The 72,089-nt window shown below is 38.8% G+C and overlaps 1 protein-coding gene and 3 long non-coding RNA genes across 6 annotated transcripts; 1 reads left to right on the forward strand and 3 right to left on the reverse strand.

The window, feature by feature from the left end:
* The first annotated feature begins 33,842 nt into the window (after window positions 1-33,842).
* LOC133616925 (uncharacterized) lies at window positions 33,843-34,945 on the forward strand. The gene is made up of 4 exons (XR_012050889.1): window positions 33,843-34,077; window positions 34,165-34,290; window positions 34,358-34,401; window positions 34,470-34,945. It is a non-coding gene; the product is annotated as an uncharacterized lncRNA (long non-coding RNA).
* A 2,881-nt stretch (window positions 34,946-37,826) lies between these two features.
* Window positions 37,827-38,414, reverse strand: LOC133617385 (uncharacterized). The gene is made up of 4 exons (XR_009816997.1): window positions 38,346-38,414; window positions 38,205-38,256; window positions 38,041-38,115; window positions 37,827-37,935 (listed from the first exon to the last, which is right to left on the reverse strand). It is a non-coding gene; the product is annotated as an uncharacterized lncRNA (long non-coding RNA).
* An 85-nt stretch (window positions 38,415-38,499) lies between these two features.
* LOC133617388 (uncharacterized) lies at window positions 38,500-39,881 on the reverse strand. The gene is made up of 4 exons (XR_009816998.2): window positions 39,262-39,881; window positions 39,107-39,172; window positions 38,656-38,707; window positions 38,500-38,566 (listed from the first exon to the last, which is right to left on the reverse strand). It is a non-coding gene; the product is annotated as an uncharacterized lncRNA (long non-coding RNA).
* A 528-nt stretch (window positions 39,882-40,409) lies between these two features.
* LOC133617387 (uncharacterized) lies at window positions 40,410-42,326 on the reverse strand. 3 transcript variants are annotated; one of them, XM_061977326.1, is made up of 8 exons: window positions 42,229-42,326; window positions 42,013-42,133; window positions 41,785-41,925; window positions 41,381-41,701; window positions 41,081-41,283; window positions 40,823-40,982; window positions 40,593-40,699; window positions 40,410-40,496 (listed from the first exon to the last, which is right to left on the reverse strand). In XM_061977326.1, exons 1-8 carry the CDS (start codon window positions 42,313-42,315, stop codon window positions 40,479-40,481), a joined length of 1,158 nt encoding a protein of 385 aa, XP_061833310.1. In that variant the 5' UTR covers window positions 42,316-42,326; the 3' UTR covers window positions 40,410-40,478. The 3 variants fall into 3 exon arrangements, with proteins under 3 accessions (XP_061833310.1, XP_061833311.1, XP_061833312.1); XM_061977327.1 differs by lacking the exon at window positions 40,593-40,699; XM_061977328.1 differs by lacking the exon at window positions 40,410-40,496 and having other exon boundaries at window positions 40,689-40,728.
* Window positions 42,327-72,089: the final 29,763 nt, after the last annotated feature.

A 72,089-nucleotide genomic window follows, 5' to 3' on the forward strand; every position in this document is an offset into this window, starting at 1 on the left:
TCCTCCCACATGTGACCACAGCACACATGTAAATTCCAGCATCGGAGGAGCTGAGGGTCTTTGAGAAAGTGTGGAAGCAATTCTGCGTGGAGTTATCCTTGATCTTCTTGCATTCGTCATGAGTGAAAACAAAGCTGGGATGGACGCTGCCTGGTCCAGTTCTGAACCAGGACACTTTGGGTCCATCCTGACAGGTTTCATTCCCAGAGTGGGAGAGGACTGAGCAATGGAACTTCACGGGTGGTCCAGGTTGGACTTCAGAGACAACAGACACGGAGGGTTCTGGTTCTGGGAAGAGTGCAAGACAAATTGAAAATGTTCAGCACTCTGTGACCAGTCAAGTTACCATCGTTATCAGACAGCATGTAACACTTAAAGTATGAACAATTGTTGTATTGTCTCTGTTATTTTTACCTGTAACTTGAAGAAATATCCCATTCAAAAACATCCAGTTACCTAAGTGTATTCTTAAACAATAGTAGATCGCCGTATCACTTTTCTCCACTTGATTCATTTGTGGATCAAAAGTTTCTCGTTTTTTTTTGGCTGTGATGCGAGGTCCAGTCTTTAATGTTCCATGTTTATCAGAATTGAAATCTATATATGACAGTGCGACTAAAGCTTCAGGAAAGGTTCCGGAAACAAGTCGGAGCCAGAATAAATATTCATACTATGAATTTTCCTCCAGGACACATGTTAAAGAGGCATTTTGTCCAAGTCCAACAGTCTGTGTGGAAAAGGAGTAAGCACCTGTCCATTCTGAAGAGAAGAAGAGAAAAAAGAAGACATATTAATAAGAGTCATGTACAGTATGAACATATCTCCATTGGAACTGAGCATGGACTTGCCTCCACTTTGGAGCAGGAGCAGCAGATGAAGCACGATCCACATTTTCTCTTCTCGTTGGGCCAAGTGAACATCAGACCATCTAGACAGCATCTTAAGATTATTGACTTGAACCACATTATACCAAATGGGAGGGAACTATTTTGCTGCTATCTCATTGGTCGTCATGTGTCTCTACCTCAGTGGAAGAATGTCAGCCAAAACTTTCCAGTCTGTTTGTGCTATATTTTCAAAGTGTGTTTTTTTGGTTCACTACGTTTAGACAACATTTTGTGGCATTAGCTTGTGGTAGTGCAGGTTTGTATACTATGCAGTCTTTCTGTGGCAAAGAAAAACCTTATTTGTCTTTGCAGATTTTTGTGCGTCGATAAACCAAAAATCTACGTGATATTTATGCTAGATTTTGCTAAAAAAAAATAAAAAAACAAGATAATTTTATTTACTTTGGTAACAAAATGAAATATTTTAATTTTGAAAACCAGTAAACATCCACCCATTATTTTAACAATCATTCAAAAGGCATTTCAGCCAAAAAGATGTCTCTTTGGAATAGGTTTTGGTCCAAAATAAAAGCAAAATCCGTTAACTAACTCATGACATGTCACATGACAAGATAACATTGGCGCATCTTTATGAACATCTGTTTCACAAAGACACATTATGTAACGGTACAGTGGAGAAGGAGACGGCACACATCATTCTTAATACAAAAGAATGATGTGTGTAATTAATCCAAATCCGTGTGGTGTGACTATGTGAAGCGATTATATGTTGAGTGCTACCGGACCTCCGAGCCTGCCTCCATCCCCTACCAGTGGTCAGGGGATGGAGCGAGGCGTCGTTGTCCAGGGGGCAGGCGAGAGGTCGAGATCCGGGGAGGCAGTAGGAAGTCCAGAGGGGATCCGGGGAGACGAGACACACCTCGAAAACAGGGAATGACACGGAGCTGCAGGATGACGACACAGGACAAGACACGATGAGCACAGAGGAGGGGAAACACAGAGAGCGAGGAAGCACATAGGCGAGGAAAGCTAGAGACGTGTACAGGTACAGGTACAAGTAGCTATGTTCTGGCACTGGAACGCAAGACACGCTCAGAAGAGCGCACAGCTGAATGTGTGGCAGCAGGTGCTTGAGCCGTAACACATTAGGCCCAAAAAAGTCAAACTTTGAATGTTATTGTGTAATGACATTCTTGGATGCAGGCGTAGGTTTCAAAGGTTTTATTGTTATGAATATTCTATGAAGGTGTCTGTTACTACGTTATCTATACTTGCAGTGTGTATATAAAACATATTACATATTGTTATGAAGGTGTCTGTTACTACTATATATATATACTTGCAGTGTGTATATAAAACATATTACATATTGTTATGAAGGTGTCTGTTACTACAATATATATATATGTATATATATATATATGCAGTGTTGGGACTAACGCGTTACAAAGTAACGCGTTACTGTAACGCCGTTACTATCGGCGGTAACTAGTAATCTAACGCGTTATTTTTTATATTCAGTAACTCCGTTACCGTTACTACATGATGCGTTACTGCGTTATTTTGCGTTATTTTTTATGTAGTATCGGCTAGAAACTGAGAAGATCTGAGTGTCGCTGCTGAAGAGGCGACAAAAAAGAGGCGCGCCGCGCGCTATCTGTGTGTACGTGTGTGTGTGTGTGTGTGTGTGTGTGTGTGTGTGTGTGTGTGTGTGTGTGTGTGGGAGGGGGCGTGTCTGTGTCTACTATCAAGACGTCATGGCGAACCCCGAAGCCGAGTTTCTTAAAATGGAGATATTTTCAGTACGTTTCTTTTATCGACCACAAAGAAAAGAACATTTTAGCTGAATGTAAGTTTCAAATATGCTGAAACAGCGACAAAAACAACATGCTTCGACGAAGCTAGTAAAGAGACACACTCACCTCCACCTCCAACAGCGGCTGGATTTTAACGAGGCACTGCACACGTGAAGGTACACACACTCTGTCAATTCTCTTATATACTCTTTCATTTTAAACTTTTAGAGTGTTTGATTATCACATCACTCTAAATGTTTAGACTATAAAGTTCACAAACCTAGAGAGGGATACTAGTGGGCCAGGCTAATATTTCCTTTTCTCTAAACTAAGTGGGGAAATGTGTAGAGTGTTCTGGGCTTCAGACATGATTTTATTTCATAATTCCTTGAGAAAACGCCTGGTTAGGCTTTATGTATGTAGTGTGTGCCTTTCTTGTTTTACAGCTATGTTGTTATTATGCTGTTTGTTACTTATGTATGTTAAGTTGCAGCTATTTAAAATAGTTTTGTCAATTTGTTCTGGTCTGAAACAAATTGGCCCTTTAAAACATATCTTTGTCTTTGTGTGTTGTATGTAGAGCACATTGCTTAGCAGAGTTCAGTGATGCAAATGCATGTCAAGTTGAACAACAGATTGTATTATTCTCCAGTGCAATAACAGTACTAAAATGAAGGCTAAAAGGGCATTATGGGGCCTTAAAAAAATTAAAAAATATATATATAAGTAACTAAATAGTTACTTTTCACAGTAACGCATTACTTTTTGGTTTAAGTAACTGAGTTAGTAACTGAGTTACTTTTGAAATAAAGTAACTAGTAACTGTAACTAGTTACTGGTTTTCAGTAACTAACCCAACACTGTATATATGTATATATATATATATATACTTGCAGTGTGTATATAAAACATTGATGGAGGGTTTTGAGGTTGTTTTAGAGGTTTTGAAGGTTACGACGGTAACTAGTATTAGCCGGATCTTTCAAGCGTTTTTTTACCATCTTTAAAATCCCCCTTCCTCAAAAGACATGTATGTTCGTATCTTTCATAATGATTGCAACATTTTTTTGAAAGTGTAGTTCCCCTTTAGGAAGCTGTTATCAAATGAATGAAAAGCAGTGACAAGGCAAGACAAAGCACTTTTATTTATAGAGCACAATTCTTACACAAGGCAATTCAAAATGCTTTACAGAAAATTAAAAGAAGAAAAAAATTATCAAATTAAAATCAGAAAAAACAATAATCATAAAAACAATCATAATTAAAATCAATCAGCAGCATTCTGGATGTACTGCAGCTGCTTTACAGCTTGTTTAGAGAGCCCAGCGAGAGGGCCATTAAAGTTGTCTAACCTGCTGGAGACAAAGGTATGTATCAGAATCAGAAATACTTTAATATCCCAGAGGGGAAATTCAGATTTTCAGAACAATCCCATTCAAGAGCAGACATACATTACAGGGAGACAGAACAGGACCGCTGACGGGTCAGCCAAACGCTAGAAAGGTGGGAAAAAGGTCAACGCTGAAGGGGGAGGGGGATGAGTAAAAAAAAAAGTTCGGTCTCAGACTGGTCTCCTGGTGAGTGGGTCCAGACTGAGGGCAAGGTCAAAAAATGCAATAGCCATAAGCACACATAAACATGTTACATAGAATCCACAAAACATGCAACAGAGTGATTGTGGCGAGTCCACATCAAAGGCTGCAAGAAAGGAATGAAAGACAGACGGGGAAAGATGGATCAGGTACTAGTATGACTTCACCAGTATATATCTCATATGGATCTCCTTCGGTAATTGGCACCCCTTTGCTGACATATTGCTCCGTATGGGGCGTTAAGTTGATCCTTGTACAGTCTTGCAGGTGTCTGTGGCGTTTGAAATTGACTTATTTCGGATTTTTGACTTTCACATTATCATTCCATTCACTTTACAAACGCTGCACTCCACGACGGCTCCACATCCATGTTTTAACCCAAATTGTGACATAGTGTATGTAAAAACACTTTATACGTTTCTAATCCACCGGCTTTAATCATGCATTAACGTGTTTGTTTTGGAGCCACACATCGTTGAACTTCCACTTACCCATTTGACACAGATAATCTCAAAAGGGTAATGGGAAGAAATATAATCTTTTTTTGAATCCCCTCCTTTTTTACATAGTTACTTTAACGAATATCCAGTTTCCTCTGAACCACATTTTATCACATTCAACAGGATCCACATAACTCAATTTGCCCAAAATGTTTTAGTATCCTGGAGTTCCTTTCACTGTAACTAAGGGGCCAAGCCCAACTTCCACACCATAATTCCTCCTCCACCAAATTTCACACTCGGCACCATGCAGTCCGAAATGTAGCATTCTCCTGGCAACCTCCAAACCCAGACTCGTCCATCAGATTGCCAGATGGAAAAGTGTGATTAATCACTCCAGAGAAGGCGTCTCCACTGCTCTAGAGTCCAGTGGCGACGTGCTTTACACCACTGCATCCCACGCTTTGCATTGGACTTGGTGATGTAGATGCAGCTGCTCGGCCATGGAAACCCATTCCATGAAGCTCTCTGCGTACTGTATGTGGGCCAATTGGAAGGTCACATGAAGTTTGGAGCTCTATAGCAACTGACTGTGCAGAAAGTCGGCGACCTCTTTGCACTATGCACTCTGTCAGTTTACGTGCCCTACCACTTGGTGGCTGAGTTGCTGTTGTTCCCAAAACTCTTCCATTTTCTTATAATAAAGCCGACAGTGGACTTTGGAATATTTAGGAGCGAGGGAATTTCACGACTGGATTTGTTGCACAGGTGGCATCCTATGACAGTTCCACGCTGGAAATCACTGAGAGCGGCCCATTCTTTCACAAATGTTTGTAGGAACAGTCTCCAGGCCTAAGTGCTTGATTTTATAGCCACACATCGTTAAACTTGCACTTACTTATTTGACACTAATAATCTGTGCTGCGAGCTGAACTCTTCTGTAACATACCGTTCCATCACTGTGCTCGATAAATTCTGACTGGACCGCAAAAGGTTTTTAAAGCAACTCTGAAATGTGAGCATTTGTTTAAAAATGTTGTTGTTGTTGTTTATTGAGTACGTCATAGTCAGCTCCACATCATACATGTAGTACATAATGTACATGCATATCTCCAGTGAACAGTCTTGTGCTCAATGGCAATATTAATATTTCACAAAAAAAGAAAAGAAAATTGAATTAAGAAAACAAAATGTGATTAAATTAAATTGAACATATCTCAAAAGGGTAATGGGAAGAAGTATAAACTTTTTTGAATCACTCCCTTTTTTACATAGTTACTTTAACTAATATCCAGTTTCCTCTGAACCACATTTGATCACATTCATCTGGATGCACAAAACTCAAATTGCTCAGAATAATGTGCTTACAATTCTCAATATATCATCATAAGTAAGTCATAAAAGTCGTTCATACTCATAATCATAACAAGCCGAGACCTCACTATTTGGAAACAAAATATTAGATTTGTACAATTCTTAAAATGCTCAATTTTTGAACAGTGTTTGAGCTCATCACTCAGGCTGTTCCGTATTTTCACCCCACAGACTTTAAAAATGTATTTTAATAGTTTTTTATTTTTAAGCCCTTTCATGGTCGAATTTTACACTTTTTTTTACAAGATTTGGATGAAATTTAAGGCCTGTTAAGACCCTGACTTCAAATGATTGCATTTTAGACTTTTTGACTATGTTTACACTGCAGGCCAAAGTGGCCCAAATCAAATTTTCTTGAAATCGGATTTGTTAAAAATCAGATTTTTAAAAAATAATCTGATTTTTTCTAGCTGTTTACACTGCAAAACAAATGTGATCTTTATCAGACTTCAGCGTAAACACGCAGAGGCCCCAATGTGGCCTCGACATCACTTGCATGTGCAGTTCAATAAAGTAAAACAATTAAGTTAGCCGGATTCCATAAATAAATGAAGAAGTCACTATTATTACTGCTACTACAAAATAAAATAAAAGTCACCACACCTTAAAAACGAGTGGTTTTTTTTTACATGAAAATAAATGAAAGTAAAATAATGGATTAAGGAATAAATTATGTAATATATTTGGGAGGGTTCTAATGTTTTTAAGACTGTTGAGTAGAAGCAACTCGGACATCAGCGTGGATCTACGTTAGCTTGATTTTTCAACTCACTTATGTAAACAACTTCCGCAATGTAGGTAAAGTGTAAAAAAATACGCCACAGCGTCAATTCCGGTCCTTTAACAATCGCTATTTCTTCGGAGTTGAAATATATATGTTTGCGGCCTATAGAGCGTTTTCTATTGGGGCTCCAGTACTATGGAATGCCCTCCCGGTAACAGTTAGAGATGCTACCTCTGTACCTTTGTATACTCTAGCCTTTAAATAGAGCCCCTTTTTAGACCAGTTGATCTGCCGTTTCTTTTCTTTTCTCCTCTGTCCCCCTCTTCCTTGTGGCTGTCCAGAGTCGGGACCCGGGGTGGACCGCAAGGCTGTGCATCGGTTGGGGACATCTCTGCGCTGCTGACCCGTCTCCGCTCGGGATGGTCTCCTGCTGGCCCCACTATGGACTGGACTCTCACTGTTATGTTAGATCCACTATGGACTGGACTTTCACAATATTATGTCAGACCCACTCGACATCCATTGCATTCGGTCTCCCCTAGAGGGAGGGGGGGGGGGGGGGGGGGTTACCCACATATGCAGTCCTCTCCAAGGTTTCTCATAGTCATTCACATTGACATCCCACTGGGTTGTGAGTATTTCCTTGCCCTTATGTGGGATTTGAACCGAGGAGTCGTTGTGGCTTGAGCAGCCCTTTGAGACACTTATGATTTAGGGCTATATAAATATACATTGATTGATTGATTGATTGACTTATACATATATTACATATAGCCTATTATTTGCACATTATTGACTAGTGATGTATAAAAAATTTGGCGGATGAATAAAGACTTTGCTCACCGAAACCGGATGTTGTGATGACATATCCAAATCCGTTGGCAGGCTGCCCGAAAAAGTCACATATGGGTCGCATTCAGGTCGCATTGCCGTTTGGACTGAAGTCACATTTGAAGAGATCAGATTCCAATGGGATTTGGACTGTTGTGGCCTAAATCTGATGTCAAAATATCAGATTTGAAGCACTTTGGAGCGTTTAAAATCCAATGTGAGTTACTTGAGAGCAAAAGAAAAATCAGATTTAGTGTGCAGTGTAAAGAGGGCCTTTAAGACCCTGCGCATACCCAGAGTTTTCTAAAAAGATTGACAAACAATGTGTAAAAGTAACAGAATGTGTATTAGAACCACATTTTAATTTTGTGTCGTGAGGATTTAGTTTTGAAGACGCACGTCAGCGTACGTGCTGAATTCCTCTGCTGCCCTCGTATTTGTCTGCCTCGCTCTGCCAGTTTTCCTGGAGACGATGGTCGGCATGGAATAAACCAAAGAGTCCTCGTCTCTCTGAGGAAACAAGTCATGTGAGACATGAGAAGAAGCTGAAAACAAAGCAAAGATGCACAGAACGTTTCTACACACTTCCTTTTACCTGCTGGACGTGACTGAACGTTTCATCGAGTGTTTGTGGACCAGCTGAAAAATTGAAGAAAGACCATAAAAGAACAACCTGATGATGATTTATTTTTCTTACCTTTGCAGCAAAAACTGTTTTTTGTCCTGATCTTGTTGATGAGGAAGGCTGACATGATTAAACTTAAGGCCAAAGCAGCACTCAAGACAAAGATAACATACTTGCTGCTGGAATCTGAATGGTTGTGATTAAAAAAAGGTCAATATTTTTAGTAACAAACACTAACGATGAATTTGTCGATACATTTGAATAAATTCTTACCTTCAATGTTGACTTTTATTGGATTTCCCATGAAAATCCTCCCACATGTGACCACAGCACACAAGTAAGTTCCAGCATCAGAGGAGTTGACGTTCTTTGAGAAAGTGTGGACACATTTCTGTGTGGAATTATCTTTGATCTTGCATTCGTCATCAGCGTAAACAAAGCTGGGATGGACACTTTCTGGTCCAGTTCTGAACCAGGACACTTTGTGTCCATCCTGACAGGTTTCATTCCCAGAGTGGGAGAGGACTGAGCACTGCAACTTCACAGGCGGTCCTGGTTGGACTTCAGAGACAACAGACACGGAGGGTTCTGGTTCTGGGAAGAGTGAAAGACAAATTGAAGTCTTTCAGCACTCTGTGACTTTGATTCCACAGATCGACATTCACTTCTGTTGAATTCTTGAAGGTAAAAAATACTGTGATGTGTTAATGCAGAGGTTACATTTCTTGTAGTGCATGTAAAAACATGTTCATCACAATAAAATATTTGTTAATTTGGATATTTGTAATCCGAATTATTGGAAGAGTAGTTAAGTTAACATTGTTATCTATAAACAGATGTTATGTAACAATTAAAATATGTACAATTGTTCATTTAAACTGTTTTCTAATTATTTGTTGTCACAATTACCTGTGACCTGAAGGAATGTTCCTTTCAAAAACATCATGGTATTCAAATATTGTTGTACATTTAAACAATAGTAGATCGCCGAATCACTTTTCTCTACTTGACTAATTTGCAGAACAAATTTTCTTTGCTCTTTTTTGGCTGTGATGCGACGTCCAGTATTTGATGTTTCATGTTCAGCAGAGCTGTAAGATGCCATTGCAGCTAAAATGTCAGGAAAGGTTCCAGAAACAAATCGGATCCAAAATAAGACGTTCTGAGTTGGAATATCCTCGTAGGGACATGTCAGAGAGACACTTTGTCCGGGTTCAACAGTCTGAGTGGAAAAGTTGTAAGCACCTGTACATGCTGAAGAGAAAAGAGAAAAAGAAGACATATTAATAAGAGTCATGTACAGTATGAACATGTCTCCATTGGAACTGAGCATGGACTTGCCTCCACTTTGGAGCAGGAGCAGCAGATGAAGCACGATCCACATTTTCTCTTCTCGTTGGGTCAAGTGAACATCAGACCATCTAGACAGCATCTTAAGATTATTGACTTGAACCACATCATACCAAATGGGAGGGAACTATTTTGCTGCTATCTCATTGGCTCAACAGTGCCGCCCCTACCTCAGTGGAAATATGTCCACCCAAACTTTCCGGTCTCTTTGTTTCATCTTCTCACAGTGGTTATTTGTGTTTACTCGGGTGGGAATGGTGAATGTGATACCATATCATACCAACTTTATTTATAAAGCCCTTTAAAATGCATAATGTAAACCGCGTTTGGTATCATTCCAGATTTTGTAAAAAGCTATATAAATACGGACCATTAACCATTTTAATTGTAATAACTATGCAAGCAATTATTGTTTTGTCTTTGCAGATTTGAGCACATCAATAAACTAATAAATTAAGAAGCATCTGTACTGGATTTTGCGAAAACATGAGTTACTTTATTTAATTTTCATTGACATTAACAAAAAAGTTTTTGGTAACCAGTAAATCTCACTTATATCAAAACTCTTTTTAGAGGCTGACCTTTCCATTGGGATAGGTTTTGCAAAAAAATTATATACGTATGTTTGAATTATGTGCATTTGTCATTTTAAACTGAAAAAATAAGTATATAGAATTTTTCCCATTATTGCATTTTAACACAAACGGGCATTTAAGTGCTTCTTCCCCCAGAGGTGTAACTCTCCCCTGGCTAAGGTAGAGATCCTTCCGGAGGGTTGTATAAGGGAACTTCTTTCACAACTTATACGTCCTTCATTTAGTTAAGTTAGATGTCTTCTCAACGCTGCACCATTCACACCGTTCAATCTCTGCCTTATTGATTTGTTATTTTTTAAGTGGTTTAGCCTTATTAAGACCTCACTTTTGTTAGCTTAATGAAAGACTATATTCCTAGTATATATATTTTTATTATTTACTTCGGAAGAATCACCCTTGATCTACATTCATGTGATGTTACTGAAACCTAGTGACTAGTCAGTATATGGTACTTAAAACGCAATCTGTTTATGTCTCCCTTAAAAAACACAATATCATAGATTTGACTAATCACTGACTATGGGCAAAATCTCACAAATCAGATTTGTCTATGAAAATCCTTAGTTGAAGACAAACCAAAAATTATTAAAATTGTAAGACCTTTTAGTTGTTAGCCGTCAGAAGTTCCACTGCAAAGACATGAAATATTTTACTGTAATTGATCCAATTAAGTTTTTTTTTAATTAAACACAGAAAATATGGTAAAATGGTAGTATGTGTTTGTGTCTGTACTGAATGTTTAGTTGGTAGATGATGTGCAGCCATTTTCAGATCCCTCCAGAGATAATCAATCAGATTCAAGTCTGGGTTCTGGCTGGGCCGCCGAAGGACGTTTACAGAGTTGTTCTGAAGCCATTCTTTTAATATTTTGGCAAAGTGCTAAGCGTCGTTGTCCTGCTGAACGATGAACCGTCGCTCCAATCTGATTTCAAGAGCGCTCTGGAGCACATTTTCATCCAATATGTCTCTGTACATTCATCTTTCCCTCTATCTTGATTAGTCTCCCAGTTCCTGCCGCTGAAAAACATCCCCATATCATGATTCTGCCACCACCATGCTTCACAGTGGGGATGGTACATGCCTGGTGATGAGCGGCACCTGGTTTCCTCCAAACATGATGCCTGATATTCACGCCAAAGAGTTCAATTTTTGTCTCATCAGACCGGAGAATTTAGTTTCTGATGGTCTGCGATTGTTTCAGGTGCATTTTGGCAAATGTCTTGAAAAGAAATGGCTTCCGTTTGGCCTTATTGGTGGTTTGCTGCAGAGATGGTTGTCCTTCTGGAAGGTTCTCATCTCTTCACAGACAGATTATGTAGGTCCGATAGAAGTGACCATGGGGGTTCTTGGTCACCTCCCTGACTAAAGCCCTTCTTCTTTGGATCGCTCAGTTAAGCCAGCTCTGAGCATAGAGTCCTGGTGGTTCCAAACGTCTTCTGTTTACAAATGGTGGAGGCCATTGTGCTCATTGGGACCTTCAATGCAGAAATTATATTTTTTGTACACTTCTCCAGATTTGTGCCTCGAGACAATCCTGTGTCGGAGGTCTACAAACAATTCATTCGACTTCATGCTTGGTTTGTGCACTGCCATGTAATGACAAACATGAGACCTTCTATACAGACAGGTGTGTGCATTTACTAATCATGTCCAACCAACTGAATTTATCACAAGTGGGCTCCAATTAAGCTGCAGGAACATCTCAAGGATGATCAGTTAAAACAGGATGCACCTGAGGTCACTTTTGAGCTTCATGGCAAAGGCTGTGAATATTTATGTACAATTGATGTCTTTTTTTTTTTTTGCACAACTTTTAAAAAAATGTTTCACATTCTCATGATTTATAAAGTAACCTGAAGCAAGTAACAGCAAATGTAATGTGGTAAAAGATGCAAGTAGGAAGCCTATCAATGAAAACTAATGAAAAACTTTTGTGCTGACTGCCAAAATAAATATCCACCATGTTCATTTCTAACGTCACTAATTAACGTACAAGTTTATGCTGATGATAATGCAACACTTCTAACTGCAAACTGTAAATAAAAAGTACTGAACTTTTTTTAGTATTCTTCCTGTGTGCAGTCGTTGCAGCAATCGTGTATGAAGTTGTCGCACACTTGGACAGGAAGAAAAACTCAGTCTGAGTTCACACTTTTTTTATTTCAAAGGTTAACCACAACAAGTTTCAACTTCAACAGTTTTTGTTTGAGAGAGTAGCTCATTTATTTATGCAAGTCAACTTTTAAGGAAGAGTTACATCGTGAGACTGATCTACTAGAAGGGTGTGTGTATTAAAACAGGTGAAAAGGTGATAACACACACAAAGCTGATCTACTAAACTGCAGCGTACAGGATTATGTCTCTTAAATGAGCATTTGACGTGTTTGTCTTCATGAATATGGAGAATATTTGCTGATGATCACAACGCCCACAATACTGGAAGGAGGAGATGCAAATGGAATCATTTACAACACGCGGTGTGATTTTTCAAGACTGAAACTGTTCTGCAGCCGCTATTTTAAGTTTTTACTTTGTACGTTTGAAATGGGAGTGCAATTGGGCGTGAGAAAGGAGGCAATCAAGCTGCAAAGACAAACAATAGAGATAAAATCCTCCGTCTTTTGCGTTTGTGACAACATATCCATTCTTTTTCTACTGCTTGTTCCTCTCGGGCATTCACACACCAGGGCCAATTTAGAGTTGCCAATCAACCTATCCCCAGGTGCATGTCTTTGGAGGCGGGAGGAAGCTGCACTGTCAAAAATAGAAATATTAGACATTGCCTATTCAAGAAACATCCTATTATAATTTTAAAGCTGCTTGACGACTTAATAGGCTGATTTAAAAACAAACCTCGTTTCCTTATGAGTTGGGAAATTTTGTTAGATGTAAATATAAACGGAATACAATGATTTGCAAATCCTTTTCAACCCATATTCAGTTGAATGCACTACAAAGACAAGATATTTGATGTTCAAACTCATAAACTTTATTTGTTTTTTGCAAATTGGGATAGGCTCCAGCGCCCCCCGCGACCCCAAAAGGGATAAGCGGTAGAAAATGGATAATTAACTTAACACGTGCCAAAGTAGTTGGGAAAGGGCATGTTCACCACTGTGTTACATGGCCTTTCCTTTTAACAACACTCAGTAAACGTTTGGGAACTGAGGAGACACATTTTTTAAGCTTCTTATGTGGAATTATTTCTCATTCTTGCTTGATGTACAGCTTAAGTTGTTCAACAGTCCGGGGGTCTCCGTTGTGGTATTTTAGGCTTCATAATGCGCCACACATTTACAATGGGAGACAGGTCTGGACTACAGGCAGGCCAGTCTAGTACCCGCACTCTTTTACTATGAAGCCACGTTGATGTAACACGTGGCTTGGCATTGTCTTGCTGAAATAAGCAGGGGCGTCCATGGAATCGTTGCTTGGATGGCAACATATGTTGCTCCAAAACCTGTATGTACCTTTCAGCATTAATGGTGCCTTCACAGATGTGTAAGTTACCCATGTCTTGGGCACTAATACACCCCCATACCATCACAGATGCTGGCTTTTCAACTTTGCGCCTATAACAATCCGGATGGTTCTTTTCCTCTTTGGTCCGGAGGACACGACGTCCATAGTTTCCAAAAACAATTTGAAATGTGGACTCGTCAGACCACAGAACACTTTTCCACTTTGTATTGATAAACGGTTTTCGCCTTGAATAAGAGAGTTTTAACTTGCACTTACAGATGTAGCGACCAACTGTAGTTACTGACAGTGGGTTTCTGAAGTGTTCCTGAGCCCATGTGGTGATATCCTTTACACAGTGATGTCGCTTGTTGATGCAGTACAGCCTGGGGGATCGAAGGTCACGGGCTTAGCTGCTTACCTGCAGTGATTTCTCCAGATTCTCTGAACCTTTTGATGATATTACGGACCGTAGATGGTGAAATCCCTAAATTCCTTGCAATAGCTGGTTGAGAAAGGTTTTCTTAAACTGTTCAACAATTTGCTCACACATTTGATGACAAAGTGGTGACCCTCGCCCCATCCTTGTTTGTGAATGACTGAGCATTTCATGGAATCTACTTTTATACCCAATCAAGGCACCCACCTGTTCCCAAATTTCCTGTTTACTTGTGAGATGTTCCAAATAAGTGTTTGATGAACATTCCTCAACTTTATCAGTATATATTGCCACTTTTTCTAACTTCTTTGTCACGTTTTGCTGGCATCAAATTCTAAAGTTAATGATTATTTGCAAAAAAAAAAATGTTAATCAGTTTGAACATCAAATATGTTGTCATATTCAAATGGATATGGTTTGAAAAGGATTTGCAAATCATTGTATTTCGTTTACATTTACATTTAACACAATTTCCCAACTCATATGGAAACGAGGTTTGTACTAAATGATTTGTTTGATATGTTTTTGTTGTATTAATAATATGTATCTTATATGAAAAATGTCTTGCAACATTAAATGTCATGCATTATTACATGCAATTTTGGATCATTCCAGAAGCACCATCACAACAGCCAACATAAATATTCTGGGAGTAAATGAAAATGCAATATTATTTCCATTCGGCATGGAAGAATAATAAAAAACTTTTTTTTTGGTTGCCATTAAAAATGAAATAAATTCAATCTAATTTTAGCAAAATCCAGCACGGATGCTTTCGAATAATAATGTATTGATATTCATAAAATCTGCAGGGACAAAAAAGTTTCTTTGCTACAGAAATACTGCATAGTTATTAAAAGTAGTAAACAAATAGAACCACAGTGAGAAAAAGATACAAAGAGACGTTTGGATGGACATATTTCCACTGAGGTAGGGGCAGCACTGATGAGCCAATGAGATAGCAGCTAAATAGTTCCCTCCCATTTGGTATGATGTGGTTCCTGTTAATAACGTTAAGATGCTGTCTAGATGGTCTGATGTTCACTTGGTCAAACGAGAGGAGAAAATGTGGATCGTGCTTCATCTGCTGCTCCTGCTCCAAAGTGGAGGCAAGTCCATGCTCAGTTCCAATGGAGACATGTTCATACTGTACATGACTCTTATTAATATGTCTTCTTTTTCCTTTTCAGCATGTACAGGTGCTTACACCTTTTCCACTCAGACTGTTGGACCTGGACAAAGTGTCTCTCTGACATGTCCCTACAAGGAAATTCGAAGTCCGAACATCTTATTTTGGATCCGATTTGTTTCTGGAACCTTTCCTGACATTTTAGCTGCTGACCGTGGAACATCAAATACTGGACGTCGCATCACAGCCAAAAAAGAGCAAGGAAAATTTGTTCTGCAAATTAGTCAAGTAGAGAAAAGTGATTCGGCGATCTACTATTGTTTAAATGTACAACATGATATGAATACCATGGTGTTTTTGAAAGGAACATTCCTTCAGGTCACAGGTAAATATGACAACAAATAATTAGAAAACAGTTTAAATGAACAATTTTACATATTTTAATTGTTAAATAACATCTGCTTATAGATAACAATGTTAACTTGACTACTCTTCCAATAATTCGGCTTACAAATGTCCAAATTAACAAATATTTTATTGTGATGAACATGTTTTTACATGCGCTACAAGAAATGTAACCTCTGCATTAACACATTACAGTATTTTTTACCTTCAAGATTTCAACAGAAGTGAATGTCGATCTGTGGAATCAAAGTCACAGAGTGCTGAAAGTCTTCAATTTGTCTTGCACTCTTCCCAGAACCAGAACCCTCCGTGTCTGTTGTCTCTGAAGTCCAACCAGGACCGCCTGTGAAATTCCAGTGTTCAGTCCTCTCCCACTATGGGAATGAAACCTGTCAGGATGGACACAAAGTGTCCTGGTTCAGAACTGGACCACAAAGTGTCCATCCCAGCTTTGTTTACGCTGATGACGAATGCAAGAAGATCAAAGATAATTCCACACAGAAATGTGTCCACACTTTCTCAAAGAACGTCAACTCCTCTGATGCTGGAACTTACTTGTGTGCTGTGGTCACATGTGGGAGGATTTTCATGCATTCAATAAAAGTCAACAACACCCAAGGTAAATATTAAATCATTAGTATTTAAGTATTTGTTGCCAAAAATATTGACTGTTTTTTTTTATCATAACCATCCAGATGGTTGCAACTGTGATTCAAACAATTATGTTATCTTTGTCTTGAGTGCTGCTTTGGCCTTAAGTTTCATCATGTCAGCCTTCCTCATCAACAAAATCAGGACAAAACAATGTTTTTGCTGCAAAGGTAAGAAGAAAAGTGCATTATCAATCATCATTGGGTTGTTCTTTTATGCTTTTTCTTCAATTTTTCAGCTGGTCCACAAACACTCGATGAAATGTTCAGTCGCCCCCAGCAGGTAAAAGGAAGTTTGTAGAAATGTTCTGTGTATCTTTGCTTGGTTTTCAGCTTCTTCTCATGTCTCACATGACTTGTTTCCTCAGAGAGACGAGGACTCTTTGGTTTATTCCATGCCGACCATTGTCTCCAGGAAAACTTGCAAAGCGAGGCAGACAAATACGAGGGCAGCAGAGGAATTCAGCACGTACGCTGATGTCTATCTTTGTGACTCAGTTCTCACGAAACAAAATTAAAATGTGTTCTTATACACATTATATTACTATTACACTTTTTTCCTGTAATAAAATGATAATGGAGACACAAAGAAGAGGTAGGAATAAATAAGTTCTTCTTCCGGCTCCTTTTCGGTCATGTTGATTTTATGTGAGTGAAAATGTGATGTTCAGTTAACGTCTAAATTAACTGAACTATTCCCAATACTTAAAGATTTCAAAGTAACCTGAAGCAAGTAACAGCAAATGTAATGTGATGAAAGATGTGAGTAGTAGGTCTATCCATGAAAACTAATGAAAAACCTTGTACTTTTGTGCTGACTGCCAAGTTAAATATCCACCATGTTTATTTCTAACGTCACTATCCAACATTCATGTGTATGCTGATGATAATGCAACACTTCTTGTTCCAAACTGTAAATAAAAAGTATTGGACATGTTTCAGTATTACTTGCTGAAAGTCGTTGCAACAATCGTGCATGAAGTTGAAGCACACTTGGACAGGAAGAAAAAGTTATTCTTAGTTCACACTTTTTTTTTTCATTTTAAAGGTTAACCACAACAAGTTTTAACTTCAACAGTGTTTGTTTGAGAGACTTTTAAGTGTGTGTGACAGAGAAAGAGTTACAGAGTGAGACACGCATACATTTGTCTAAATACTCCCAAGGACCAGTGAAGCCACTTAGAAAATGTAGTAAGCTTAGCTACAAGTTACTCTCGATTAAATGTAGCTAAGCTCCAGGGGAAGCAATCACTAGAGAGTTGTAGTAAGCTACACTACAAGCTACACGGCAGAAGTAGCTCGTTACATCAAAGCTACATTTAACAACATTTCTATCTATGGGCCCACATGTATAATATTATAGTTAATGTGACTGAGAGTGTACAAATGGACTGGATGATTGTGAACTAGCATGTGTTTGTATTTGATCACAGAATCCTTAGGATTATTCTACTAAGGAAATATGCCCTTAGTTAGCTTCGGGTGCAGATGTCCATCACAAGCTCTCTAGAGAGTGGTGTAAGGCAATTGAAATCCTAGAGGAATGCAGGTTTGGAGGAAGTGTAAAGACATGAGCAACATCTGGCAGGAAGCCCCCACAAGTAGGAGTAGAGGATATGGGTCGGAGGTCACCTGACTTTTTTTTTTTGAGTCGTCAGCTTGAAGCGTCCCTCTGTCTCCGACTGCTTCGTCGTCATGTGACATGAGTGTGTGTCTGTTATGATTTTGCTTCCTGGTTTCGATGACTCGCCTTATCTTGCCTCTGAGTGTCCAGTCCGTAATGTTTCACCATACTTGCCAACCCTCCCGGATTTTACGGGAGACTCCCGAAATTCAGCGCCTCTCCCGAAAACCTCCCGAGACAAATTTTCTCCCGAAAATCTCCCGAAATTCAGGCGGAGCTGGAAGCCACGCCCCCTCCAGCTTCATGCGGACCTGAGTGACGTGTCAACAGCCTGTATTCACGTCCGCTTTCCCACAATATAAACAGCCTGCCCAAACACGTTATAACTGTAGAATGATCGAGGGCGAGTTCTTGGTTTCTTATGTGGGTTTATTGTTAGGCAGTTTCATTAACGTCATCCCAGCGCGGTAACAACACACAACAACAGCAGTCATGTTTTATTCTACTGTAAAGCAGTTCGTCTGCCGTAAACAGCAATGTTGTTGTAATATATTGAGTTGGAGGCAATAACCAGGCGAGGTTATGAAGTACGTCTCTTTACTGTAGACATCAGAACAGACTCATACTTGACGTCAGGTGCGCAACACCATGTAAATCGTTGGCCAACCAAAAAGTAACCCCAGTACGCTATAGCCAACATTCACCAGGAGATGGCAACATACAAACAAAGATCACATTGCATTCCTACAAAACTGTACTTAAGCCACATTCTTTTTTTTTTTTAGTACTAAACTCTTAACCCTCATTTGTAAACAATAACATGCTTGTTATACAAACAGGATTTGTACACCTTTAACACAGATTTGTATACTGTCTTCAGAGATTCAGTTTTTTTGGTGTTACTCGAAACCTTTCTGGGTACCTGCGAAAGGGTGTTCAGCATGGTTAGAAAACTAGTGACAGAGAATAGAACAAGGATGGACAATTCAACCCTTAACTCAACAATGAGTAGATGAGTGTTATGTGTGTGTATATGTGTAAATAAATGAACACTGAAATTCAAGTATTTCTTTTATTTATATATTAATATATATTTTATATATATATATATATATATATATATATATATATATATATATATATATATATGTATATATATATATATATATATATATATATATATATATATATATATATATAGCTAGAACTCACTGAAAGTCAAATATTTCTTATATATATATACATATATATATATATATATATATATATATATATATATATATATATATATATATATATATATATATATATATATATGAAATACTTGACTTGGTTAATTCTAGCTGTAAATATACTCCTCCCCTCTTAGCCACGCCCCCAACCACGCCGCCCAAACCCCACCTCCCGAAATAGGAGGTCTCAAGGTTGGCAAGTATGTGTTTCACCCTAACTTTAGCCAAATGGGACTCATCATACAAACACCAACCAAACATCATGGATGTTCTCCGTATGTATGGTTGTTCTCACTCATCCAAGCCATTGTATTTTCTCCATATTTTTTCGTTGGCCTGGATCCGCAGTCATTTTTCTCTCTTTGTAGCTTGTAGCTTAGATATAAGCTACTGGGGTAAATTATACCGTGTACCATTTTCTTATATGATTGTGAACTAGCATGTGTTTGTATTTGGTCACGGCATCCTTTAGAGGATTATTCTGCTAAGGAAATATGCCCTTAGTTAGATTCGGGTGCAGATGTCTATCACAAGCTCTCTTGAGAGTGGTGGCTCTTGCCCCCATGACAATTGGAATCTTAAAGGAATGCAGGTTTGGAAGAAGTGTAAATACATTAGCAACATCTGGCGGGAAGCCCCCACAGGTAGGAGTAGAGGATAGGGGTCGGAGGTCACCCGACTCAAACTGATCAGAGGAATAATGTCAGGGAAAGATTGACTGGCCAAACAACAAACTGAGCTTTGTCAAGACTGGCCCACTTCAAGGCTAGAGTTACAAAGAGTGGGGGTCATTGTGTTAAAGGTATTTAAGGACAGTGGTCTGAGAGGACATCAGAAGAGTAATCAGCCCCATACTCTTTCTCCTGGAAGCTGCAGTTTCAGTCTGAGGCTCGATGAAACAAATAAAGCTTTTTGTTCGACGATTTCTTGTTGGCGTCTTCTTGGCTCATCACCCATCACATGACCAACAAAGATACACCACTACCTAGCTACATGGGTCTAAAAGCAGCTAAGCTTCAGGAAAAGCTACTCGTTAAAAAAAGCAGAGAAGCTACCGTCAAATTACTGGAAAATGTAGTAAAGCTACATAGCTTAACATGCACACTTTTAGTAGATCAGGCCCTTTGTGTCTCAGTCTGTAACTCTTTCTCTGTCACACACACTTAAAAGTCTCTCAAACCAACTTGTTGAGGTTGATCTTTAAAATAAAAAAAGTGTACACTTAGAGGGACTTTTTCTTCCTTTCCAAGTGTGTTTCAACTTCATTGTTGCAACGACTCCATACAGCAGGAATACTGAAACATGTCCAATACTTTTTGTTTACAGTTTGCAGTAAGAAGTGTTGCATTATCATCAGCATACACATGAATGTTGGATAGTGATGTTAGAATTAAACATGGTGGATATTTATCTTGGCAGTCAGCACAAAAGTACAAAGTTTTTCATTAGTTTTCATGGCTAGACCTACTACTCACATCTTTCACCACATTACATTTGCTGTTACTTGCTTCAGGTTACTTGAAAATCACAATAAATCACAAGGTCCTCTTGGTCGTGGTTCCAACATATGACAAAGAAAAAGCCTGGCAACAATAATGTTTTTATAAAGATGAAAAAAAAAACATTGCTTTTATAATTTAGATTTCCAAGAATTTCAAAGAGTGTTTTAAAAAGGACAATAACACTTTTAAAATAATTTCCAAAGCCTTTTTGCAGTATTGGGAATATTTATTTAAACAAGATACATTGAAGAACATCACATTTACACTCACATAAAATCAACAAGTCCGAAAAGGAGCAGGAAGAAGCAGAGCTTATTTATTCCTACCTCATCTCTGTGTCTCCATTTTCATGTTCTTACAGGGAAAAAAGTATGAGAATGTGTATTATTAACAGAATGTGTATCTGAACACATTTTAATGTTGTGTGGTGAGGATTGAGTCATGATGACACACGTCAGTGTACGTGCTGAATTCTTCTGATGCCCTCATATTTGTCTGCCTCGCCTTGTCAGTTTTCCTGGAGACAATGGTCGGCATGGAATAAACCAAAGAGTCCTCGTCTCTCTAAGGAAACAAGTCATGTGAGACATGAGAAGAAGCTGAAAACCAAGCAAAGATGCACAAAAAGTTTCTACAAACTTCTTTTTACCTGCTGGATGTGACTGAACGTTTCATCGAGTGTTTGTGGACCAGCTGAAAAATTGAAGACAAATAAGAAAGCAACAACCTAATGATGATTGATAATGCGCTTTTTTCTTACCTTTGCAGCAAAAACTGATGTTTGTCCTGAACGTGTTGATGAGGAAAGCTGACATGATGAAGTTTAAGACCAAAGAAGCACTCAAAACAAAGATAACATACTTGTTTGAATCACAGTTGCTGGAATCTGAACGGTTGTGATTAAAAAAACAAACTGTCAGTATTCATGGCAACAAACATTAATGATGAATAAGTCAAGACAGATTAATAAATTCTCACCCTTAATGTTGACTTTTATTAGATTTCCCATGAAAATCCTCCCACATGTGACCAGAGCACACATGTAAATTCCAGCATCGGAGGAGCTGAGGGTCTTTGAGAAAGTGTGGAAGCAATTCTGCGTGGAGTTATCTTTGATCTTCTTGCATTCGTCATGAGTGAAAACAAAGCTGGGATGGACGCTGCCTGGTCCAGTTCTGAACCGGGACACTTTGGGTCCATCCTGACAGGTTTTATTCCCAGAGTGGGAGAGGGCTGAGCACTGCAACTTCACGGGTGGTCCAGGTTGGACTTCCGAGACAACAGACACGGAGGGTTCTGGTTCTGGGAAGAGTGCAAGACAATTTGAAAATGTTCAGCACTCTGTGACCAGTCAAGTTACCATCGTTATCAGACGGTATGTGACACTTAAAGTATGAACAATTGTTGTATTGTCTCTGTTATATTTATATTATTTTTGTGCGCTGATAAATCAAAAATCTACGTGATATTTATGCTAGATTTTGCTAAAAAAACAACAAAAAAAACAAGATAATTTTATTTTCTTTGGTAACAAAATGAAATAATTAAATTTTGAAAACCAGTAAACATCCACCCATTATTTTAACAATCATTCAAAAGGCCTTTCAGCCAAAAGGGTGTCCCTTTGGAATAGGTTTTGGTCCAAAATAAAAGCAAAATCCGTTAACTAACTCATGACGTGTCACATGACAAGATAACATTGGTGCCTCTTTATGAACATCTGTTTCAAAAAGACACATTATGTAACGGTACAGCGGAGAAGGACACGGCACACATCATTCTTAATACAAAAGAATGATGTGTGTAATTAATCCAAATCCGTGTGGTGTGACTATGTGAAGCGATTATATGTTGAGTGTTACCGGACCTCCGAGCCTGCCTCCATCCCCTACCAGTGGTCAGGGGATGGAGCGAGGCGTTGTTGTCCAGGGGGCAGGCGAGAGGTCGAGATCCGGGGAGGCAGTAGGAAGTCCAGAGGGGATCCGGGGAGACGAGACACACAGCTCGAAAACAGAGAATGACGTGGAGCTGCAGGATGACGATACAGGACAAGACACGATGAGCACAGAGGAGGGGAAACACAGAGAGCGAGGAAGCACATAGGCGAGGAAAGCTAGAGACGTGTACAGGTACAGGTACAAGTATCTACATTCTGGCACTGGAACGCAGGACACGCTCAGAAGAGCGCAGAGCTGAATGTGTGGCAGCAGGTGCTTGAGCCGTAACACATTAGGCCCAAAAAAGTCAAACTTTGAATGTTATTGTGTAATGACATTCTTGGATGGTTTTGAGGTTGTTTTAGAGGTTTTGAAGACTACAACGGTAACTAGTATTAGCCGCATCTTTCAAGCGGTTTTTTATCATCTTTAAAATCCCCCTTCCCCAAAAGACATGTATGTGCGTATCTCTCATAATGATTGTGAACGATAGGCAACATTTCTTTGAAAGTGTAGTTCCCCTTTAGGAAGCTGTTATCAAATGAATGAAAAACAGTGACAAGGCAAGGCAAGGCAATTTTATTTATAGAGCACAATTCTTACACAAGGCAATTCAAAGTGTTTTACAGAAAATTAAAAGAAGAAAAAATAATCAAATTAAAATCAGAAAAAACAATAATCATAAAAACAATCATAATTAAAATCAATCAGCAGCATTCTGGATGTACTGCAGCTGCTTTACAGCTTGTTTAGAGAGCCCAGTGAGAGGGCCATTAAAGTAGTCTAACCTGCTGGAGACAAAGATATGTATCAGAATCATATATACTTTAATATCCCAGAGGGGAAATTCAGATTTTCAGAACAATCCCATTTAAGAGCAGACATACATTACAGGGAGACAGAACTGGACCGCTGACGGGTCAGCCAACCGCTAGAAAGGTGGGAAAAAGGTCAACGCTGAAGGGGGTGGGGGATGAGTAAAAAAAAAAGTTCGGTCTCAGACTGGTCTCCTGGTGAGTGGGTCCAGACTGAGGGCAAGGTCAAAAAACGCAATAGCCATAAGCACACATAAACATGTTACATAGAATCCACAAAACATGCAACAGAGTGATTGTGGCGAGTCCACATCAAAGGCTGCAAGAAAGGAATGAAAGACAGACGGGGAAGGATGGATCAGATACTAGTATGACTTCACCAGTATATATCTGATACGGATCTCCTTCGGTAATTGGCACCACTTTGCTGACATATTGCTCCGTATGGGGCGTTAAGTTGATCCTTGTACAGTCTTGCAGGTGTCTGTGGCGTTTGAAATTGACCTATTTCGGATTTTTGACTTTCACATTATCATTCCATTCACTTTGCAAACGCTGCCCTCCACGACGGCTCCACATCCATGTTTTAACCCAAATTGTGACATAGTGTATGTAAAAACACTTTATACGTTTCTAATCCACCGGCTTTAATCATGCATTAACGTGTTTGTTTTGGAGCCACACATCGTTGAACTTCCACTTACCCATTTGACACAGATAATCTCAAAAGGGTAATGGGAAGAAGTATAATCTTTTTTTGAATCCCCTCCTTTTTTACATAGTTACTTTAACGAATATCCAGTTTCCTCTGAACCACATTTTATCACATTCAACAGGATCCACATAACTCAATTTGCCCAAAATGTTTTAGTATCCTGGAGCATTCAAAGTTCCTTTCACAGTAAGTAAAGGGCCAAGCCCAACTCCCACGCCATAATTCCTCCTCCACCAAATTTCACACTCGGAACAATGCAGTCCGAAATGTACCGTTCTCCTGGCAACCTCCAAACCCAGACTCGTCCATCAGATTACCAGACGGAAAAGTGTGATTAATCACTCCAGAGAAGGCGTCTCCACTGCTCTAGAGTCCAGTGGCGACATGCTTTACACCACTGCATCTCACGCTTTGTATTGGACTTGGTGATGTATGGCTTAGATGCAGCTGCTCGGCCATGGAAACCCATTCCATGAAGCTCTCTGCGTACTGTACGTGGGCCAATTGGAAGGTCACATGAAGTTTGGAGCTCTGTAGTAACTGACTGTGCAGAAAGTCGGCAACCTCTTTGCACTATGCGCTCTGTCAGTTTACGTGGCCTACCACTTGGTGGCTGAGTTGCTGTTGTTCCCAAAACTCTTCCATTTTCTTATAATAAAGCCGACAGTGGACTTTGGAATATTTAGGAGCGAGGAAATTTCACGACTGGATTTGTTGCACAGGTGGCATCCTATGACAGTTCCACGCTGGAAATCACTGAGAGCGGCCCATTCTTTCACAAATGTTTGTAGAAACAGTCTCCAGGCCTAAGTGCTTGATTTTATAGCCACACATCGTTAAACTTGCACTTACCTATTTGACACTAATAATCTGTGCTGCGAGCTGAACTCTTTTGTAACGTACCGTTCCATCACTGTGCTCGATAAATTGTGACTGGACCGCAAAAGGTTTTTAAAGCAACTCTAAAATGTGAGCATTTGTTTAAAAATGTTGTTGTTTTTGTTTATTGAGTACGTCATAGTCAGCTCCACATCATACATGTAGTACATAATGTACATGCATATCTCCAGTGAACAGTCTTGTGCTCAATGGCAATATTATTATTTCACAAAAAAAGAAAAGAAAATTGAATTAAGAAAACAAAATGTGATTAAATTGAATTGAACATATCTCAAAAGGGTAATGGGAAGAAGTATAAACTTTTTTGAATCACTCCCTTTTTTACATAGTTACTTCAACTAATATCCAGTTTCCTCTGAACCACATTTGATCACATTCATCTGGATGCACATAACTCAATTTGCCCAGAATAATGTGCTTACAATTCTCAATATATCATCATAAGTAAGTCATAAAAGTCGTTCATACTCATAATCATAACAAGCCGAGACCTCACTATACCAAAACAAAATATTAGATTTGTACAATTTCTTAAAATGCTCAATGTTTGAACAGTGTTTGAGCTCATCACTCAGGCTGTTCCGTATTTTCACCACACAGACTTTAAAAATGTATTTTAATTTTTTTTTTAATTTTTAAGCCCTTTCATGGTCGTATTTTACACTTTTTTTTTTACAATATTTGGATGGAATTTAAGGCCTGTTAAGACCCTGACTTCAAATGATTGCATTTTAGACTTTTTGACTATGTTTACACTGCAGGCCAAAGTGGCCCAAATCAAATTTTCTTGAAATCGGATTTGTTAAAAATCAGATTTTTTTTAAAAATCTGACTTTTTCTAGCTGACTGTTTACACTGCAAAACAAATATGATCTTTATCAGATTTCAGCGTAAACACGCAGAGGCCCCAATGTGGCCTCGACGTCACTTGCATGTGCAGTTCGATAAAGTAAAACAACTAAGTTAGCCGGATTCCATAAATGAATGAAGAAGTCACTATTATCACTGCTACTACAAAATAAAATAAAAGTCGCCACACCTTAAAAACGAGTGGGGTTTTTTTTTACGTGAAAATAAATGAAAGTAAAATAATGGATTAAGGAATAAATTATGTAATATATTTGGGAGGGTTCTAATGTTTTTAAGACTGTTGAGTAGAAGCAACTCGGACATCAGCGTGGATCTACGTTAGCTTGATTTTTCAACTCACTTATGTAAACAACTTCCGCAATGTACGTAAAGTGTAAGAAAATACGCCACAGTGTCAATTCCGGTCCTTTAACAATCGCTATTTCTTTGGAGTTGAAATATATATGTTAGCGGCCTATAGAGCGTTTTCTATTCGGGCTCCAGTACTATGGAATGCCCTCCCGGTAACAGTTAGAGATGCTACCTCTGTACCTTTGTATACTCTAGCCTTTAAATAGACCCCCTTTTTAGACCAGTTGATCTGCCGTTTCTTTTCTTTTCTCCTCTGCGCCCCTCTCCCTTGTGGCTGTCCAGAGTCGGGACCCGGGGTGGACCGCTCGCCTGTGCATCGGTTGGGGACATCTCTGCGCTGCTGACCCGTCTCCGCTCGGGATGGTCTCCTGCTGGCCCCACTATGGACTGGACTCTCACTGTTATGTTAGATCCACTATGGACTGGACTTTCACAATATTATGCTAGACCCACTCAACGTCCATTGCAACCGGTCTCCCCTAGACGGTGGGGGGGGGAAGTCACCCACATATGCGGTCCTCTCCAAGGTTTCTCTTAGTCATTCACATTGATATCCAACTGGGTTGTGAGTTTTTCCTTGCCCTGATGTGGGCTCTGAACCGAGGAGTCGTTGTGGCTTGTGCAGCCCTTTGAGACACTTGTGATTTAGGGATGTATAAATAAACATTGATTGATTGATTGATTGACTTATACATATATTACATATAGCCTATTATTTGTGCATTATTGACTAGTGATGTATCAAAAATTTGGCGGATGAATAAAGACTTTGCTCACCGAAACCGGATGTTGTGATGACATATCCAAATCCGTTGGCAGGCTGCTCGAAAAAGTCACATATGGGTCGCATTCAGGTCGCATTGCCGTTTGGACTGAAGTCACATTTGAAGAGATCAGATTCCAATGGGATTTGGACTGTTGTGGCCTAAATCTGATGTCAAAATATCAGATTTGAAGCACTTTGGAGCGTTTAAAATCCAATGTGAGTTACTTGAGGGCAAAAAAAAAAATCAGATTTAGTGTGCAGTGTAAAGAGGGCCTTTAAGACCCTGCGCATACCCAGAGTTTTCTAAAAAGATTGACAAACAATGTGTAAAAGTAACAGAATGTGTACTAGAACACATTTTAATATTGTTTCGTGAGGATTTAGTTTTGAGGACGCACGTCAGCGTACGTGCTGAATTCCTCTGCTGCCCTCGTATTTGTCTGCCTCGCTCTGCCAGTTTTCCTGGAGACAATGGTCGGCATGGAATAAACCAAAGAGTCCTCGTCTCTCTGAGGAAACAAGTCATGTGAGACATGAGAAGAAGCTGAAAACCAAGCAAAGATGTGCAGAACTTTTCTACAAACTTCCTTTTACCTGCTGGACGCGACTGAACGTTTCATCGAGTGTTTGTGGACCAGCTGAAAAATTGAAGAAAGAGCATAAAAGAACAACCTGATGATGATTGATTTTTCTTACCTTTGCAGCAAAAACTGTTTTTTGTCCTGATCTTGTTGATGAGGAAGGCTGACATGATTAAACTTAAGGCCAAAGCAGCACTCAAGACAAAGATAACATACTTGGATGAATCAGAGCTGCTGGAATCTGAATGGTTGTGATTAAAAAAATGTAAATATTTTTAGTAACAAACACTAATGATGAATTTGTCGATACATTTGAATAAATTCTTACCTTCAATGTTGACTTTTATTGGATTTCCCATGAAAATCCTCCCACATGTGACCACAGCACACAAGTAAGTTCCAGCATCAGAGGAGTTGACGTTCTTTGAGAAAGTGTGGACACATTTTTGTGTGGAATTATTTTTGATCTTCTTGCATTCGTCATCAGCGTAAACAAAGCTGGGATGGACACTTTCTGGTCCAGTTCTGAACCAGGACACTTTGTGTCCATCCTGACAGGTTTCATTCCCAGAGTGGGAGAGGACTGAGCACTGCAACTTCACAGACGGTCCTGGTTGGACTTCAGAGACAACAGACACGGAGGGTTCTGGTTCTGGGAAGAGTGCGAGATAAATTGAAGTCTTTCAGCACTCTGTGACTTTGATTCCACAGATCGACATTCACTTCTGTTGAAATCTTGAAGGTAAAATATACTGATGTGTTAATGCAGAGGTTACATTTCTTGTAGTGCATGTAAAAACATGTTCATCACAATAAAATATTATTTGTTCATTTGGACATTTGAAGGCTGCATAATTGGTCATGTTAAAAATGTTATCTATAAACAGAAGGTGTGTCACAAAGTATGGATAATGTTTTATTCAAATTGTCTTCTAATTATTTGTTGTCATATTTACCTGTGACCTGAAGGAATGTTCCATTTAAAAACATGAGTTGACCTAATTTTGCTTTTAAACAGTAATAGATCGTCGTATCACTTTTCTCTACTTGACTAATTTGCAGGACAAATGTTCCTTGTTCCTTTTTGGCTGTGATGCGATGTCCAGTATTTGATGTTCCATATTCAACAGAGTCTGAACTGTGAAGTGCCGTTTTAGCTAAAACTTCAGGAAAGTTTACAGAAACCAATCGGATCCAAAATAAGTAATTTATATTTCCAGTATCCTCGTAGGAACATGTCAGATAGACATTTTGTCCAGGTCCAACAGTCTGAGTGGAAAAGTTGTAAGCACCTGTACATGCTGAAGAAAAAAAAGAGAAGAAGAAGACATATTAATAAGAGTCATGTACAGTATGAACATGTCTCCATTGGAACTGAGCATGGACTTGCCTCCACTTTGGAGCAGGAGCAGCAGATGAAGCACGATCCACATTTTCTCCTCTCGTTGGACCAAGTGAACATCAGACCATCTAGACAGCATCTTAATATTATTGACATGAACCACATCATACCAAATGGGAGGGAACTATTTTGCTGCTATCTCAGTGGCTCATCAGTGCCGCCCCTACCTCAGTGGAAATATGTCCACCCAAACTTTCCGGTCTCTTTGTTTCATCTTCTCACAGTGGTTATTTGTGTTTACTCGGGTGGGAATGGTGAATGTGATACCATACCATACCAACTTTATTTATAAAGCCCTTTAAAATGCATAATGTAAACCGCGTTTGGTGTCATTCCAGATTTAGTAAAAAGCTATATAAATACGGACCATTAACCATTTTACTTGTAATAACTATGCAAGCAAATATTGTTTTGTCTTTGCAGATTTGAGCACATCAATAAACTAATAAATTAAGAAGCATCTGTACTGGATTTTGCTAAAACATGAGTTACTTTATTTAATTTTCATTGACATTAACAAAAAAGTTTTTGGTAACCAGTAAATCTCACTTATATCAAAACTCTTTTTAGAGGCTGACCCTTCCATTGGGATAGGTTTTGCAAAACAATTATATACATATGTTTGAATTATGTGCACTTGTCATTTTAAACTGAAAAAAATAAGTATATAGAATTTTTCCCATTATTCCATTTTAACACAAACGGGCATTTAAGTGCTTCCTCCCCCAGAGGTGTAACTCTCCCCTGGCTAAGGTAGAGATCCTTCCGGAGGGTTGTATAAGGGAACGTCTTTCACAACTTATACGTCCTTCATTTAGTTAAGTTAGATGTCTTCTCAACGCTGCACCATTCACACCGTTCAATCTCTGCCTTATTGATTTGTTATTTTTGAAGTGGTTTAGCCTTTTTAAGACCTCACTTTTGTTTGCTTAATGAAAGACTGTATTCCTAGTATATATATTTTTATTATTTACTTCGGAAGAATCACCCTAACGCCTAGATCTACATTCATGTAACGTTACTGAAATCTAGTGACTAGTCAGTATGTGGTACTTTAATCGCAATCTGTTTATGTCTCCCTTAAAAAACACAATATCATAGATTTGACTAATCACTGACTATGGGCAAAATCTAACAGATCAGATTTGTCTATGAAAATCCTTAGTTGAAGACGGACCAAAAATTATTAAAACTGTAAGACCTTTTAGTTGTTAGCCGTCAGAAGTTCCACTGCAAAAACATGGTATGAAATGTATTACTGTAATTGATCTAATTAAGCTTTTATTTTTTTACTAAACACAGAAAATATGGTAAAATGGTAGTATGTGTTTGTGTCTGTACTGAATGTTTAGTTGGTAGATGATGTGCAGCCATTTTCAGATCCTTCCAGAGATGTTCAATCAGATTCAAGTCTGGGTTCTGGCTGGGCCGCCGAAGGACGTTTACAGAGTTGTTCTGAAGCCATTCTTTTGATATTTTGGCAAAGTGCTAAGCGCCGTTGTCCTGCTGAACGATGAACTGTTGCTCCAATCTGATTTCAAGAGTGCCCTGGAGCACATTTGCATCCAAGATGTCTCTGTACATTCATCTTTCCCTCTATCTTGATTAATCTCCCAGTTTCTGCCGCTGAAAAACATCCCCATATCATGATTCTGCCACCACCATGCTTCACTGTCGGGATAGTACATGCCTGGTGATGAGCGGCACCTGGTTTCCTCCAAACATGATGCCTGATATTCACGCCAAAGAGTTCAATTTTTGTCTCATCAGAACGGAGAATTTAGTTTCTGATGGTCTGCGATTGTTTCAGGTGCATTTTGGCAAACGTCTTGAAAAGAAATGGCTTCCGTTTGGCCTCATTGGCGGTTTGCTGCAGAGATGGTTGTCCTTCTGGAAGGTTCTCATCACTCCACAGAAAGATTTTGTAGGTCCGATAGAAGTGACCATGGGGGTTCTTGGTCACCTCCCTGACTAAAGCCCTTCTTCTTTTGATCGCTCAGTTAAGCCAGCTCTGAGAATAGAGTCCTGGTGGTTCCAAACTTCTTCTGTTTACAAATGGTGGAGGCCATTGTGCTCATTGGGACCTTCAATGCAGAAATTATATTTTTTGTACACTTCTCCAGATTTGTGCCTCGAGACAATCCTGTGTCAGAGGTCTACAAACAATTCATTTGACTTCATGCTTGGTTTGTGCACTGCCATGTGTTGACAAACATGAGACCTTCTATACAGACAGGTGTGTGCATTTACAAATCATGTCCAACCAACTGAATTTATCCCAGGTGGGCTCCAATTAAGCTGCAGCAACATCTCAAGGATGATCAGTTAAAACAGGATGCACCTGAGGTCACTTTTGAGCTTCATGGCAAAGGCTGTGAATATTTATGTACAATTGATGTCTTTTTTTTTTTTTTTGCACAACCTTTTAAAAAAATGTTTCACATTCTCATGATTTATAAAGTAACCTGAAGCAAGTAACAGCAAATGTAATGTGGTAAAAGATGCAAGTAGGAAGCCTATCAATGAAAACTAATGAAAAACGTTGTACTTTTGTGCTGACTGACAAAATAAATATCCACCATGTTCATTTCTAACGTCACTAATTAACGTACAAGTTTATGCTGATGATAATGCAACACTTCTTACTGCAAACTGTAAATAAAAAGTACTGAACATGTTTTAGTATTCTTCCTGTGTGCAGTCGTTGCAGCAATCGTGTATGAAGTTGTCGCACACTTGGACAGGAAGAAAAACTCCGTCTGAGTTCACACTTTTTTTATTTTAAAGGTTAACCACAACAAGTTTCAACTTCAACAGTGTTTGTTTGAGAGAGTAGCTCATTTATTTATGCAAGTCAACTTTTAAGGAAGAGTTACATCGTGAGACTGATCTACTAGAAGTGTGTGTGTATTAAAACAGGTGAAAAGGTGATAACACACACAAAGCTGATCTACTAAACTGCAGCGTACAGGATTGTGTCCCTTAAATGAGCATTTGACGTGTTTGTCTTCATGAATATGCAGAATATTTGCTGATGATCACAACGCCCACAATAGTGGAAGGAGGAGATGCAAATGGAATCATTTACAACACGCGGTGTGATTTATCAAGACTGAAACTGTTCTGTTTTGCGTTTTTACTTTGTACGTTTGAAATGTGAGTGCAAATGGGCGTGAGAAAGGAGGCAATCGTGCTGCAAAGACAAACAAATAAAGATAAAATCCTCCGTCTTTTGCATTTGTGTCAACATATCCATCCTTTTTCTACCGCTTGTCCCTCTCGGGCATTCACACACCAGGGCCAATTTAGTGTTGCCAATCAACCTATCCCCAGGTGCATGTCTTTGGAGCCAGGAGGAAGCTGCACTGTCAAAAATAGAAACATTAGACATTGCCGATTCAAGCAACATCCTATTAAAATTTTAAAGCTGCTGGATGACTTAATAGGCTGATTAAAACATATTTAAATTATTTGTTTGATATTTTTTTGTTGTATTAATAATATGTATCTTATATGAAAAATGTCTTGCAACATTAAATTTCATGCATTATTACATGCAATTTTGGATTATTCCAGACGCACCATCACAACAGCCAACCAAAATATTCTGGGACTAAATGGAAATGCAATATTATTTCCATTCGACATGAAAGGACAATTAAAAAAAATTGTTTGGTTGCCTTTGAAAATGAAATAAATTCTATCTAGTTTTAGCAAAATCCAGCACAGATGCTATAGAATAATAATATATTGATATTCATAAAATCTGCAGGGACAAAAAAAGTTTCCTTTGCTACAAAAATACTGCATAGTTATTAAAAGTAGTAAACAAATAGAACCACTGTGAGAAAAAGATACAAAGAGACGTTTGGGTGGATATATTTCCACTGAGGTAGGGGCGGCACTGATGAGCCAATGAGATAGCAGCAAAATAGTTCCCTCCCATTTGGTAAGATGTGGTTCATGTCAATAATCTTAAGATGCTGTCTAGATGGTCTGATGTTCACTTGGTCCAAAGAGAGGAGAAAATGTGGATCGTGCTTCATCTGCTGCTCCTGCTCCAAAGTGGAGGCAAGTCCATGCTCAGTTCCAATGGAGACATGTTCATACTGTACATGACTCTTATTAATATGTCTTCTTTTTCCTTTTCAGCATGTACAGGTGCTTACAACTTTTCCACTCTGACTGTTGGACCTGGACAAAGTGTCTCTCTGACATGTTCCCAACTCCGAACGTCTTATTTTGGATCCGATTTGTTTCTGGAACCTTTCCTGACATTTTAGCTACAATGGCATCTTACAGCTCTGCTGAACATGAAACATCGAATACTGGACGTCGCATCACAGCCAAAAAAGAGCAAGGAAAATTTGTTCTGCAAATTAGTCAAGTAGAGAAAAGTGATTCGGCGATCTACTATTGTTTAAATGTACAGCAATATATGAATACCATGATGTTTTTGAAAGGAACATTCCTTCAGGTCACAGGTAAATATGACAACAAATAATTAGAAAAAAGATTAAATGAACAATTTTACATATTTTAATTGTTACATAACATCTGTTTATAGATAACAATGTTAACTTGACTACTCTTCCAATAATTCAGCTTACAAATGTCCAAATCAATAAATATTTTATTGTGATGAACATGTTTTTACATGCACTACAAGAAATGTAACCTCTGCATTAACACATCAGTATTTTTTACCTTCAAGATTTCAACAGAAGTGAATGTCGATCTGTGGAATCAAAGTCACAGAGTGCTGAAAGACTTCAATTTGTCTTGCACTCTTCCCAGAACCAGAACCCTCCGTGTCTGTTGTCTCTGAAGTCCAACCAGGACCGCCTGTGAAGTTGCAGTGCTCAGTCCTCTCCCACTCTGGGAATGAAACCTGTCAGGATGGACCCAAAGTGTCCTGGTTCAGAACTGGACCAGAAAGTGTCCATCCCAGCTTTGTTTACACTCATGACGAATGCAAGAAGATCAAAGATAATTCCACACAGAAATGTGTCCACACTTTCTCAAAGAACGTCAACTTCTCTGATGCTGAAACTTACTTGTGTGCTGTGGTCACATGTGGGAGGATTTTCATGGGAAATCCAATAAAAGTCAACAACACACAAGGTAAATATTAAATCATTAGTATTGACGGATTCATCATTATCGTTTGTTGCTAAAAATATCAACTGTTTTTTCATCACAACCTTTTAGATTCCAGCAACTGTGATTCAAACAAGTATGTTATCTTTATTTTGAGTGCTTCTTTGGTCTTAAACTTCATCATGTCAGCCTTCGTCATCAACAAGATCAGGACAAAAATTAGTTTTTGCTGTAAAGGTAAGAAAAAAGTGCATTATCAATCATCATTAGGTTGTTGCTTTATTATTTGTCTTCAATTTTTCAGCTGGTCCACAAACACTCGATGAAACGTTCAGTCACGTCCAGCAGGTAAAAGGAAGTTTGTAGAAAAGTTTTGTTCATCTTTGCTTGGTTTTCAGCTTGACTTGTTTCCTCAGAGAGACGAGGAGTCTTTGGTTTATTCCATGCCATCGTCTCCAGGAAAACTGACAAGGCGAGCCAGACAAATACGAGGGCAGCAGAAGAATTCAGCACGTACACTGACGTGTGTCATCATGACTCAATCCTTACCACACAACATTAAAATGTGTTCTGATACACATTCTGTTAATAATACACATTCTTATACTTTTTTCCCTGTAAGAACATGAAAATGGAGACACAGAGATGAGGTAGGAATAAATAAGCTCTGCTTCATCCTGCTCCTTTTCGGACATGTTGATTTTATGTGAGTGTAAATGTGATGTTCTTCAATGTAACTTGTTTAAATAAATATTCCCAATACTGCAAAGAGGCTTTGGAAATGATCTTAAACGTTTTATTAACCTCTTTAGGCCACTAATTGAAATACTTGGAAATGTAAATGATCAAGACAATGCTTTTTTTTTTTCATTTTTATAAAAACATTATTGTTGCCAGGCTTTTTCTTTGTCATATGTTGGAATCATGATGAGGAGGACCTTTTGATTTATTGTGATTTATAAAGTAACCTGAAGCAAGTAACAGCACATGTAATGTGGTAAAAGATGTGAGTAGTAGGTCTAGCCATTAAAACTAATGAAAAACTTTGTACTTTTGTGCTGACTGCCAAAATAAATATCCACCATGTTCATTTCTAACGTCACTAATTAACCTACAAGTTTATGCTGATGATAATGCAACACTTCTTACTGCAAACTGTAAATAAAAAGTACTGAACATTTTTTAGTATTCTTCCTGTGTGCAGTCGTTGCAGCAATCGTGTATGAAGTTGTCGCACACTTGGACAGGAAGAAAAACTCCGTCTGAGTTCACACTTTTTTTATTTTAAAGGTTAACCACAACAAGTTTCAACTTCAACAGTGTTTGTTTGAGAGAGTAGCTCATTTATTTATGCATGTCAACTTTTAAGGAAGAGTTACATCGTGAGACTGATCTACTAGAAGTGTGCGTGTATTAAAACAGGTGAAAAGGTGATAACACACACAAAGCTGATCTACTAAACTGCAGCGTACAGGATTGTGTCTCTTAAATGAGCATTTGACGTGTTTGTCTTCATGAATATGCAGAATATTTGCTGATGATCACAACGCCCACAATACTGGAAGGAGGAGATGCAAATGGATTCATTTACAACACGCGGTGTGATTTATCAAGACTGAAACTGTTCTGCAGCCGCTGTTTTGCGTTTTTACTTTGTACGTTTGAAATGTGAGTGCAAATGGGCATGAGAAAAGAGGCAATTGTGCTGCAAAGAAAAATAGTAGAGATAAAATCCTCCGTCTTTTGCTTTTAAAGGGGAACATTATCACCAGACCTATGTAAGCGTCAATATATACCTTGATGTTGCAGAAAAAAGACCATATATTTTTTTAACCGATTTCCGAACTCTAAATGGGTGAATTTTGGCAAATTAAACGCCTTTCTAATATTCGCTTTCGGAGCGATGACGTCACAACGTGACGTCACATCGGGAAGCAATCCGCCATTTTCTCAAACACCGAGTCAAATCAGCTCTGTTATTTTCCGTTTTTTCGACTGTTTTCCGTACCTTGGGGACATCATGCCTCGTCGGCGTGTTGTCGGAGGGTGTAACAACACGAACAGGGACGGATTCAAGTTGCACCAGTGGCCCAAAGATGCGAAAGTGGCAAGAAATTGGACGTTTGTTCCACACACTTTACCGACGAAAGCTATGCTACGACAAAGATGGCAAGAATGTGTGGATATCCTGCGACACTCAAAGCAGATGCATTTCCAACGATAAAGTCAAAGAAATCTGCCGCCAGACCCCCATTGAATCTGCCGGAGTGTGTGAGCAATTCAGGGACAAAGGACCTCGGTGATACGGCAAGCAATGGCGGCAGTTTGTTCCCGCAGACGAGCGAGCTAAACCCCCTGGATGTCTTGGCTCACACCGTCCCTTATGTTACCGAAGATGATCAAGAGAAGAATATCGACCCTAGCTTCCCTGGCCTGCTGACATCAACTCCAAAACTGGACAGATCAGCTTTCAGGAAAAGAGCGCGGATGAAGGTATGTCTACAGAATATATTAATTGATGAAAATTGGGCTGTCTGCACTCTCAAAGTGCATGTTGTTGCCAAATGTATTTCATATGCTGTAAACCTAGTTCATAGTTGTTAGTTTCCTTTAATGCCAAACAAACACATACCAATCGTTGGTTAGAAGGCGATCGCCGAATTCGTCCTCGCTTTCTCCCGTGTCACTGGCTGTCGTGTCGTTTTCGTCGGTTTCGCTTGCATACGGTTCAAACCGATATGGCTCAATAGCTTCAGTTTCTTCTTCAATTTCGTTTTCGCTACCTGCCTCCACACTACAACCATCCGTTTCAATACATTCGTAATCTGTTCAATCGCTTACACCGCTGAAATCCGAGTCTGAATCCGAGCTAATGTCGCTATAGCTTGCTGTTCTTTCCGCCATGTTTGTTTGTGTTGGCTTCACTATGTGACGTCACAGGAAAATGGACGGGTGTTTATAACGATGGTTAAAATCAGGCACTTTGAAGCTTTTTTTAGGGATATTGCGTGATGGGTAAAATTTTGAAAAAAACTTCGACAAATATAATAAGCCACTGGGAACTGAATTTTAATGGTTTTAACAATTCTGAAATTGTGATAATGTTCCCCTTTAAGGAGCGATCCATTGGCGGTCCCGTCTTGTCTCCCTGTAACGTATGTCTGCTCTTAGTGGACTGTGCCGAAAATGAAATTTCAGTTCTTATGTGTCTAGGTAACACGCGAACGTTATGAGAACGTTAGGAGAACGTAGTGGCATTGTTATGGGAACGTTAGTTTGTAACGTTCAAAGAACGTTAGGTTGTGGAGTTCTTGCTTGGCTAGCAGAACGTTAGCCAAGAACGTTAGCCAAGAACGTTTAGGGAACTGTTTAGGAACATGCTATTTTCGTCTGTTTTTGCTCTATATTGTCAGGACTAACACTCAAACACAAAATTCAACAATAATTCTTTATTAGTGATAATTATAATACAATAGAAATGGAGTGCAGTGGTATTTAGGTCTGTTTTTGTGCTATATTGTCAGGACTATAACAAACAGAAAATTCAACAATAATTCTTTATTAGTGATAATTATAATACAATAGTAATGGAATGCAGTGGTATTTACGTCTGTTTTTGTGCTATCTATCTTGTCAGGACTGACACTCAAACAGAAAATTCAACAATAATTCTTTATTAGTGATAATTATAATACAATGGAAATGGAATGCAGTGGTATTTACGTCTGTTTTTGTGCTATCTATCTTGTCAGGACTGACACTCAAACAGAAAATTCAACAATAATTCTTTATTAGTGATAATTATAATACAATAGAAATGGAATGCTGTGGTCTTGGTCGTGCGCGTCAGTGTACTCCTGCCCCTTCTTGTTGGTTCTCTTCCTGGAAGTAAATAATTATAGATATTCACAAATACAACAAAGACAGCACTGGAATGTAGATGAATTGAATTCAATTAAAACATGGCATAATTTACTCCTTGTTTACCTGCTCAATGCTCACTGGTCTCACTGGCGTTTGCTTGGTTCTTTTCCCTTTCCCTGTTTTCTTCTTCTTCACTTCCTGCAAGTATTTATAATTGCAAATTCAACACAGAACTGGGATCTTTATGAATTGAATTAAAACATTGGCATAATTACTTTATCATTTACCTGGTCACTCATCTCACTGTCCATTCCCTTTGCCCTTCTTCGCCGTCGCTTCCTGCAAGTGTTTATAATTGCAAATTCAACACAGAACTGGGATCTTCATGAATTGATTTAAAACATTGGCATAATTACTTTATCATTTACCTGGTCACTCATATCACTGTCCTATTCCTTTGTACACCTCCCTTTGCCCTTCTTCGCCGTCGCTTCCTGCAAGTGTTTATAATTGCAAATTCAACACAGAACTGGGATCTTCATGAATTGATTTAAAACATTGGCATAATTACTTTATCATTTACCTGGTCACTCATATCACTGTCCTATTCCTTTGTACACCTCCCTTTGCCCTTCTTCGCCGTCGCTTCCTGCAAGTGTTTATAATTGCAAATTCAACACAGAACTGGGATCTTTATGAATTGAATTAAAACATTGGCATAATTACTTTATCATTTACCTGGTCACTCATCTCACTGTCCATTCCCTTTGCCCTTCTTCGCCGTCGCTTCCTGCAAGTGTTTATAATTGCAAATTCAACACAGAACTGGGATCTTCATGAATTGATTTAAAACATTGGCATAATTACTTTATCATTTACCTGGTCACTCATATCACTGTCCTATTCCTTTGTACACCTCCCTTTGCCCTTCTTCGCCGTCGCTTCCTGCAAGTGTTTATAATTGCAAATTCAACACAGAACTGGGATCTTCATGAATTGATTTAAAACATTGGCATAATTACTTTATCATTTACCTGGTCACTCATATCACTGTCCTATTCCTTTGTACACCTCCCTTTGCCCTTCTTCGCCGTCGCTTCCTGCAAGTGTTTATAATTGCAAATTCAACACAGAACTGGGATCTTCATGAATTGATTTAAAACATTGGCATAATTACTTTATCATTTACCTGGTCACTCATATCACTGTCCTATTCCTTTGTACACCTCCCTTTGCCCTTCTTCGCCGTCGCTTCCTGCAAGTGTTTATAATTGCAAATTCAACACAGAACTGGGATCTTCATGAATTGATTTAAAACATTGGCATAATTACTTTATCATTTACCTGGTCACTCATATCACTGTCCTATTCCTTTGTACACATCCCGAGCGGAGACGGGTCAGCAGCGCAGAGATGTTCCCAGCCGATGCACAGGCAAGCGGTCCACCACGGGTCCCGACTCTGGACAGCCAGCACTTCATCCATGGCCACTGGACCTGTGCCCCCCCCCCCCCTCCACAAGGAAGAGGGGAGCAGAGGAGAAAAAAGAAACGGCAGATCAACTGGTCTAAAAGGGGGGTCTATTTAAAGGCTAGAGTATACAAATGAGTTTTAAGATGGGACTTAAATGCTTCTACTGAGGTAGCATCTCTAATTGTTACCGGGAGGGCATTCCATAGTACTGGAGCCTGAATAGAAAACGCTCTATAGCCCGCAGACTTTTTTTGGGCTCTGGGTATCAATAATAAGCCGGAGTTCTTTGAACGCAGATTTCTTGCCGGGACATATGTACAATACAATCGAGTGTTTATAATTGCAAATTCAACACAGAACTGGGATCTTTATGAATTGAATTAAAACATTGGCATAATTACTTTATCATTTACCTGGTCACTCATCTCACTGTCCATTCCCTTTGCCCTTCTTCGCCGTCGCTTCCTGCAAGTGTTTATAATTGCAAATTCAACACAGAACTGGGATCTTCATGAATTGATTTAAAACATTGGCATAATTACTTTATCATTTACCTGGTCACTCATATCACTGTCCTATTCCTTTGTACACCTCCCTTTGCCCTTCTTCGCCGTCGCTTCCTGCAAGTGTTTATAATTGCAAATTCAACACAGAACTGGGATCTTCATGAATTGATTTAAAACATTGGCATAATTACTTTATCATTTACCTGGTCACTCATATCACTGTCCTATTCCTTTGTACACCTCCCTTTGCCCTTCTTCGCCGTCGCTTCCTGCAAGTGTTTATAATTGCAAATTCAACACAGAACTGGGATCTTCATGAATTGATTTAAAACATTGGCATAATTACTTTATCATTTACCTGGTCACTCATATCACTGTCCTATTCCTTTGTACACCTCCCTTTGCCCTTCTTCGCCGTCGCTTCCTGCAAGTGTTTATAATTGCAAATTCAACACAGAACTGTGATCTTCATGAATTGATTTAAAACATTGGCATAATTACTTTTTCAATTACCTGGTCACTCATATCACTGTCCTATTCCTTTGTACACCTCCCTTTGCCCTTCTTCGCCGTCGCTTCCTCTTAATTCCTCCTCTTCTCCTGCAAGTAGTTATAATTGCAAATTTAAAAGACATGCAGTGGAACTTCAATAAAATGGAATTCAAAATTGGGATATCTTATCATAATTCTCCGTACCTCAAACTTTGAACCTCCCTTTCGAAAAGTGGCCAGTTTCAGGACCTCTCCAAGCTCACAATCTACTTCAGCTGTGGTCGTCTGTTTGTAAACACCCCTGCATGCCTCTGGAATCACCAGCACAATTTAGAATTCCCTTTAGAATAAATACCGTAATAATAACAGCTAGATCGACCTTGTGAGCATACATGCAACATGTTCAAAGATGCAAACCTATTATTAACACTTACTTATTATTATTCTGTAAAAGGGCAAGTCCTCAAATGCCACTTTGCCTGTCTTTCCACGGAGACCAAGCTGCTCCAGGACTTTGTTTGTGGCAATTTTCCTCAGCATTGTCCTCACTGTGTCTGCCAAATTCTGCCCACCAAGAGCAGTAAGAGCTTTCACCTATACAAATAAATAAACAACAATATTGTACTTGATTAGAACATGTTTTTTGATAACTAAACAAAATAATTTTGCAATGGGGAATTAAAACTAATTACCAGCTGCTTTCTGAGCAGAAGATCAGTGTCGAGCTGTTCACTGAAGGTCTTAAGCTGCTCAAGAGTCTCGAAAGGCTTCTCAATGAGATCTTGAACATCCACAGCTTCTGGCCCCACAGACTGTGCTGCCAGCCCTCTCAGCATGCGCATCAGTTCTCCCTGGTTCTCAACTAGTTTTTGAACTTTCATGTTTAACTGGAAAACTGCAAAGACAACAAAAGTCAAAGAGGTAATTCGTATTACTGCCCGTTGTAACAGCCTGTTTAACACCACCTATCAACAGTTAAAAAGCCAACTAACGTTCACTTTCAAGGGCATTCCTGCTGCTTCTTGGAGTGGTCTGGTACTGACTCATACTGGCTGGAGTGGTTTGGTACTGGCTTGAGCTAGATGCATGATTCCTGTCTGGACTGAGCCTGTAAGTGCTGCTTCTCGCTGGGCTGTGAGGTCGGCCTGGATGCCTTGGAGTGGTGTAGTATTGGCTGGTACTGGCTGAAGTGGTCTGGTACTCGCTGGAGATTGGAAAGTTCAATGGTGGGAGCACTGGCAGTGGGGGTGCCTGGATGAGGATCTGTGATTTCTCTTTTCTGCACTTCTTTTTTGGCCGAATTTCCTCTTCGTCTAAACCAACAAAGACAATAAAATTTATGCACCACTTTAGTGTTTGAGTATTGTAAGTAAACAGTCTTTGAAAAGTGACTAACCGTCAGCATCAAACACATCTTCCTCATCGTTTCTATAACGTTCAGGGGTGATGTGACTCCGTTTGGTTGATATTTCTTCTTCCTCTGGGCTCGAAAACATTTCAGCTTGTTTTTCATATTGAAGGGCCTTGTCAAAGTCTTCTGCAAAATTTCAAAGTATGCTGATGACTCAATATGAATTATGTTGTTTAAGATATACATGATATTACTTTGACAATATTCCCTTACCAGTCAATGTTTTCCTGAAAACCCGAATTGGTAGCCTATCCCAGACTTCTTTGTCAGGAATCTCAGCTCTCCGGATTCTGGAGTGGGTAGGATTTGGCTTTGGCCAATAGCATAAGGTATTCTGAAGATAAAATAATTCAGTCATGATGAATGACATAATTAATAATAAGCTACAATATTATGCCAAGCACAGTACTTTTCAGAAAAAGTAATAACCTTTCCATCATCTTTTGTCCATATGGTTGGGACAACAGCGACTGAACGTTCACCAAGGAACTCAACGACCACATACGAAGGAGCCATCTGGAAAACAATCAGATAATATTACAATTTCAATACTGCATCAAATAGTTATTTATAAATCCTGATACAGTTAGTCAGTTATTCTTAGTCTGCACACACTCTTCTGGTTAGACATGCTCCAAGCAGACCTTTTACTACTTACTACTGGTTATTGATCTGTTCAAAATTCATGCAGTATCCCCATGAATATGCTATGCCCCGTTTCATCTTCATCCAGTTTGATGGCACTGGTTCTGAGGCGTTCTGCCGAAAGGACTCGCATGCGTGTGTACCTCCTATGTCCTCTGTACACTCTAAGGACCCTAGAGTCACAGGGTTCAATGAAGAGAGCTTCAGGACGTTCATAGACTCGGCACAAGAAGAAGTCCCTTTTTTCAGCAGAAGTCACTTCACAACATGTCCCATCTTCCAGTACATAAGCATTGTTTGGGGGTTTCGTACACACTTTTGGACTGTCCTTCAGTTCAAGCTCTATCTTCTTGCTCCTTTCACTAAGCCGTTTGACAACTTGTGCCAAGGGCCTTTTTCCTGATCTCACAAGTTTCTTCATCTTGTGCATGAAGTTCTCGAAAGGGAAAGCTGCACATGCATCCAATGATCCATGCTCCCTCACTTCATCAGCTAAGTGAAGTGAAGAGTGCACATTGTATACTAGAAACTCAACGCCATACAGATTGCGAGCTTGTGTAACAAAGTGGACAAGGAGTTGGTGAGCATAATCTATCATGTGAGTTTCAGCAAGTTTGGGTGCCACAAGTATTGACACAGCAACACTCAGTGTCATGAAATTATCATAAAGATCTGGTCTAAGAATTCCACGAAGGACCACTTTTCCTGTGTACAACAGGAACTGTCTATACTCAGTGGCTTTCCATCTGTCAATTTCTTTTAGTGACCGTGGTTTCCTGGCGAATGTAAATGGGAATGTGGTTCTCATTCCTTCCAGCCTATCACTAATTTGTTGAATTTGATCTGCTGAATGTTTAACCTCTCTTTTACCTCTAATCCAGACAAGGAGAAGCCTCTTCATGGTGCCTAAGCACACCTGGTGCATGTAATCTACTGGGAAGTTTTTAACCATATCAATAGGTAACTGGCAGAAGGGGGATGGACCACCATCATGGTGGTGTTCTGCATAAGTCTGACTGCGAAATGAGGCATCTGTCCGTGGAACCAGGTTCTCGATTTCTTGGTAGGTAATCCTCCCAAAATATTCGCCTCGCTGACAACATTTGTCACAGCCAGAGTAGCCTGCAAACAGTTTCGTTTTTTTTACCATGGCCCTCGCAGGAGCATCACACACTATGCATCTCAGAGTGACTTGGAATGTTTCATTGCCATCATGTAGGCCATGCTGCAAAACCGTCTTCATATCAAGAATGGTATCCATCAGAAAGTCCAAGTCAATGGGCTTTGAAGTTCCGCACGTCAACGCCACTGGAAAGACGACAGTGGGCTTCATGTTAACAATAGCACAGAGTACTGGCCATAGTGTCACATTGGAACTTCTGAATAGTGGCAGGCCGTCTATGTTCAACGATATTTCGAGTGCATTGACTTGAGTCCTCTTGTGCAGCGGGTACATCTTGAAATGTTTTAGTAGTTCACTGCCCAGTCCTAAGTAGTAATATTCCATTCCAGATTTAACCTGTGTGTCCACATCTCTAGCTGTGTTCAGTATGGTGCGTGCAGTGCTGGGTAAATCAGGGTGGCCCGATTTCTTGAGTAGCTTCAAAAGGCTGTCCAATGCATTATGTTTGACATGATATTCAGTTGCCCACAACCTCAAATTATCGTCAAAGCAGTCACTATCACTCTCATTTTCTGAATCAGATGACAAGGTGACATGATGGTCGATTAGTCTCCAATCAGCATCATTTTCATCAGGCTCATCACTATCAGGGCCACTGTAGGTGGCATTGTCAGCACCCGCGGCAGTGCAAGAAGCAGTCTCCGCAGCATCCATGTACTGAAGGGTTGTCACTGTTTCTGGAGTTGTAAAGATTGTCGTGTCATTCTCTTGCTCGCTATCATCACTCTCTAATTCTAAAGTTGACTGTCGGCATTGCTTCTTCAAATGCCTAGTTGTGGCAGCCCATCTACGCTTATAAGCCCTCTGTTGAAACCTCTTCATTGTGTTGTTTATTCTATAAAAAAAACAAAAAAACAAAGAAAATGGGTTGCCCACATTTTTACTATATTTTGCAAAAAACATCAAAATTAATTGTATTTTTATTTGTATTTTTTTTGTGACTCCAGCCATAGAATTATACATTAAAATAAACATATTTGAAATAATTGATTTTAAATTATCATAATAATTCATTTAAAATGACCATATTTAATTATTAAAATAATAGCTTGTTTATCAACAACTTTAGCATTTTATTCATTACATTTTGAAACTCTCAGAAGCCAAGTTATGTTATATTCCTTAATATTTATTTATGCAAGTTTGAAGTATCAGTTATCTAAACACAGTTTTGTTTGCATATTTTCAGGATGTAGATATATATATATATATATATATATATATATATATATATATATATGTGTGTATATATATATATATACACACACACATACATATATATACATATATATATATATATATATATATATATATATATATATATATATATATATATATATATATATATATGTGTGTGTATATATATATATATATACACACATATATATATATATATATATATACATATATATATATATATATATATATATAATATGTATGAAATACTTGACTTGGTGAATTCTAGATGACAATACTCCTCCCCTCTTAACCACGCCCCGCCCCACCCCCCACCTCCCGAAATCGGAGGTCTCAAGGTTGGCAATGCTCAATAGCTTCAGTTTCTTCTTCAATTTCGTTTTCGCTACCTGCCTCCACACTACAACCATCAGTTTCAATACATTCGTAATCTGTTGAATCACTTAAGCCCCTGAAATCCGAGTCTGAATCCGAGCTAATGTCGCTATATCTTGCTGTTCTATCCGCCATGTTTGTTTGTATTGTGACGTCATAGGAAAATGGACGGGTGTATGTAAAAATGTTTTAGGGATATTGCGTAATGGGTAAAATTTTGAAAAAAACTTCGAAAAATAAAATAAGCCACTGGGAACTGATTTTTAATGGTTTTAACCCTTCTGAAATTGTGATAATGTTTAACGGAACGTGCAGGCAACATTCGTGACTCAAAATATGACAATGCCCGGGCAAATTATTGTTTAACTAGGCTACAGATAGATCCACCCTTCTTCAGAAGTCATTCTTTGGTATTTGGAAACTATATAACAGCCAATATGCATGAGAAATGCATGCTAGTTTATATGGTGCCGCGCAGCAGTTGAGCATGGCGCGCAATTGAAACAACGCTAAAACCGTAAAATGGTCTGAAATTGTAGGGTAGAAATAGTTACACAAAAATGTGCTTCGTATTTCACTCTTTCTATCTACTTACATGTGATCAATGCAATTGCCTGATTTATCGGGATTCTGGAATTTGCAGCGTTGTCGAGCGTGTGTCGTCGAGCTTGGTAAAGTCCTCTTTGTCTTAGCGAAGGTATGGCTCTTTGTTTTATAGAAGATTCTACGCCCATGCGTAGAAGCTTCCGTGCTCAGCCTCGACTCACTGAGTCAAGGCTGCACGCATGCGCGTCAGGTTACTTGAAAAAAACAACACGTTCGCGGAACAAAGGGAAACGTTACTACACAATGTATATAAAGTAAATTTGCGGAAAAAAACACTTTGAAAAGCCTAACGGTCGCTGTTTCCATTGCAGGCAAATATTTTGTGTGTCATAGGTTTTGATATGTTCTGAGAATGTTCTTAAAATGTTCTCATCTTGCATAACCAAACGAGAACCATACAGTAACGTTACGCTAACGTTAGGTGTTACCTGGGGTACATGTTAAAGAATGGACAATAATAAAGCATCTTGAATCTTGAATGTTTGCCTGCTATGTTTACGTGTAAATATTATTACTTTTTATCGTAATGTTTTCGGAGGAGTTTTGGCTATTTGATAGTAAATGTGGTCCCTCACGTACGCCGTGTGTCTTGTCAAGAGGTGGCGTGCCCAGGCGAGATGGTGCGCGAGCAGCTGAAACGCCACCAGGCCCTGCGGACGTGCGCGTCCACCAGCAAGATCCCGCGCATGGATTGCCCTCGCTCCTGCCAGGCGGCGGCGCCGGCGGGCGTCTGCTGCGGCGTCACCAAGACTCGGAGGAAGAAGGTGGTGTTCCGCTGCACCGACGGGATGTCGTACTCCGAGGAGATGGAGACGGCCCTGGAGTGCGGCTGCGCCGTGTGCCCCTTGTAACATCTTCTCAATTCTGGGGCTCTGTTGACGACTGTTGGAGAGCATTATTTTTATTAACACCATTTTTGTTTACACATCCCGTTTGACGGCCGCCAGTTTGCTGCAGGAGAAACCACAGTGGGGACAAGTGTGTGTGTGTGTGTGTGTGTGTGTGTGTGTGTGTGTGTGTGTGTGTGTGTGTGTGTGTGTGTGTGTGTGTGTGTGTGTGTGTTGACAGAGAGAAATATATTGTAAGATACAAGTGAGGGAAAAAAAAGCATAGAACTTATTTTTATTATGGATTTTCTCCTCTAAAAGACGATAAAGGACTGTTTAAATATGTTGATTATACGACGTAGGAGGAGAAGTTATTTTGTACCTTATATGAGCAGCAAAAAAGGGATTAACATTCCGTCAAAGTATAAGAATTGATGTGTACGTGTAAATCTATATAGAAATTATTCCCTAATACTGTTAATTGTGTGTTTTTCCAAGTGATTTGCATGATCTTAGTCGTGGGACACTTTGGCCGATGGCCACTAGAGGGAGCTCACTTTCAGGAAGGAGGGGGGTCAAAAAGCTCCTTTTTTTGGGGGGGGGTTCCAAAAAGGGAACCGTACGTGCCTCGCTAACACGCTTCCGACAGCGTCCTCACCTCGGAGACGCTTTTACACAGAAATGTATTTTTGTCAGGAATAATGTTGGTCTTTGAAGCTACTGCATGACAATAATTCCCATCCAAGTGAAGACGAGGGAAATTAGATTTTACATGAGGGGCCGGAGGGGCATTTTCAAATGTCAGTTACATCATTTTTGCGTTTTCCGGGAATTACTCTATTCCGGAATGCTTCAATTAATGCTTAGAGCAGCGCCACCCTTTGCTTCGCCGTTATATTTGGGGTCACTAAATTGCCTCTCTTTTTTTGATTATTTGTTCTCATATTTGTCAATATTCTCCAATTCCATCCATCCATCCATTTTCTACCGCTTGTCCCTATCGGGGTCGCGGAGGGTGCTGGTGCCTATCTCAGCTGCATTCAGGCGGATATTATTATCAATTCTCAAGACAATATTCTCCAATTAATATCGGGAAATGCGCTGAAGAGCAGGGAAACCTGCGAAACAGGCTTGTAGGGATGAAATAGCCTCCGTGTTTTTTCCTGACCTAACGAATACATATACAGGTAAAAGCCAGTAAATTAGAATATTTTGAAAAACTTGATTTATTTCAGTAATTGCATTCAAAAGGTGTAACTTTTACATTATATTTATTCATTGCACACAGACTGATGCATTCAAATGTTTATTTCATTTAATTTTGATGATTTGAAGTGGCAACAAATGAAAATCCAAAATTCCGTGTGTCACAAAATTAGAATATTACTTAAGGCTAATACAAAAAAGGGATTTTTAGAAATGTTGGTCAACTGAAAAGTATGAAAATGAAAAATATAAGCATGTACAATACTCAATACTTGGTTGGAGCTCCTTTTGCCTCAATTACTGCGTTAATGCGGCGTGGCATGGAGTCGATGAGTTTCTGGCACTGCTCAGGTGTTATGAGAGCCCAGGTTGCTCTGATAGTGGCCTTCAACTCTTCTGCGTTTTTGGGTCTGGCATTCTGCATCTTCCTTTTCACAATACCCCACATATTTTCTATGGGGCTAAGGTCAGGGGAGTTGGCGGGCCAATTTAGAACAGAAATACCATGGTCCGTAAACCAGGCACGGGTAGATTTTGCGCTGTGTGCAGGCGCCAAGTCCTGTTGGAACTTGAAATCTCCATCTCCATAGAGCAGGTCAGCAGCAGGAAGCATGAAGTGCTCTAAAACTTGCTGGTAGACGGCTGCGTTGACCCTGGATCTCAGGAAACAGAGTGGACCGACACCAGCAGATGACATGGCACCCCAAACCATCACTGATGGTGGAAACTTTACACTAGACATCAGGCAACGTGGATCCTGTGCCTCTCCTGTCTTCCTCCAGACTCTGGGACCTCGATTTCCAAAGGAAATGCAAAATTTGCATGGTTGGGTGATGGTTTGGGGTGCCATGTCATCTGCTGGTGTCGGTCCACTCTGTTTCCTGAGATCCAGGGTCAACGCAGCCGTCTACCAGCAAGTTTTAGAGCACTTCATGCTTCCTGCTGCTGACCTGCTCTATGGAGATGGAGATTCCAAGTTCCAACAGGACTTGGCGCCTGCACACAGCGCAAAATCTACCCGTGCCTGGTTTACGGACCATGGTATTTCTGTTCTAAATTGGCCCGCCAACTCCCCTGACCTTAGCCCCATAGAAAATCTGTGGGGTATTGTGAAAAGGAAGATGCAGAATGCCAGACCCAAAAACGCAGAAGAGTTGAAGGCCACTATCAGAGCAACCTGGGCTCTCATAACACCTGAGCAGTGCCAGAAACTCATTGACTCCATGCCACGCCGCATTAACGCAGTAATTGGGGAAAAAGGAGCTCCAACCAAGTATTGAGTATTGTACATGCTCATATTTTTCATTTTCATACTTTTCAGTTGGCCAACATTTCTAAAAATCCCTTTTTTGTATTAGCCTTAAGTAATATTCTAATTTTGTGACACACGGAATTTTGGATTTTCATTTGTTGCCACTTCAAATCATAAAAATTAAATGAAATAAACATTTGAATGCATCAGTCTGTGTGCAATGAATAAATATAATGTACAAGTTACACCTTTTGAATGCAATTACTGAAATAAATCAAGTTTTTCAAAATATTCTAATTTACTGGCTTTTACCTGTATATATGTGTATGTATGTATGTATGTATATATACATACATATATATATATATATATATATATATATATATATATATATATATATATATATATATATATATATATATATATATATATATATATATATATATATATATCCATATCCCGTAAGGGACAAGTGGTAGGAAATGGATGTATTAAATATATATATATATATATATATATATATATATATATATATATATATATATATATATATATATATATACATGTATATATATATATATATATATATATATATATATATATATATATATATATATATATATATATATATATATATATTTTTTTTTAGGTGGTTCATTTTGTATGTTTTTTACATATTAATACCATTCGACCTTTGTTACTATTGTCCCATTTTCCTTCAATTCTAATAGCGCCACCTGTTGCTTTGCCATTTTATTTGAGGTTACTGACATTTTTTTTCTTTTTTAAACATAATTCATATATATTATTTTTTTTTTATGAGGGGCCAAAATATTTCACAAACTATTTTCCACATTTTCCAATGTTATCATAAACGTCCTTGTTTATTTTTTATTTTGTATGGGATATTTTTAGGTCGATTCCTCCAATTATTAATGTTTTTAAATATTTTATAAGCAAAATGCGGAAACTATTTTTGATTTCTCTGTCAACATATTTTACAAAAATATCTTCCAACTTGTCCAATTTTATTATAAATGTTCTAGTTTATTTTTTATTTTGTATGGGACATTTTTAAGCCAATTTAATTTTTTTTATTTTTTTGTTTGTGTTCTTTTTGGGTATCAATGATTTGCCATCGTCAAAACGCCATTTTCCAGGAAATGACATTCTTCCAGCTTGTGATTGGCTGAAATCACCATTCAGTTAACATTGTTGTTCAGTACTTGTGCACTTGTACTTTACACTGTGCATCTCCACAATGTTGTTATAAAGCAGAACTTGGGGAAAATTAGCTTTTTTTTTTTTTTTTACACTACAATTGTGAAATAGATAAGAAAACACAAACAATATTTTGTTTTTTATGAATGCTAACATGACGTGAACGGTTTCCAGGCTGGTCCGCCAGACCGCTAACAGGGGGTGATGTGGGATCACCATGGCAACAATAGAGGCTGGTTCTCTCCTGCTTATTAGCCAGTGCACCAAATGTAAAATGAGGCTGTTTGTTTCGTATCATTGCTTTAAAAGTGAGCTGAATGTGCCTTTAGTATGTCACATTTTAGGCTGTGTTGGAAATAATATTTTTCTCCATTCAAAACATCGCCGCTGCTGCTAAAAGTTGGATGCACACAGAAGAGTGAGGACGAAGATGACTTCCCTTCTAACAATGAAGGGAAGAAAAGTCACGTTCTTGTCCCCGAACGATTGTAACCACCTTCACTATCAGTCACAAACAACCAAACTGCAGTGTCGGCAAAAATCCGCTTCCTGTTGTAGGTTCATTTGCAGTTCTGGACTCATCCATTGAGGACTAACACTATTGTTGTTATTAACACTACTGTATTCTTTAGTGTACAATCATGTACAAAGTATTGGTACACTTTTCACTTGCAGTATTATCCTCCTTTGATTTTTTTTTCTTTTCAGTGTTACACAAACGCCTCACACGGTCTTCAGAGCCCGAAGGATCAACTCTTAAATGTGAACCGAAAACAACAAAATTATTTTTAATAAAAAAAATATACAAACAAAAAAAAAAATCACACATGGGAAAAAAAGAAAGAGAAAACAGTGATTGATGATTCGGGAACTTTTGTTGAATGTTGGAATTAAACTACCATTGAAATATGCAACATTTCTCTGTCTGACTTCTTGACATGATGTTCCTGAACGCATCACCGCTGATAAGATTAATTGAGATGCGATGCCAAGATTCTGGGAAAGGCTTTGCAGGGTGGGGGTATTTTGATTTCATGTCAGCCCGGTATTACTTTTTTATTTTCAAATTAATTTATTGCAATTTTATTACAGTTTTAATTGTTTTGCCAAAACAAAACAGGGACAAAAGTATGGGTAAGACTTTATTGATTATTTGTTATGACAATGTGTGTTATGTTACACAAAATAGGACTAAAAAGACATTTTAAAAAAATAAATAAAGGAATTTATAGTATGCCCATATTGATGTATTAATATTTTACAGCAAAACATAGAAACAAACTAGAATACAACATATTTATTTAGGAATAGTAAGAAAATGTGTTCCATGGGACATACTGTATAGAGAGAGAGAGAGAGATATCTTGTTTGACGGGAGCACTGTACTGTGATAAAAATGCAGGTCAAAGATCCTTTCTGTGACAGGAGCACTCTGCTGTTTTTAAATACATGTTACAAAACACAAATCAAATATCTTGTTTGGCGGGAGCACTGTACTGTGGAAAAATGCAGGTCAAAGATCATTTATGTGACAGGAGCACATAGAATAGCTTAGTGGTCAAAGCAGCAAGCGCCCAATCAAATGGGACTGGGTTCAAATCCCAGTCAGATCGTTTGGTAACTCGGAAAGATCCAGTCAGAGAAATTACTCTTTTATATCATAGTTTACTGAGACAGGTTCTCAATTAAATATATCATTGGGGCCCGAAATCTTCTTTCAGAAAGACCAAGGATAGCTGAATGGTTAAAGCAGCAAGCTCCCAATCAAAGGGGACTGGGTTCAGATCCCAGTCAGGTCACTCTGACACTAGTAAAGATCTAGTCAGAAGAATACATCTTTTGTATGATAGTTTAAAGGTTCTCAATTAGCAGCGGAGACGGGTCTGCGCTGCTGACCCGTCTCCGCTCGGAATGGTGTCCTGCTGGCCCCACTATGGACTGGACTCTTACTATTATGTTGGATCCACTATGGACTGGACTCTCACAATATTATGTCAGACCCACTCGACATCCATTGCTTTTGGTCTCCCCTAGAGGGGGGGGGGGGGGGTTACCCACATATGCAGTCCTCTCCAAGGTTTCTCATAGTCATTCACATCGACGTCCCACTGGGGTGAGTTTTTCCTTGCCCTTATGTGGGCTTTGTACCGAGGATGTCGTTGTGGCTTGTGCAGCCCTTTGAGACACTTGTGATTTAGGGCTATATAAATAAACATTGATTGATTGATTGATATATGTCATTGGGGTCCGAAAACTGGGAACAAAAACATCAAAGATAGCTGAATGGTTAAACAGCTACCTTCCAATCAAAGAGTTCTGGGTTCAATCCCAGTCAGGTCACTCTGCAACTACAAAATATCTACTCAGAGCAATTAATCTTTTAAATGAAAGTTTACTGAGACAGTTCTCAATTATATATGTCATTGGGGCCCGAAATCTGGTAATAATAAGACCAGGGATAGCTGAATGGTTAAACAGCTATCTTCCAATCAAAGGGTTCTGGGTTCAATCCCAGTCAGGTCACTCTGAAAGTAGTTAAGATCTAGTCAGAGGAATACATCTTTTGTATAATAGTTTAAATGTTCTCAATTATGTATGTCATTGGGGCACCAAATCTGAGATCAATAAGACCAAAGATAGCTGAATGGTTAAACAGCTAATTTCCAATCAAAGGGTTCTGGGTTCAATCCCGGTCAGGTCGATCGGCTTGTGGAAAAATGCAGTTCAAAGATCCTTTCTGTGACAGGAGCACTCTGCTGTATTAAAATGCATGTTACAAAACACAAATCAAAGATCTTGCTTGACGGGAGCACTAAAGAACTGTGGAAAAATGCAGTTCAAAGATCCTTTCTGTGAGAGGAGCACTCTGCTGTATTAAAATGCATGTTACAAAACACAAGTCAAAGATCTTGCTTGACGGGAGCACTAAAAAACTGTGGAAAAAGGCAGTTCAAAGATCATTTCTGTGACAGGAGCACTCTGCTGTTTTTAAATACATATTACAAAACACAAATCAAAGATCTTGCTTGACGGGAGCACTAAAAAACTGGAAAAATGCAGTTCAAAGATCCTTTTTGTGAGAGGAGCACTCTGCTGTATTAAAATGCATGTTACAAAACATAAATCAAAGATCTTGCTTGACGGGATCACAAAAAAACTGTGGAAAAATGCAGTTCAAAGATCTCTTCTGTGACAGGAGCACTCTGCTGTATTAAAATGCATGTTACAAAACACAAATCAAAGATCTTGCTTGACGGGAGCACTAAAAAACTGTGGAAAAATGCAGTTCAAAGATCCTTTCTGTGAGAGGAGCACTCTGCTGTATTAAAATGCATGTTACAAAACACAAATCAAAGATCTTGCTTGACGGGAGCACTAAAAAACTGTGGAAAAAGGCAGTTCAAAGATCCTTTCTGTGACAGGAGCACTCTGCTGTTTTTAAATACATGTTACAAAACACAAATCAAAGATCTTGCTTGACGGGAGCACTAAAAAACTGGAAAAATGCAGTTCAAAGATCCTTTTTGTGAGAGGAGCACTCTGCTGTATTAAAATGCATGTTACAAAACACAAATCAAAGATCTTGCTTGACGGGAGCACTAAAAAACTGTGGAAAAATGCAGTTCTAAGATCCTTTCTGTGACAGGAGCACTCTGCTGTTTTTAAATGCATGTTACAGAACACCAGGAGATGGCAAAAAGCCGCTGCCTGACCAGGGCTCAGAAAATCTGCAAAGACTCCTCCCACCCCCACCAAGGACTGTTTTCACTGCTGGACTCTAGAAAGAGGTTCCGCAGGCTCCGAAGCAGAACCTCCAGCTTCTGTAACAGTTTCTTCCCTCAGGCCGTAAGACTCTTGAACGCATCATAATTAAATTATCCCCTCAACTCCCCCCAAAATGGATTAACTCGCTGGAATAAAAAAGACAATATAGCATACATCCATAAACGTGGACGCATGTGAAAAAGTGCAATATATTTATCTGTACAGTAATCTATATATTTATTTATAGAAATATAATCTTAGAGAGAAATGTAATTTAAAACATTTGTATGCACGTACAACACTTAAGACCTTCAGTATATCAGTATGTGGAATTAAATTATGGAATGGATTAAGCAAAGCAATCAAACAATGTACTAATATGATCCACTTCAAGAAACTCTTCAAACTTAAAGTGTTTACAAAGTACAAAGAAGAAGAACCATGATAAACATTCTGAATTTATTTAACTCATCCATTATTTCATTCTTTCACTCACAAAATAATCTTACTTATCTCAACATATGAAATGTAACTTACTTCACCAATTATTATTTATTTACTTATTTTATTGTGATTACTTATGGAGTATACTGTGAATAAATTGAGAACAGGAAGTGAACAAAAGTTTTAGCAACTGTTATGTAAAAGAAAAGGGGTAGGATTAAATAAGCTTTGCTTCTTCCTACTCCTTTTCGAACATGTTGAAAAGAGAAACTGGAGATTGTGATGTATCATGTTGTATACTTGCATGTTCGAAATAATCTCAAACTCAAACTCAAACAAATCAAAGATCTTGCTTGACGGGAGCACTAAAAAACTGTGGGAAAATGCAGTTCAAAGATCCTTTCTGTGAGAGGAGCACTCTGTTGTATTAAAATGCAGGTTACAAAACACAAATCAAAGATCTTGCTTGACGGTAGCACTAAAAAACTGTGGAAAAATGCAGTTCTAAGATCCTTTCTGTGACAGGAGCACTCTACTGTATTAAAATACATGTTACAAAACACAAATCAAAGATCTTGTTTGACGGGAGCACTAAAAAACTGTGGAAAAATGCAGTTCAAAGATCCTTTCTGTGACAGGAGCACTCTGCTGTATTAAAATACATGTTACAAAACACAAATCAAAGATCTTGCTTGACGGGAGCACTAAAAAACTGGAAAAATGCAGTTCAAAGATCCTTTCTGTGACAGGAGCACTCTGCTGTATTAAAATACATTTTACAAAACACAAATCAAAGATCTTGCTTGACGGGAGCACTAAAAAACTGTGGAAAAATGCAGGTCAAAGATCCTTTCTTTGACAGGAGCACTCTGCTGTTTTTAAATACATGTTACAAAACACAAATCAAAGATCTTGTTTGACGGGATCACTGTACTGTGGAAAAATGCAGGTCAAAGATCCTTTCTGAGACAGGAACACTGCTGTTTTTAAATATATGTTACAAAACACAAATCAAAGATCTTGTTTGACGGGAGCACTGTACTGTGGAAAAATGCAGGTCAAAGATCCTTTCTGTGACAGGAGCACTCTGCTGTTTTTAAATACATGTTACAAAACACAAATCAAAGATCTTGTTTGACGGGAGCACTGTACTGTGGAAAAATGCAGGTCAAAGATCCTTTCTGAGACAGGAACACTGCTGTTTTTAAATACATGTTACAAAACACAAATCAAAGATCTTGTTTGACGGGAGCACTAAAAAACTGTGGAAACATGCAGTTCAAAGATCATTTCTGTGACAGGAGCACTCTGCTCTTTTTAAATACATGTTACAAAACACAAATCAAAGATCTTGCTTGACGGGAGCACTAAAAAACTGTGGAAAAATACAGGTCAAAGATCCTTTCTTTGACAGGAGCACTCTGCTGTTTTTAAATACATGTTACAAAACACAAATCAAAGATCTTGTTTGACGGGAGCACTGTACTGTGGAAAAATGCAGGTCAAAGATCCTTTCTGTGACAGTAGCACTCTGCTGTTTTAGAAAACATGTTACAAAACACAAATCAAAGATCTTGTTTGACGGGATCACTGTACTGTGGAAAAATGCAGGTCAAAGATCCTTTGAGACAGGAGCATTTTGCTGTTTTTAAATACATGTTTCAAAACACTAATCAAAGATCTTGTTTACGGGATCACTGTACTGTGGAAAAATGCAGGTCAAAGATCCTTTCTGAGACAGGAGCACTCTGCTGTTTTTAAATATATGTTACAAAACACTGTAATATATATATATATATATATATATATATATATATATATATATATATATATATATATATATATATATATATATATATATATATATATATATATATATATATACACACATACATACATACATACATATACATATATATATATATACATATATATATACTTAGCCGCATCAGAGTGATCAAAGAGCCGCGGGTTGCCGACCCCAGCACTAGGCTGTCGCCACTAAATAACATTCTTCTAACCAGAAGCTATCATATTGCAGATTGCAATACGGACCATGCACTTGTGAGCGCCAAAGTTAGCCTTTAGCCCCGTAAAGTTCACTGCTCCAAGGCAAAGAGTCGTGCCTGCATTGATACATCAAAGATGTCAATTTCATGCAAGGTGGATGATTATTTATCAACCCTAGACCAAGCTCTTCAAAACCTGCGAGAGCCTGATGCTACAGCAAAATGGAACACCATGAAAGAAGCAATTTACAATACAGCTACAAACCCCGTTTCCATATGAGTTGGGAAATTGTGTTAGATGTAAATATAAACGGAATACAATGATTTGCAAATCATTTTCAACCCATATTCAATTGAATGAACTACAAAGACAACATATGTCAGTGACGTGCGGTGAGTTTGATGGCTGGTGAGGCACTGACTTCATCACAGTCAGATTTACAAACATATGAACCCTAAAGAGTATCTTATTCACCATTTGATTGGCAGCAGTTAACGGGTTATGTTTAAAAGCTCATACCAGCATTCTTCCCTGCTTGGCACTCAGCATCAAGGCTTGGAATTGGGGGTTAAATCACCAAAAATTATTCCCGGCCGCTGCTGCCCACTGCTCCCCTCACCTCCCAGGGGGTGATCAAGGGATGGGTCAAATGCAGAGGACAAATTTCATTACACCTAGTGTGTGTGTGACAATCATTGGTACTTTAACTTAACTTTACACATACAAACTGTAGCACACAAAAAAGCACATTAAATAAAAAAACTTTATTATGGTCTTACCTTTACTTAGAAATTAAGTCCATGCACCGCAACTAAAGCCCTCACTTAAACTTTCCACGTGCAAGATTGAATCTATTTAAAAAAGTGTAACGGAGGGTTTATAAATGTCGCCTATACTGTATGAAACTACAAAATAAACACGGAGGCTCCAGTTTACACGAGGACCACTTTATTTACTTTCTTTCAAAAACCTCCGCAAGGTGACATCACTTCCGCTCTTCGCGCCTTCAAAATAAGAGCTCAAGGCATATACTGCATAACAGCGCATAACAGGAACTTAACATCACAAAGAGGAAAGCCCATGAAAATAGGTTACAAAAGTTATTTAATAAGAAGCCAAAAAGTGCAAAAACAATAATGTTCGTGTTGGAGGAGTTGTGAATTAGATACACCTGCAGTCTGCAGGTGTACCTAATGTTGTGGCCCTGCAGTCATTCACAACTCCTCCAACACGAACATTATTGTTTTTGCACTTTTTGGCTTCTTATGAAATAATTTGTTAAAATAGATTCAATCTTGCATGTGGAAAGTTTAAGTGTGGGCTTAAGTTGATATAACAATTCTACGGCGGGGGTGCAGGAGGCGGGGCTACTGGAGCCTCAGCCAGTGCGTCTTTTGCAGCCGTTTTATGATCGCTCAGCACAAGAAATACTTTACACACATACAGTTGTTGACAAAATACACTGTACATTATATACCTCAGCTAACTAAACTATGGAAATGTATAATATAATTCATATAGCAATACGGTCTCACTGCACAGCATGCCAGCAGTTAGCCGAGTCCGGAATCCATGTTGAGGCACTGAGTGACGTGCCTCAACTGGCTGCTGATCACCGCACCGTCTCTTCTCAGTATTTGAACGGCGAATGTGAAAATTCAGCGATTTTGAATACAAATAATCTAAAACTGGTGAAGTTAAATGGAAAATAACGTTATAGTATAATCACTGGATACATATAACAATTTATTTTTTTTTTTTCTTTTTACATTTTTTTTCTTTCCATGATTGCAGGTGAGGCCCCGCCTCACCTGCCTCTAGTGACTGCACGTCACTGACATAATTGATGTTCAAACTCAAACTTTTTTTTTTTTTTGCAAATAATAATTAACTTTGAATTTCATGGCTGCAACACGTGCCAAAGTAGTTGGGAAAGGGCATGTTTACCACTGTGTTACATGGCCTTTCCTTTTAACAACACTCAGTAAACGCTCGGAAACTGAGGAGACACATTTTTGAAGCTTCTCAGTGGGAATTCTTTCCCATTCTTGCTTGATATACAGCTTAAGTTGTTCAACAGTCCGGGGGTCTCCGTTGTGGTATTTTAGGCTTCATAATGCACCACACATTTTCAATGGGAGACAGGTCTGGACTTCAGGCAGGCCAGTCTAGTACCCGCACTCATTTACTATGAAACCACGTTGATGTAACACGTGGCTTGGCATTGTCTTGCTGAAATAAGCAGGGGCGTCCATGATAACGTTGCTTGGATGGCAACATATGTTGCTCCAAAACCTGTATGTACCTTTCAGCATTAATGGTGCCTTCACAGATGTGTAAGTTACCAATGTCTTGGGCACTAATTCACCCCCATACCATCACATATGCTGGCTTTATAACAATCCGGATGGTTCTTTTTCTCTTTGGTCCGGAGGACATGACGTCCACAGTTTCCAAAAACAATTTAAAATGTGGACTCGTCAGACCACAGAACACTTTTCCACCTTGTATCAGTCCATCTTAGATGAGCTCAGGCCCAGCGAAGCCGACGGCGTTTCTGGGTGTTGTTGATAAACGGTTTTCACCTTGCATAGGAGAGTTTTAACTTGCACTTACAGATGTAGCGACCAACTGTAGTTACTGACAGTGGGTCTCTGAAGTGTTCCTGAGCCCATGTGGTGATATCCTTTACACACTGATGTCGCTGGTTGATGCAGTACAGCCTGAGGGATCGAAGGTCACGGGCTTAGCTGCTTATGTGCAGTGATTTCTCCAGATTCTCTGAACCTTTTGATGATATTACGGACCGTAGATGGTGAAATCCCTAAATTCCTTGCAATAGCTGGTTGAGAAAGGTTTTTCTTAAACTGTTCAACAATTTGCTCACGCATTTGTTGACAAAGTAGTGACCCTCGCCCCATCCTTGTTTGTGAATGACTGAGCATTTCATGGAAGCTGCTTTTATACCCAATAATGGCACCCACCTGTTCCAAATTAGCCTGCACACCTGTGGGATGTTCCAAATAAGTGTTTGATGAGCATTCCTCAACTTTATCAGTATTTATTGCCACATTTCCCAACTTCTTTGTCACATGTTGCTGGCATCAAATTCTAAAGTTAATTATTATTTGCACAAAAAAAAAAAAATGTTTATCAGTTTGAACATCAAATATGTTGTCTTTGTAGCATATTCAACTGAATATGGGTTGAAAATGATTTGCAAATCATTGTATTCCGCTTATATTTACATCTAACACAATTTCCCAACTCATATGGAAACAGGGTTTGTATTTCTACCCTTGGGAAGAAGGAAAGAACTAGTCACGACTGGTTAAATGCCTATCTACCAATCATGGAACCAGCAATTGAGGCCAAACGCAAAGCATTTTTGGCATACAAGAGATGTCCAAATGCTCAGTCACTTGCAACACTCAAGAGTACTCGTTGTTCCACACAGCGCGTTGCCAGACAGTGTGCAAACACCTATTGGCAGCAGCTCTGCGAAGATATCCAGATGAGTGCTGGATCTGGTAACATCCGTGGCATGTACAACGGTATCATGCTGTAAAGCGGACTACTCACATTTTGGTCACATTTTCAGTAGACCCATAATAAATTCATAAAACAACCAAACTTCATGAATGTTTTTGTGACCAACAAGTATGTGCTCCAATCACTCGATCACAAAAGCACTAGTTCCATTGGCAGCAAAACAGGCCCAGAGCATAATACTACCACCACCATGCTTGACGGTAGGATGGGTGTTCCTGGGATTCTCCTCCAATCATATAGCTGGGTGTTGTGGTCAATTTTTGTTTCATCTGACCACAGAACTTTCCTCCAGAAGGTCTTATCTTTGATCAGGCTAGAATGAAGGTTTTAGAATGGCCTTCCCAAAGTCCTGACTTAAAAGTGTGGACAATGCTGAAGAAACAAGTCCATGTCAGAAAACCAACACATTTAGCTGAACTGCACCAATTTTGTCAAGAGTGGTCAAAAATTCAAGCAGAAGCTTGTGGATGGCTACCAAAAGCGCCTTATTGCAGTGAAACTTGCCAAGGGACATGTAAGCAAATATTAACATTGCTGTATGTATACTTTTGACCCAGCAGATTTTCAGTAGACCCATAATAAATTCATAATAGAACCAAACTTCATGAATGTTTTTTGTGACTAACAAGTATGTGCTCCAATCACTCTATCACAAAAAAATAAGAGTTGTAGAAATGATTGGAAACTCAAGACAGCCATGACATTATGTTCTTTACAAGTGTATGTCAACTTTTGACCACAACTGTATGTATATATATATATATATATATATATATTTAATATATATAAATACAAAATATCTAAATCATGACTGGAAGTAATTTAAAGTAAATTAAGAAATTAAGATATTAAACACTATAGTCAACATCAGACGAGTACAAAAGATACAAAAATTTAAAACTCCAAGGGTTGTCTTCAACTTTCCGTTCATAGTGACCTAAAAACCTTGAAGATTTTGCACACAAGAAGGAAGTGACAGGAAGTCTTCGGTCAAATGTGTCGTCGCACTTTTCACGACCTCTTCTTGCCGTCTTTTTACTTGCGGAGCATGCAGAAGACAAACATGATGAAGGCGACTCTTTTGTGGATGATGCTCCTTCATGGAGGATGTGAGTTGTCTTCTTCGCTCTCGGAATGATGGCGGACATATTCTGTTACGGAGTTCATTCCTTTGTTGGCAAACAGGAAACCTTTTCGGAATCATCACGTATAAATACATAATTTGGCGCATTCTTACGATTTGTGAAAATAATCTAATTTACGTATAGAGTGTTATATATATCTTAATACATCCACTATTGTGGATTGATTGATTTTGCCATTATTATTATTATATAATAATTGTTTTCTCCGTTACCACTTCCATGATTTCAGTCGTGTTTACGACTTAATTCTTGTATCATATTTTTGGTTTTGTGGCTGCCGTTTGATTTCATAGAATTACAGTTGTTTGTAATGTTAAACATGTAAAATTATGATGTTATTCCTGTAATATTTTGACTTTATTCAAATAACAACTTCATTCATGGATGGTGCGACTTTACATTTGTATTTTTTAGTGTGGCCCAAATATTACTTTGTATCAAAGGCTTTTCCCTTTACATTTATGTACTAATTTGTACAATTACTTAAACAAATCCCCTGATACAGATACAATAATTCAGACACAAATTAAAAAAACATGCTTTTTCCTGCAAATGTACAAAACCCAACACCAGTGACGTTGGCACGTTGTGTAAATGGTAAATAAAAACAAAATACAATGATTTGCAAATTCTTTCCAAGTTATCGATTGAATAGATTGTAAAGACAAGATATTTAATGTCCCAACTGAGGAACATTTTTTGTTGTTGTTGCAAATAATCATTAACTTAGACTTTAATGGCAGCAACACATTGCAAAAAAGTAGTCACAGGGGCATTTTTACCACTGTGTTACATGGCCTTTCCTTTTAACAACACTCAGTAAACATTTGGGAACTGAGGAGACCAATTTTTGAAGCTTTTCAGGTGGAATTCTTTCCCATTCTTGCTTGGTTTACAGCTTAAGTTGTTCAACAGTCTCTGTTGTGTTATTTTACGCTTCATAATGCGCCACACATGTCCAGGTCTAGACTACAGGCAGGCCAGTCTAGTATTTACTACGAAGCCATGCTGTTGTAACCCGTGCAGAATGTGGATTGGCATTGTCTTGCTGAAATAAGCAGGAAATAAGCATGAAAAAGACATTGCTTGGATGGCAACAAATGTTGCTCCAAAACCTGTATGTACCTTTCAGCATTAATGGTGCCTTCACAGATGTGTAAGTTACCCATGTCTTGGGCACTAATACACCCCCATACCATCAAAGATGCTGGCTTTTGAACTTTGTGCCAAGAACAGTCTGGATGGTTCTTTTCCTCTTTGGTCACGACGTCCACAGTTTCCAAAAACAATTAGAAATGTGGACTCGTCAGACCACAGAACACTTTTCCACTTTGCATCAGTCCATCTTAGATGAGCTCGGGCCCAGCGAAGCCGGCGGCGTTTCTGGGTGTTGTTGATAAATGGCTTTTGCTTTGCATAGTAAGTTTTAACTTGCACTTACAGATGTAGCGACCAACTGTAGTAACTGACAATGGTTTTCTGAAGTGTTCCTGAGCCCATGTGGTGATATCCTTTACACATAGATGTTACTTTTTGATGGATCAAAGGTCACAGGCTTTCAATGTTTGTTTTAGGCCTTGCCGTGCAGTGATTTCTCCAGATTCTCTGAACCTTTTGATGATATTACGGACCGTAGATGTCCAAATCCCAAAATTTCTTGCAGTAGCTGGTTGAGAAATGTTGTTCTTAAACAACACGCTCGTTCACAAAGTGGTGACCCTCGTCCCATCCTTGTTTGTGAATGACTGAGCATTTCATGGAAGCTGCTTTTATACCCAATCATGGCACCCACCTGTTCCCAATTAGCCTGTTCACCTGTGGGATGTTCCAAATAAGTGTCTGATGAGCATTCCTCAACTTTCTCAGTCTTTTTGCCACGTGTGCCAGCTTTTTGGAAACATGTTGCAGGCATCAAATTCCAAATGAGCTAATATTTGCCAAAAATAACAAAGTTGTCCAGTTGGAACGTTAAATATCTTGTCTTTGCAGTCTATTCAATTGAATAAAAGTTGAAAATGATTTGCAAATCATTGTATTCTGTTTTTATTTACCATTTACACAACGAGCCAACTTCACTGGTTTTGGGTTTTGTAACAATCAATTGTCACAAACAGTTTGACCCTGTGGTGTGTTTTTGTTAAATTCTGTAAAAAAAATATTGTAGGTTTAATTAATGCATGTAATAATTCACTTTTTTCTGATGTAAAATTTGGGAAATATTGCCTTGACGTTTGTAACATGACTTAATGCATGTGTCCTATTTTTTAATGTAGTCTGGCCCAAATACTCAAGAAGACAAAGAAAAAGCATTCAACCTGATAATGTCCCTTATGCTACTCCAAAACCACCAGGGGGCGTCTTTAAATAGCTATCCGTGTATAATTACCATCTTTTTAACTTAAATGAGCCACTAAAATTTCATTGAAAAAAAACAACATCCAAATGTATTTTTGTAAATATTATTACACCTTTTTATTCTCATAGAATAGTTTTTTGCTATATTTGTTTCAATGAGCGCCTCTGTGTGGTTCTCTTTCATTTTCATTTGGAAAAAATCTGCAGGGTTACATTTATTTTGAAATTATGCAAGTCTACGCCTGTAAAATTATGTTTATTTATTGTAATTTTACAAATTTCGGCCTGACTTACTAATATTCAAATACCACACCCTAAACAGCGTGTGCAATCTATTTAATAGTGGGTGTGTGATTTACTAAGACTGTGTGTACAATTGAAAAGTGGAGCAGACCGCCTTATTTAAACAAGGATTTTACATGTACTATAAGGGGCATCACCATGGAGACACTCATTTACTGCACATTCCTGTTATCTTGTGGTATTTTGCTGTGTTTTCAAACTTGCCGGAGACATTTACCACTTTTTATGGGCATTTTAGACATAGTCCAAAGTGCATATACAACGGAACTCACTTTTTTTGTCATCACTGAAGGTGCGCTCATGGGAGAGAGCCTGCACTCACTAGTCAAGACGCAAAAAATGCATATTTCAAAGTTTTTCTAATCATATAGGGGACATATTAACATTTTATATTCCATGTGAAAAAACCCCACTAAAGGACACCAAAACGCATTAAGTCAATCAATCAATCTTTATTTATATAGCCCTAAATCACAAGTGTCTCAAAGGGCTGCACAAGCCACAACGACATCCTCGGTACAAAGCCCACAAGTGAATTTGCAGCTGCAAAATTATAAAAGAATGTTGCTGAAGTAGGACAGAGGACAGACGGGTTCTCTGTCTTAGGTTTGTGTCAGGTTGCACATACTTTTTCAGATGTGCATAATAAAATAGAGCAGTGATGAGTGTTGATAAGTCACATTGCGTGTGCTAAATAACTTGTATTTGCATCTTCTCCAAGTACCGTATTTTCCGGACCATAGGGCGCACCGGATTATAAGGTGCACTGCCGATGAATGGTCTATTTTTTATCTTTTATCATATATAAGGTGCACCGGATTATAGAGGCAATTAAAGGAGTCATATTATTATTATTTTTTTCTAAATGTAAAAGACTTCCTTGTGGTCTACAGAACATGTAATGATGGTTCTTTGGTCAAAATGTTGCATAGATGATGTTTTACAGATCATTTTCAAGCTTCTTTCTGACAGTCGCTTCCGGATGCGCTGTTTTGTGGGCGGTCTTATTTACGTGTCTCACTTTCGACAGAGTCTTCTCCCCGTCATCTTTGTTGTAGCGGTGTAGCGTGCAAGGACGCGAGTGGAAGAAGTGTCAAATGATGGAGCTAACTGTTTTAATGACATTCAGACTTCAATCAATAACGGAGCAGCATCTCCTCATTCGGAAGCAACAACACCCGTGAAAAAACGTCCGACCGGAACTCTCTAAAGTTCCTTGGGTGAATAATGTAAACTCACTACACCGGTATGTTTTAGCGCTTTCATGGCGAGTTTACTGACAGATATAAGTAAGAACTTTACACTGCTTTATATTAGAAATGGTAACAGCGGAGAATGAATGTCCCATAACAAGAAGATAGAGACAAAGAAGAAGCTTATCGACTACGGTATCGGCACGGACTACAAAGGCGGACTCGCGCAATTTTTCAGGATTTATGCAGATCCCAAATACAGATCAGCAGGTACCAAAAGATAAGAAAAGTTGCTTTTGCATAATATTGCGAAACAAAACGCCAGATAATATGTCTTACCTTATACACACACATTATAATAATACTCCTATGTTTAATGCGCCGACAATCCATCAAGCGGTGTGGCTTCATAGCTTACCAAAGTCATACTAAAAAATGTTGATATATTTTTGAGAACCGTGTGTAATGTTCTATATTTTCAATGGAATATATAACATGCTGGTGTTGTTTACTTGAGTCATATTGCAGTCTACACATATCTATTATGTTTGACGGCCATCTACTGGTCACACTTATCATTACACTATGTACCAAATAAAATAGCTTCGAGGTCGGTAAGCAAAACCAGAATTATTCCGTATATTAGGCGCACTGGGTTATAAGGCGCACTGTCGAGTTTTGAGTAAAAAAAAAGAAAGATTTTAAGTGCGCCTTGAGAACTGGAAAATACGGTACTGTGGTCGTTTTGATGATCAGCGTATATTTTGCATATTCAGACACGCTAAATGGATTGCACACCTTATTCTGCCCACTTGACAGGCGCAATAAAAGTGAGAGTTTTGCATGTGCTATCAAGTTTGTACGTGTTTTAGTACACGCAAACCTAATAAATCAGGCCCTTTATGTGACATTTTTACTTTACTCTCATAATTAAAAGCCATTTGGACATGTTTTGATGTGCGTCACGCTAACAAGCGTTCATTGTTCCCAGCGGACGCTAACAAGTCGGAGATCACGTCTCTCATGCAGTGGCCGGCGGAATTAAGCCCGCTTCGTAAAGGCGACTCTTTTACCCTCCATTGCTGGCTACTATTCGACCACGACAAGCTCACGTGTCCAGAGGAGCGTCGCGTCTACTGGCTGAGATTTGGACCTCGCTCCGGTTTCATCCAAGCTGAAGGAATGTCGACAGAAGATTGCGACGAGACGCACAATCCCAAAGGATGCTTGTATGCGTTTTTCACTACTGTTAACGATGTCTCCGATTACGCCACCTACTACTGTGTGCTGGCCGCCTGTGGCAACATCCTGTTTGGAAGTGGAACAAAAGTGGACTTTCAAGGTAACGATTTTATTACGCAATATTTATTTGTTGGCGACCACTAAATAACACTACTTTTAGGTTTGTTTGTTTGTGTGCAACTTCACTCTCTAATTACAAACACTTTTTTTTTTTCAAGTTATACTTCCATCACGACAAAGTATTGGGGCCGTATTGAAAAGAAAACATTACAAATTGCAAAAAGTTGCAATGTCTTAACGATAAATGTCGTAATTTAGCAAAGACAAGGTGGTAATGTTAGGTGAGTGTTGTTAATGTTATAAGGACACATTTGTAACATGGTGATGAAAAAGTCGCAATAGCGTGAGAACGTAAGACGTATCGCAAGAAAATACGTCGTAATGTTGCGAAGACAAGGTTTTATGTTAGGAGTCGTAAAAGTTGTTAAAGAATCTGGGTTTTATAAGAAAAGGAAAAAGATGAAGTGTTACAAAAAAGTCGCAACGTTGCGAGAAAAAGGACGTGTTACAAGGGCAAAGTCATAAGTTGTAATGTTACGTTGTGTTTTTTTAATTTAAGAACTAAATCATGCAATGCAAAAGTTGCAATGGTGCAAGAAAAAAAGACAGTGTCGCGAGCAAAAATGCTTGTGTTACGAAAACAGAGCCAAAATGTCACAAGAATAAAGCCGTAATGTTACAAAAAAAAGTCAAAATGACAAGAATAAAGTCGTAATGTTACGAAAAAAAAGTCAAAATGTCATAAGAATTAAGTTGTAATGTTACGGAAAAAAAGTCAAACTGTCATAAGAAAAAAGTTATGTTAAGAAAAATAGTCAAACTGTCATAACAAAAAAGTTGTTATGTTAAGAAAACAAAGTCAAAATGTCATAAGAATGAAGTCGTTATGTTACGAAAACAGAGCCAAAATGTCACAAGAATAAAGCCGTAATGTTACAAAAAAAAGTCAAAATGACAAGAATAAAGTCGTAATGTTACGAAAAAAAGTCAAAATGTCATAAGAATAAAGTTGTAATGTTACGAAAAAAGTTAAACTGTCATAAGAATAAAGTCGTTATGTCAAGAAAACAAAGCCAAAATGTCACAAGAATAAATTCGTAATGTTACGAAAAAAAGTCAAAATGTCATAAGAATAAAGTCGTAATGTTACGAAAACAAAGTCAAAATGTCGGAATTTTGAGGAAAGGAAAAAGACGAATACTCAAGAAAAAAGTTGTAATGTTACGAAGAGAACGATGTAATTTATGAAAAAAATGTCGTAATAGTACAACAAAACAAAGTCATAATTTTTTGAGAACAAAGTTGAAATGTTGCAATCATTCAGTCGTAAAGTTACAAAAAAAAGCCACCATGTCAAGAATAAAGTTGTAATATTGCGAATACAAAGTTTTAATTTCACGAGAAGAAATGTATAATAACACAAGAATAAAGTCAGAATGTTACACAAAGTTCCACAAGGAAAGAGAAGAATGTGGTAAGAATAAAGTCGTAACGTTACGAAGACAAGGTTTTATGTTACGATGTGTCATTTTAATGTTAGAATAGAGAAGTCGTTAAAGTTGTGAAAAGGTGTTACAAAAAGAGATGTTCGTGATATCGGACTGCCGATATTATCGGCCAATAAATGCTTTAAAATGTAATATCGGAAATTATCGGGATCGGTTTAAAAAAGTAACATTTATGACTTTTTAAAAAAGTAACATTTATGACTTTTTAAAACGCCGCTGTACGGAGTGGTACACGGACGTAGGGAGAAGTACAGAGTAGTTTCGTCTCCCAGTCTTGCCAACCCTCCCGATTTTCCCGGGAGACTCACAAAAATCTCCCGGGGCAACCATTCTCCCGATTTTCTCCCGATTTCCACTCAGACAACAATATTGGGGGCGAGCCTTAAATATACAATATACACCCCCCGCTAGCCCTCCCCCCCCCCCCCCACCTCAACCCCTCAACACAGTCGTGTTAATTCCACAACTGTATATATCTATCGGTTGGTATCAGAATCGGTAATTAAGAGTTGGACAATATCGGAATATCGGATATCGGCAAAAAAGCCATTATCGGACATCTCTAGTTACAAGAATAAAGTCGCAATACAATTGTGTGATGTCATGTTGTGTTTTATTAATGTTATAAGAACAAAGTTGCAATGGTGGGGGAAAAAAGACCTAATGTTGTGTTTTATTAGATTTTAAGGGAACAAAACAAGAGAGTAAAAAGACAAAACTTGTAATGTCACAAGAAAAAAAAAATGTAATGTTAGAAATATCAAGAATGGATGCAACCTTCTTTGTTTGTGTTCATACTCTAGAAAGAGAGACCAGATCCTACGCTCATTTTCTCATCTTGCTCATCTTGGCTTTAAGTTTGTTCATCATCGCCTTTCTCATCAACGTCATAGTGCAAAATAAGACAGGTAACGTCGCCACGGCAACATCTTGTTTCCTTTCCTACCGACTTTTAATTGACTTTTTTTTCCTTTCTCTCCCAGGCTCTATTTCACCGCAAAGCAAACGCCCGACTCTTCATCCAACTTTCAACGTTGGTATTTGTTTATTACCCTTTCATATTCATGTTCTACATCCGTGTTTCAGCACCTTTTCTTCCACAGAGAGACGGAGACGCTCGTCTTAACACCGTTGTGGTTTTTACAACCACGGGAACCGGGACGAGGGATGCAGTATGCAGGTGTAGGCGTACCTGATGTTGTGGCCGGGTGAATCTCTGCATTGTTTATCGATCGATCAAGACTGTGCATAAGAAAAATGTCACCGCATGTCACATGTCGGTGTTATTATACGATAAAACGAAAATAAATCTGACCTTTATTCACTTATAGCCTGAAGCAAGGGGGGAGAGGGTCCTCCTCTTCTGGCCGGGAGCTTGACTTAATATCCAAACAAGTACGTCCATCTCGCTCTGACATTGCAAAATCCTGCCAGCAAAGGCCTTAAAAACTGCGGGCAAGCTCACGCGAAAATGCATTTGTACAAACCCCGTTTCCATATGAGTTGGGAAATTGTGTTAGATGTAAATATAAACGGAATACAATGATTTGCAAATCATTTTCAACCCATATTCAGTTGAATATGCTACAAAGACAACATATTTGATGTTCAAACTGATAAACATTTTTTTTTGCAAATAATCATTAACTTTAGAATTTGATGCCAGCAACACGTGACAAAGAAGTTGGGAAAGGTGGAAATAAATACTGATAAAGTTGAAGAATGCTCGTCAAACACTTATTTGGAACATCCCACAGGTGAACAGGCAAATTGGGAACAGGTGGGTGCCATGATTGGGTATAAAAGTAGATTCCATGAAATGCTCAGTCATTCACAAACAAGGATGGGGCGAGGGTCACCACTTTGTCAACAAATGCGTGAGCAAATTGTTGAACAGTTTAAGAAAAACCTTTCTCAAGCAGCTATTGCAAGGAATTTAGGGATTTCACCATCTACGGTCTGTAATATCATCAAAGGGTTCAGAGAATCTGGAGAAATCACTGCACGTAAGCAGCTAAGCCCGTGACCTTGGATCCCTCAGGCGGTACTGCATCAACAAGCGACATCAGTGTGTAAAGGATATCACCACATGGGCTCAGGAACACTTCAGAAACCCGCTGTCAGTAACTACAGTTGGTCGCTACATCTGTAAGTGCAAGTTAAAACTCTCCTATGCAAGGCGAAAACCTTTTATCAACAACACCCAGAAACGCTGTCGGCTTCGCTGGGCCCGACCTCATCAAAGATGGACTGATACAAAGTGGAAAAGTGTTCTGTGGTCTGACGAGTCCACATTTCAAATTGTTTTTGGAAACTGTGGACGTTGTGTCCTCCGGACCAAAGAGGAAAAGAACCATCTGGATTGTTCTAGGCGCAATGTTCAAAAGCCAGCATCTGTGATGGTATGGGGGTGTATTAGTGCCCAAGACATGGGTAACTTACACATCTGTGAAGGTGCCATTAATGCTGAAAGGTACATACAGGTTTTGGAGCAACATACACTATATTGCCAAAAGTATTTGGCCACCTGCCTTTACTCACATATGAACTTGAAGTGCCATCCCATGGAATTGTCCAGAAGGTTTTGGTATCCTGGAGCATTCAAAATTCCTTTCACTGGAACTAAGGGGCCAAGCCCAACTCCTGAAAAAAAAACCCACACCATAATTCCTCCTCCACCAAATTTCACACTTGGCACAATGCAGTCTTAAATGTAGCGTTCTCCTGGCAACCTCCAAACCCAGACTGGTGCATCAGATTGCCAGATGTAAAAGCATGATTCATCACTCCAGAGAATGTGTCTCCACTGCTCTAGAGTCCAGTGGTGATGTGCTTTACACAACTGCATCCCACGCTTTGCATTGGACTTGGTGATGTATGGCTTAGATTCAGCGGCTCGGCCATGGAAACCCATTCCATGAAGCTCTCTGCGTACTGTACGTGGGCTAATTGGAAGGTCACATGAAGTTTGGAGCTCTGTAGCAACTGACTGTGCAGAAAGTCTTTGCACTTCAGCTGACCCCTCTCTGTCAGTTTACGTGGCCTACCACTTGGTGGCTGACTTGCTGTTCCCAAACTCTTCACTTTTCCTATAATAAAGTTGACTTTAGAATATATAGGAGTAAGGAAATTTCACGACTGGATTTGTTGCAGAGGTGGCATCCTATGACAAATCCACGCTGAAAATCACTGAGAGCGGCCCATTCTTTCACAAATGTTTGTAGAAACAGTCTCCATGCCTAAGTGCTTGATTTTATACACCGGACCAAGTGATTAGGACACCTGATTCTCATCATTTGAATGGGTGGCCAAATACTTTTGGCAATACAGTGTATGTTGCCATCCAAGCAACGTTATCATGGACGCCCCTGCTTATTTCAGCAAGACAATGCCAAGCCACGTGTTACAACAGCGTGGCTTCATAGTAAAAGAGTGTGGGTACTAGACTGGCCTGCCTGTAGTCCAGACCTGTCTCCCATTGAAAATATGGGGCGCAATATGAAGACTACAATACCACAACGGAGACCCCCGGACTGTTGAACAACTTAAGCTGTACATCAAGCAAGAATGGGAAAGAATTCCACCTGAAAAGCTTCAAAAATGTGTCTCCTCAGTTCCTGAACGTTTACTGAGTGTTGTTAAAAGGAAAGACCATGTAACACAGTGGTAAAAATGCCCCTGTGACAACTTTTTTGCAATATGTTGCTGTCATTAAATTCTAAATTAATCATTACTTGCAAAAAACAAAATATGTTTTTCAGTTCGAACATAAAATATCTTGTTTTTGCAGTCTTTTGAATTGAATATAAGTTGAAAATGATTTGCAAATCATTGTATTCTGTTTTTATTTACGATTTACACTACGTGCCAACTTCACTGGTTTTGGGTTTTGTAGATTGAAACCACGTTTTGTCCTTCACTGCAGGCACTGACTGTGAATATGGATTAGTATATGCTAGAAAATGCATTGTGCAAAAACTATTTTGCCAACAGACAGGTTTTAATCAGCTCGTTAGTCATCCAGCAGCTAATCATAAAAGGATGTTACTGAAGAGACAATATGTCTGATATTTTTATTTTTGACAGTCCAAATATGTTGACTAGCAATTAATTGTGTCAGTCTGCTAAATAAAGACACAAAAATAGCTCTCGCAGGTGTGTTGCATTCTTGATAAATCACACAGAATAATCATATCTGCAC

Source organism: Nerophis lumbriciformis, linkage group LG16 (genome assembly GCF_033978685.3).
Source record: "Nerophis lumbriciformis linkage group LG16, RoL_Nlum_v2.1, whole genome shotgun sequence".
Taxonomy (NCBI): domain Eukaryota; kingdom Metazoa; phylum Chordata; class Actinopteri; order Syngnathiformes; family Syngnathidae; genus Nerophis; species Nerophis lumbriciformis.

Bases quoted from the DNA above. Each gene is read 5' to 3' on its own strand.
- LOC133617387 (XM_061977326.1), bottom strand. From the start codon at position 42,315: ATGGCTCCTTCGTATGTGGTCGTTGAGTTCCTTGGTGAACGTTCAGTC. The intron at 40,983-41,080 runs GTAATTAGTTTT...TTATTTGTATAG, and splicing joins TTCTGCTCAGAAAGCAGCTG to GTGAAAGCTCTTACTGCTCT. The intron at 40,700-40,822 runs GTAAGTGTTAAT...TGGTGATTCCAG, and splicing joins CTTTTACAGAATAATAATAA to AGGCATGCAGGGGTGTTTAC.